Raw genomic sequence first — 72,089 nt, 5'->3', positions numbered from 1 at the left:
GAAAACAAAATTAATTTTCATATCTTCCTCTGTTCCTTGCACAACAAATAACTACATGACTTGCCTAAATGCTTAAGTCTAGAGGAAAGGGGAGAGGTGACATGGAGAGACTCCTATAAATTCAATGATCAGAGTCTATATTCAACACAGCAAGCTCTATGTTTATTGCTGCAAACAGAAAAAAATGAATCTTAAACTTTCTCCATAAAGCCAGAAGGAACACTGAGCATCTCTGATCTGCTTGTTCTGGATTCACTCCTAGAGTATAGAAGCTATCTGATGTATATAACTTAATTTGCTTGGAGAGAACATAGATTCCTTGGTACCTCCCTAGAGAACCTGGGTGCAATTCACAATTTCCTGTAGTTTCATTTACTATGACATCATCAGTTTAGGAGCTATAAGGCAGAGAGAAAATGCACCCTGGAGAGTCTCAAGACTGACCCGCAAAGAGCTATTTGTATTCTGTTTTGTTTTCCTCAAAGATTCCCTCTGGGTAGTCCAGATTCCCCTATCAACCCACCAGAAATGAAATGAAGGAAAAGAAGAAATCCTTCAATCAGTGCTTATTCTAACAAAGGCCACCTATTGAATAAATAGTCTTGGCATTCCACTACTGCAACCACACTTAAAAAGATAGAAAAATACCCTTCCTTACACATTTTATACAGCTCATCCCCCCCCCTTCTTTATTCTCTCAATAAGCTTTCACAGGTATACAATTTGAGCTTGCTGAAAAGCCACATAATTAACAGATATTCACTAAAAGAGAATTAACCTTTTGAGAATCTACTTGATGAGACACTTTTTATTTACATTCTCTTTTTCATAGATGAGGACCCCAGCAGAGTTATCTAACTTGGCCCCCAGTCACAGAATTAGTCAACAGCAGAGCAAGAATGTTTAACCCCAAAACCCATGCTCTCACTGACAAATCACTTCCCGGCTCCACTCCTAAGCTTTATCATTTGCAAAACATTCTCTTTATTTTTGAAAATCGAATGTCTATAAAATTTAATAGACACTTAAAAGCACAACATAAAAATCACACTGGTTTATTCCACCAGTTTAAAGTTTCTTTTACTGGGGAGAACTGTGTCATTTTTAGTCTTTCTCAACATGTTAGTGTTTTCTAAAGACCCAGCCAAGCAATGAGATGCAGTTTAGTGTCACGAGAGGAGCACTGGATCAAAGTCAAGCAATTAACTAGCAGGACATAGGCCCTACTGTCCTTCCTGGGCCTCATTTTCCTCTCTGAGGTCCCTTCTAGTTCCAGTACCATGAACTGAATTCCAACAACTATTGACACATCGCAAAGTCACAAATTTAACAAATAGGAAACACAGATGAAAAATTAACATCAGTATTATAAAAATTTGAAGACCTAAAAAAGTGAAAAACTACTCCAACAAGAGGCCTAGTATTAACTGTATTACTGATTCATGATTTTTTCTCCACCTGCTCTGCTATTGATTTGAGGAAATAGTGTATTTGCTCTGACCTTGCTAAAGGTCATCAATTTATCACTTTTTTAGAAGTCCATTTTGACAAATAGGACAATCTAAAAGAAATGGATAAATTTCTAGAAACGTACAACCTACCAGACGGAATCATGAGAAAATAGAAAATCTGAACAAACCAATAATAAGTAAGGAAATTGAATCAGTAATCAAAAACCTCCCAACAAAGAAAAACCAAGGACCAGATGGTATCCCTAGTGAATTCTACCAAACATTTAAAGAAGAATTAACATCAATCTTTGTCAAACTCTTCCAAAAAACTGAAGAGGTCAGAACACTTCCAAACTCATTTTACGAGGCCACTCTGATACCAAAGCCAGGTAAGGACACTACAAGGAAAAAAAACTATAGGCCAGTATCCCTGATGAATATAGGTGTAAAAATTCTCAGTAAAATATTAACAAACCAAATTCGATAACACATTAAAAGGATCATACACCATGACCAAGTGGGATTTATCCCTGGGATTTAAGAAAGGTTCAACATATGCAAATCAATAAATGTGATACAACACACTTAAAAAAAAAAAGTCCATTTCGAAGTATGCACCTTTTTTTTTTTTTCATAAGAAACACTGAAATTTTTCTGATGGGGGGGAAAAAACCACACAAAACCTGTCCTGTCACCTCCGAAGCAAAGTAAAATTAGTCAACAGGATAATCACCTTCAGGAGAGAAACTTTACAGTAAACACATCATGACAGAACAGTAAAAAGGAGTATCTCTCATCAAATCAGGATGACACAACAAACCGCCACCCACATGAAACGTGCAAACTGGACACTCCAGACAAAAACTTTTCCAAACCTTGAGATTCAAAGGCTCCAATGACGGTGCAGTGGAGTTCGCGGGGATTTTACAACTCTGACACCGGTGCAGTGGAATTCATGGGATTTTACAATTCTGACACTCTTGGGCAATTAGTGCCAAATCTGATCTGGGCCCTATCTTCACTTCTCCACCACTTCCCTTTGAAAGATGACTTGAGAAGCATCACTACGCAACCCAGGCTCTCCAACTAGGCTGCTGCCCTTTTATTCACAAATGACGCTGGCCTCATAAAAGACATAAATTATTTTCAATAAAATATGGCACGGCCCCGGAGTACAAGCCCTTTCTAGATGTAAGGGAGTTCTCACCCTCCTTGGTGTGGCCCAAGTTCACTTTATTACTTCACGTCCCATCAACCCAGGGGGCCCAGCCCAGCGCTGGGTTAGAACAGTTTTGAGGAACTGCAATCACAGGCTTCTTGGGAAGAGGCCAGATAAACTCACCAAGTTTTTGGTTTGTTTTTTTTTTTTTTTTTAAGTCTGGGTGGAACTTACTTTCACCAGGACGTGGGATATCTTCTTCCCTCCCTAATGGGTGTTCGAGGACAAGCTTCCCTTTATTTTACACTAAGTCACTCAACCTTCACCAGACTGTGAAGACAACCCTTCTCTCCTCCTCATCCGGGAGGACCTGGCCACAGCTCAGCGGGGAGCAGGGGCCGTTCGGAACCCTCAAGGCTCAGAGCCCCTCGTCCGTTTCCCCTCCTCCAGAGTGACGCCCCCTACCCCGCGCCCGCCCTGGGTCCTTCCGACCGACCCTCGCCCTGCTCCCGGGACAAAGCGGAGGTGGGGTGGTTTCCTCAGGGGTCCCCGGCGGCCGCGGGGAAGAAGCCCCGGGCTCAGCGAGCACTCACCCGACAGCTCGTCCGGCTCCAGCCCGGTCTCAGTGTCCAGCCCGCAGATGACAAAGTAGTCGGCGAAGCGACTGGGCGCCGAGCCCCCTCCACCGCCGCCGCCGCCGCTCATGGCGCCGGGGCCGAGCCGGGCCGGGCCGTGCGGAGCGCGGAGCCCCCGCACCGGGCGCCCGCCCGCCCTCAGGCCGCCCCTCCCGCCGGCGCCGACGCTACCGCGGCTCCGGCCGCCGCCCCCGGCCTTGGCCCGGTCCCCGCGGCCGCCGCGGCTGCCGTGACGGGGCAGGGGGGCACCGGGCCGCCCCGCGCCGCATCCTGGACGCCTTCCCCTCCGCGCCGCCGCCGCCGCCAGCCGAGAGCGCCGCGGACGAAGGTAACCTGGAAAAGGGCGTAAAGCGCTGAGGAGAACCCCCACCGCGGCCCCCTCCCGCCGCGCCTGCGCAGGCGCCTTCGGGGAGGGGGCGGGCGCCTCGCGGAAAAGATGACGTGATGCTCTTCGGGCAGGCTGGCCGCAGCTTCCCAGGCAGTCTCCGCAGCGCGGCGGGCAACTACTGGGCCACCCGCAACCTCCACCCCCTCGGGGCTGCGACTCCTTTAGGGAAGGCAGAGGAGGTGCGGGATGGATGGACGCATCCCGCAGAGCCGGGACCCTGGCCCACGCTCCGCCTCCCACTAGAGGTCCGGCGATCTCCTGTTTAGACCGGCCCTGTCACAGCAATAGGGTCGCAGGATTGAGCTCGGAAGCTCACCTCATCCTAACTCCAGGAAGCCCACCGGCCTAGATCCCAGATAGCGCCTTCTCCCTGACCCCGCTCCCTAACGTCCACGCCCAGCCCTTTCCCGAGTAGAGCTGAGGATTCCCCCTCTTTTGGCCGAGGTGGATCTGCCCGCCCTATATTTACCCTTGGCTTACAAATGGGGAAACTAAGGCTCAGAAAGAAGCAAGGGCTTTCCCCAAGGTTACATAGAGTCTAAGAGACAAAGCCTGGACCAGAATCTTGGGCTCGTGGTTAGTCCCCGCTCCCTCCCCCCCAGTCCAGCCAGGCCTTTTCCCATGCACCAGGCTGTCCCTTTTTCTCTCCTAGAGCCTCCAGAGACCCATGCCACTTGGGAGCTCCCCTTCTGCTTCTGAGAATTCTCAGTTCCATCCCTGAGTCGGTCCTCCTGAGAGAAGTGGGGGATGAGGAGGAGAAAAACTTGCCTCCTGTTACTTGTGTTGGGACCCCGCGATTTGGTTTCCTACAGAAGCTAAGCAGGAAACTGGAGATCAGAAAACAAGAAGGTAATATGTAGAGTGGTTACTAAAATGGGCTCTAGAAACAATGCTTAGATTTGAATCTGGACTTTATCATTTACTGTGTGACCTTGGGCAATCTCCAGGAGCCAGCAGTCATGTTTTCTGTGAAGATTACATGAGATAAATACGCATACAGGTTAAGTAGTCAGAATAGTGCCTGGAAGTAGAAGGCACTCAATAAATATTAGAGATTATATTATTATTCCAGCAAGAGGTGTGCCTAGGGTTTGATCTAGCAGGCTGCTGCTAAAGGCCCTAGAAGGCAGCTGGCTTCCCCAAGGGCTGACCCTGGGCTATCTCCTGCGTTTTCTCCTGGGTACCTCTCTTAAGTATTGGTTGGGGGGGAGGTGGCTTGGAGGTCACAGCCAATGTCACTTGGAACCATAGTACCTGCTCCTCTTTGTATGTAACCTGCCTGAACTAGTAAGAGAAAAGTGTAGAAAAGGTAGCTTCACAAAGTGCATTAGGGTGATGCCTCACCCTATCTTGCATGCTGGGGTTGCAGAGACAGTAGAGGAGGTTTAGAGAGCTAAATGGTTACAAAGCACAGAAGAGGGGCATCTTTCCAGGTTGGAGGATGGTCAGGGAAGGCTTCCAGAAGGAGATATAATCCGACCTGAGTTCCAAAGGATCAAAAAGAATTTCTCAAGTAAAAGGGGGAGGAAAGGATGTTTCAGGCAGCGTGTGCAACAACAGGGAGTGACAGATTAAAATGGTTACATACAGGCAACAACAAGTAATTCATTTCTCTGGGAGACAGAGAATTAAAAGGAGATAAAACCAGGGAGAGAGGAGGGGGACAGAGCAGGAAAGGCTTCCAATGCCAGGCTAAAGAATTTACCCTGTAAATTTACCCTGTGTTAGAGGAATGGTAAACTGCAGGAATTAAAGCTGAAGAGGGACTTCCCTGGTGACACAGTGGTTAAGAATCCGCCTGCCAATGCAGGCTACATGGGTTCAAGCCCTGGTCCAGGAAAATCCCACATGCTGCGGAGCAACTAAGCCCGCGTGCCACAACTACTGAAGCCTGTGCAAGGCACTGCAATGAGAAGCCCACACACCGCAAAGAAGAGTAGCCCCTGCACTCTGCAACTAGAGAAAGCCCACGCACAACAATGAAGACCCAACGCAGCCAAGAATTTAAAAATAAATAAATTTTTTTTTAAAATAGAGACTTAATTTTTTAAAAAATAAACAAAATAAAGCTGAGGAGTGACAACATCTGACTCACATCTTAGAATGATCACTCTGGGAGTCATGTGGAAGAAGAGGCTTCAAAAAGTCTTAATTATCCTCAGTTTGAAGCCCAGAAACTTTTTATCCAATGTGTCCAGGGTGATCAGGTGCTAGGAGACCTCTCATACTAACTCAACTCATAAAACAAGTTAGAAACGAAAGACTGTATTAATTTGCCCTGGGAAATGTAACTGCTCAGAGACCCAGAATACTCAACTGTAAAGTGATCTCCTTCCCAGTAGGAAATATGTTTGGCAGAGTGATTGCTTCTGCCAGAGTCAGAGAAAAAAAACAGAGCTGAATGCTTTTAAGTTTCAGTTTAAATCCTCACTCCCACTCCTACTAGCTGTATGAGCTGAGGCACATCAGTTAACTTCTCTGGAATGAGAATAATCAACCTTTCCCCCCACAAGATTGCTTTTAAGATTCATAAATTAATTTTTTTAATGAATGAAGAAAGGAATTTTAAATATCTGGAACATAATATACTCTTAATAAGCGGCAACCTGGGGCACCCACTTCAGAATGAAGGATCTGAGAGAGAGCAAGTCGACATCTGAGGGAAGATAAATCCAGGAAAGGGCATGAGGCAAAAGTGTGCCTGGAGTGGTCAAGGAGCAATAAGAAGGTTAGGATGGCTGGGAAGTGTTGGGGGTGGGAGGAGTGGGAGAAGATGGTAGGTGTGGTGATGTTGGCTTGTAGTTCACCAAATAATCATGTTTCCCCTTCCACAGTGTGTGGAGTTGTCCCTAGGAAGCAGCTGCCTGGTCAGGGACAACGTTTCCCACCCCACTTGCATTCACATGTTGGTCATGTGACTGCTTCTCACCAATAGAATATGTGAAGGACTTTATGTGTGTCATTGCTAGATTAGTGTATTTAAGAAGCAAATGAGGGGGGACTTCCTGGTGGCTCAGTGGACTTCCGTGCTCCCAATGCAGGGGGCCAGGTTTGATTCCTGGTCAGGGAGCTAGATCCCACGTGCATGCTGCAACTAAAAGTTCACATGCCACAACTAAGGAGGCTGCGAGCTGCAACTAAGGAGTCTGCCGGCTGCAACTAAGACCCAGCACAACCAAATAAATGATTAAAAAAAAAGAAGAAGAAGCAAATGAAGGGACTTCCCTGGTGGTCCAGTGGTTAGGAATCCACCTTCCAATGCAGGGGACGTGGGTTCGATCCCTGGTCGGGGAACTAACATCCCACATGCCGCAGGGCAACTAAGCCCACACACTGCAACTACTGAGCCTGCGCTCTGGAGCCCACGAGCTCTGCAGCCAGCGCACCACAACTAGAGAGAAGCCCACGCACCACAACGAAGACCCAGTGCAGCCAAAATTTTAAAAAATAAATTAAAAAAGAAGCAAATGAGAGAAAAGGGAACCCTTCCTACACTGTTGGTGGGAATGTAAGTTGGTGTAGCCACTATGAAAAACAGTATGGAGCTTCCTCAGAAAACTAAAAATAGAATTACCATGTGATCCAGCAATCCCACTCCTGGGAATATACCCAGACAAAACTGTAATTCAAAAGATACATACACCCCTATGTTCACAGCAGGACTATTCACAATAGCCAAAACAAGGAAACAAGCTAAATGTCCATCAACAGATGAATGGATAAAGAAGATGTGGTACATATATACAATGGAATATTACTCAGCCATAAAAAAAGAAAGAACTATTGCCATTTGCAGCAACATGGATGCAACTAGAGATTATCATACTAAGTGAAGTAAGTCATAAAGAGAAAGACAAATACCATGTGATGTCACTTACATGTGGAATCTAAAATATGGAACAAATGAACCTATCTATAAAACAGAAACAGGGGGGGCTTCCCTGGTGGCGCAGTGGTTGAGAGTCTGCTTGGTAATGCAGGGGACACGGGTTCGAGCCCTCGTCTGGGAAGATCCCACATGCCGCGGAGCAACTAGGCCTGTGAGCCACAACTACTGAGCCTGCGCGTCTGGAGCCTGTGCTCCACAACAAGAGAGGCCGCGACAGTGAGAGGCCCGCGCACCGCGATGAAGAGTGGCCCCCACTTGCCACAACTAGAGAAAGCCCTCGCAGAGAAACGAAGACCCAACACAGCCAAAAACAAATAAATAAACAAATGTGGGGTTTAAAAAAAAAAAAACAGAAACAGACTCACAGACATAGAGAACAAACTTGTGGCTGCCAAGGGGGAGGGGATTGGGGGAGAGAAGGACCGGGAGTTGGGGATTAGCAGATGTAAACTATTATATATAGGATGGATAAACAACAAGGTCCTACTGTATAGCACAGGGAACTGTATTCAATATCCTGTGATAAACCATAATGTAAAAGAATATTAAAAAAAGAATGTCCATATGTGTATAACTGAGTCACTTTGCCGTACAGCAGAGATTGGCACAGCATTGTAAATAAACTATACTTCAATTTAAAAAAAAAATTAAAAAATAAGCAAATGAGATTAATTAATTAATTAAAATTTTAAGAAACAAATGAGGCTTCTTCCCTCTCTCTTTTTTGCCTTCCACCAGCTAAAAGTAGAGAATTATGAGGTTCTAAGGAATGGCAAAACAGAAGACAGAGGAGCCTGGATCTCTGAATCAACTACATGGAGGAAAGTCTCCAGCTGACCAAGAATACCCGCACTGGGCTCTTTGGTGAACAAGAAACAGACTTCAATTGTGTGAAGCCACTGGTACTGTGGGGTTTATTTGTTATAGCAGCTAGCATTACCATCACCCAAGTAGAATGTGTTGGGGTAGGGGAAGCAGATCACGGAGAGCCTTGTAGCCGCACTGCAAAGATTTTGTCTTTGTCTCTGAATAAAAGGAAAAGTCACTGTAGAATTTTGAACAAAGGAGTGTCATGATCTGCCTTGTTTAAAAGGATATGTAAGGTACCATTTTAAGCACTTCATATATATTAACTCTGCCTTGAACTTGTCCTGAACTCAGATTTGTATATCCAACTGACTTCTTATCATCTCAATCTGGAGGTCTAAGAGGCATCTCAAAGTTAACATATTCCAAATCAAATTTCTAATTTACACCCGTAATATGCTGCCCCTTCCACATGCTTTCCCCATCTCAGTAAGTGAAAGCACTTCATGCTTTCAGTGCATGCCAAAAACCTTACACTCATTCTTCTCTCTCTCTCTCTCTTTCCCTCCCTCCCCACACCTACACCACACACACACACACACACACACACACAGTCCACGTAATATCCATTAGAAAATTCTATTGGTTCTGAAAATTTTAACAATGAGTAAAGCATAGCACAGTTCTGTCTACTTTTAACCCTTGTTTGGTTCAGAAAGTTATAAAAGGAAGCTGGAAAAAGAACAGGTTACTGAAAGTGTGAAACGTCCTGGTTACACGAAATCCAGAAAATCACTAAGCATGTTTTGAAAAATACTTCGTAACTGTATCTTATAAGTTACCCCTACCTTTAGTGAATGTTGCTGGATAATGATATTAATAATGGAAAAACTGGGAAAAAAGACAAATTCATATTATATAAAATACAATGATATATACAGTGCATGTAATAATCCTCTATTTTTAATATAAAAGAAAAAGTATACAATTTTTATTAATAAATCAATTTCTTTCCCTTTGCTTAATATATATTCAGCAAATATTTTTAAAATATCATTTTGAAAGATACCAGATTACCTGCCTTATTACTCCCTTGGGTGGTAGTTCTTCCCTGGAGAAATGCAGGAACAGCAGGGCTAACCTTGCAAGTCTGTACCTTACAAAAGCAACACCAAAGTAAAGGGAGGGAGGATATGATCACAATAGATCAGCCCAAGAGCAGAGCAAATGAGCCCCTAGGAAAGGTCCACACAGATCTACTCACAGAGCCAAACCTTGCTTTGAAAGCTGGAATGAGGTCATGGCGTATCTTCAATCAACACTAACTGCAAAATTATATATATTTGTATTGCAGTGTTGTTTGTAAGAGAAACCCCCCTCCCCCCCCCCCAAAAAAAAAAAAAAACTGGAAACAATCTAAATATCCAGCTTTAGGGAACGGGTTAAAGAAACTACAGCTTGTAAATATTGAAATATTATGCATCTGCAAAACAAAACAGGAAGACAAGGAAAGAAGAAAAGACAAGGAAAAAATAAAAGAGACTCATTAGGTACTGATACAGAAAAAAAATCCAAGATATATCGCTAATATAAAAAGCAAGTGCAAAACTGTGTGTGTAGCAGTTCAAACATGGAAGTAACCCAAGTGTCCATTGATAGGTGAATGAATAAGTAAAACGTAGTATATAGATACAATGGGATATTATTCCACCTGAAAAAGGAAGGAAATTTTGACATATGCTACAACATGGATGAGGCTTGAGGACATCATGCGACGTCTTTTTGTGACACAAGCCAGTCACAAAAAGACTAATACTGTGTGATTCTACTTACATATGGTACCTAGAATAGTCAAAGTCATAGAGACAGAAAGAGAAAAGCGGTTGCCAGGAGCTGGGGATGGGAGGAGAGGAATGAGGAGTTATTGTTTAATTGGTATAGAGTGTCTATTTTGCAAAATAAAAAGAGTTCTGGAGATGGATGGTGGTGGTGGCTGCAGAACATTATGAATGTACCTAACGCCTCTGAATGTACACATAAACGTGATGAAAATGGTAACTTTTATGTTATGTGTATTTTACCACAATTTTTCAAATTGAGAAAAAAATCCACAGTAAAAATAAAATAAAATTTCAAGGTAAGTCATCATTCTTTGTTTGTTCTGAATTTACTTCTTGGACGCTGGCTTTTAAAAATGAAAAAGTAGATCTGAGCTGAAAATACAAGTAAAATGTAGGAGAAAGCAATATAGGGGTAGGGGATTAAGAGATACAAAATATTAGGTAGAAAATAAGCTACAAGGATATAGTGTACAACACAAGGAATATAGCCAATATTTTATACTAAGTATAAGTGAACTATAACCTTTAAAAACTGTGAATCACTACATCGTACACCTGTAATTTATATAATGTTGTACATCAACTATACTTCAAAAAAATAAAATTAAAAATAAATAAATTAAATGTAGAAGAAACAAAGTCACTTATTAAAGAACAGCTCTGAGTGGAACTCTGAATGGATCTCTGAAGTCAGACACCCAAGGTTCAAATCTCAACTTTACCATTTGCAAAATCTGTAATTTTAGGTAAATTTCTTAACCTCTCTGTGCCTTAATTTTTTCATCTGTAAAATGGAGATAATGATATTACTTGCCTCATATGTTTGTTGTGTGAATTAAAGTGATACATGTAAAAAACAGGTGTGTGTAATATGCTGTCATCTGTGTAAAAAAGATAAAATAAAAGAAATATGTACTTTATTCTTTCTTGTATATGCATATACTATTTTTGGAAGAATAAATTATTCTGTTAAACTTTATTGCTTCTAGGGACAGAAACTGAATGACAGGGATTGGGAACAGAAGGGAAGTGTTTCATTTTACATTGTTTTGTACTTTTTGGGTTTTGAACCGTAAGAATGTATTATCTACTCAAAAAATAAGTATTATTAAAACTTTTTGAAATGCCATCCCCTTCCTTTAGTCTCCCCTACTCACACAGCAAGATTAATCTGCCAGACACACAGCTCTGGTCATGCTACAGCCTGCCAGTCAGAATCCTCAGTAGGCCACAAACTCTTCCTAGTGTGACTGCTAAGGCTTTATATGATCCAGGCTCAACGCACCCATCCTATTATTCTTCCAACATCCCCCTTCACACAGTCTGTCTCCAGTCAAGCCTCACTACTCACTCAACTACTTTCCCAGCAGTCACCCTGTTTGGGACCATAGTACCCATAACCCATCCTCACCTTGGCATTTGGAAAGCCCAAAGTTAATCACTTATTTGTGGCTCCTCCTCTGTTACCCACCCGGGTTCTTGGACTCTTTAATCAATAGAAATTGATAAGAAGCCAGATGAGAAATTCAGGCAAAGCTTTATTGGGACTCGTGCTGCAGCACAAGGGAGTGAAAACAAGTAACAAGTGCCCTTGCTCACTCCCTGAGGGGAATGAGTTGACCCCTTAAATGGGGTGAGGGTAGGGGCGGGTCCAGGGGTCAAGCTGGAGGGGTGGCTTGGATGATCTGCCCACCCCCTTGGTGGTGCTGTGTGCAGGGATCATGTGCCGTACCCTGCTTTTGCTCCTGACACCTCACAAGTGACAGTTGGGCTTTTGGGTTTTTTGTATCCTGTTGTACATAATTTGCCCCAACTGCCCATGTATGCAGTTATTTTTAGTCCCTTGTGCAACCACTGCAGCAAAGGGTCCAAGGCCCCAGGTCCTAGCCTGTCTCACCTCCACACCTCCCATCTCACCCGTTTTCTCTGATTTGTGTCAGTAAACACATACAAAACCTCCCTGCCCCTACCTGAGCCTGATAACGACCTAGAAGTTCAGGCCTTAGATTGGGGCCCTGCTAACCCAATTTAGACCTGTACCTCTGAAAGGGAGAAAGAACTTTTTGGATCCCAAAGTCCCTGGGCCAATGGCCTCTTCCACTAAGAAAACCTCAGGAGCAGGAACTTCCCTACCTCCTCCTTCCAAACTAAGCCTGCTCTGAGGTGAAAGGGAAAAGTGGTTAGGCAGATGGGAGGACCTTGGCCTGACACACCATATAGGCGAGGAGGCTGGGACAGCCCCCCTTACCCTCCCACCTGTACATTCTTGCCTTGGCCTCAGGTAGAGCCTCTGAAGAGAAGATAGGGCCAAGGCTGGACTCCAAGCTAACATTAGATTAATTGCCCTCCTTCACCTGCTGACCTCCCTCGGGGCCCAGCTAATGCAGCACCTCTTCTAAGAGTCCACAGCTGGGGACTCCTAGAGCCCTCTGCATCTCACCACACAGGGTCTTGATACCACCACTCAGTTTCCCTCCCCCAAAGCAGTCTATGTCAGCAATGCCTTGTTTATCCTTTCAGAGACAGTCCATATCTGTACTAACAGGGCTGACCCCACCCAGCGAGACCCTGCCCACTCCCAGCTCACAGCATCGCATTCAAGAAAGGTCAGCTGGTGAACCCAGAGGTTCTCAAAACCCTTCCTCTCCAATGCTCAGTGAAGAGTTCACCATGTGCAAACTGAAATGAATCCCACTGATCATACAGAAAAACATAAGCTTCACAGTATGGGCTTTCTTAAGACAAGAAACACAAATACATCTGGGTAGAGTGACACACCCACAGCCACCTCTGGCAGTCAGCTCTCACTGCACACTGATCCATGTCCTGCTGTCCCACCAGCCCCCAATACCTCATTCATAACCAGTATCAGGCTCCTCATGTCTCTCAACCACACAAGCTCCCTAGATCAGTTGAAAATCAGACATCACCTTCAGCCACCATAACTCACAGCAACAAAGAAGCCCCAAAGAAGAGTCAGCAATCAAGCAGCATCTGCTGCCCCATGGCCTGGGGAAGTATGAAGTGGAGCAACAGGAAGAGCAAATTGCTGATAATGTTCACATGTGATGCAACTTTCCCAAAAGTTGTGCATGAGCATGTGCATGTGTTTATCTATATACATGTCTGTTTATTTGTATGTGAATGAACATTTGTATAGAGTCGATAATGTATATGTAGGCACTCACATATATTAGATGTGTGTCTGTGTACTTGCATGTGTAAACAATTGTGTTGTGGGTAGTGTGTGTATGTTTGTGTGTGTTGTATGTATCTGAGGAGGCTGAGACAGGGCAGAGTTGCTAGACCAGATAAGCAAAGGGGTACCTTTGGCTCTTGACAAACCTAGGAGTGACTCACTGGTGGTCCCTCTGTCCCCTCCTCCCTTCTGTCCTCCTGGGTTGAGAGCATTTTGAGAGTCTGGGTGGATGGCCTTATATGTGTTATATCTGGCCCTCTCCCTTAGACTGTGAACACAGACCCTTGCTATTCCCATCAACTTGAGAGCAAGAGCTTTCTGGGAAAGGCCAGGTGGTCTCCTGAGGGGAAGTGAAAGGCCCTTGGACCAGATCCCAAAAGGAAGATATATTTAACTGTGGCTGGGCTCTCAAAAGTTTTTGGAGGAGTGATGGAATCGTTATATATCTTAATTGTGATGGTGGTTCCATAATTGTATATGTTTGTCAAAACTTACAGAATTGTACACTAGGAAGAGTGACTCCTAGGACTTCCCTGGTGGCGCAATGGTTAAGAATCCGCCTGCCAATGCAGGGGACATGGGTTCGAGCCATGGGCTAGGAAGATCCCACATGCTGTGGAGCAATTAAGCCCACACGCCGCAGCTACAGAGCCTGCGCTCTAGAGCCCGTGAGCTACAACTACTGAGCCCAAATGCCACAGCTACTGAAACCCGTGTGCCTAGAGCCCGTGCTCTACAACAAGAGAAGCCACCGCAATGAGAAGCCTGCGCATCGCAACGAAGAGTAGCCCCTGCTCACCGCAACTAGAGAAAGTATTCGCGCAGCAGTGAAGACCCAACACAGCCAAAAATAAATAAATAAATAACTTTATTTTTTAAAAAAAGAGTGAATTCTTCTGTAAATGATACCTTAATAAAAAATATGGAAAAGTCTGTACAATTGACAATTGAATGTTAGTATTTTTTTCAGCTGACTATAAACAAAAACATAGTGTCACACTATCAGTTTTCTAGGTTATATCAATTTGCCTTTAGTATGATAGGCAAAAAACATAAGAATAATTACATGTGGAAAAATTAAGAATATTTAATTACTGAAATGATTAAATTTATAGTAATGAATTGACAAAATTAAAACAGCACAAGACTTTTAACACATCAAGAATTAACTATAATCAAAATAAACTGAATTTCTAAAAAAGTTCAGAGCATTATGTCCTAGTTTATATTTGGGGAACACTTTGTCTTTATTCATACATAGGGAGATGTTCTCTTTTTTTTTTAATGCTCTTTTTTTTTTCTTTTTTAGCTGCGCCTTGCGGCTTGCGGGGTATTAGTTCCCCAACCCGGGATTGAACCCAGGCCCTGGCAGTGGAAGTGCCAAGTCCTAACCACTGGACCACCAGGGAATTCCCAAGAAGTTCTTTTAAGAGTACAGTTTAAAAAAAAAAAAAAAAAAAGAGTACAGTTTAATGTACTCTGTGGGCAAGGAAGAGATATTACTGGGTTGCTGGTAACTGTAGAGCTTGCAAAAGAATTATTAATGATTGTTATTAAATGCAGTATACTCACAATATATGTGAAATGGTTTGGGTTTTTTCTGAGTCTGAATAAAAGTTCATGAAATTTCAAGACAAGGAGGAGAAGGAAGAAAGAAGCAGATGCCACTCCTAGGGACTATAAATGAGCCTGGCTCAGGAGCCAGGAAACCCGAGTTAAAATCCTAACTCTGCAATGCACTCAGATGATGTGACCTTGGTAGGTCCCTCATTCTCTCAAGTCTTCCGCTTACCCAGTTCTACAGAGAAGACCTTGGCCCTGAGTACAGTTTCCAATAGCTGCATCATTGAGAGTTCTTTTACTGCTTTCCCACCTCAGGGACTCTATAATTAGAAAGACATCCCTGGGGGACTTCCCTGGTGGTCCAGTGGTAAAGAATCCGCCTTTCAATGCAGGGGACCCAGGTTCCATCCCTGGTCAGGGAACTAAGATCCCACATGCCGAAGAGCAACTACGCCGCGCGCCACAAATACGGAGCTCACACGTCTCAACTAGAGAGCCTGTGTGCCACAACTAGAGGAGAAAAAACCCACACCCACACACCACAACTAGGGAAAAGCCCTCATGCTGTAACGGAAGATCTCGAGTGCCTCAACGAAGATCCCGCGTGCTGCAACTAAGACCCGATAAAATAAATAATAAAATAAATAAATAAGTAATAAATAAATACTAAAAGTGAGGAACTACTGGTTTTGATTCTCAACTGAACGCCTCTATGATTCGGAGGTGTGCCTGGGCCACCCCTTGGCCTGCTGCCTCAACTCCTGTCTGCCGCCCACTAAGTTTGCTAAGCTCAGGTTGTAAGTTATCCCCATTTGTGCCTCTGACTTCTGGGGACCCTGAGGGTAACAGGCAGGGCTACCATTCACTATAGAGACAGAGCATTGCCCCAGAGACACCATTCATTGTGGTCACTATTCATTCACATAGTTATTACAACAGTTTTCCAACAGATGGCAGTAAAGTATCTTAAGAAAGAGGCATCTTTTTCTAGTTCACCCCAAATCACAGTATGAACTACCAGTGGGACTGCATTTTCTCTGCATTGCCCAACACGGTGATGGTCAACAGCAAGACACAGGAAGTAGAACTGGGCCTCACAGAACTAGAAAGTCAAGTCAACATTAGTTGTTCTCTCTCTCTCTCCCCCCACACCCCCCCCACCATGGGCTTCTTTTAGTCCCTCTGCTCCTTCTTCTCCCTCCCTTTCCATCCTCACTCCTCACTCATCTGTTTACAAATGTCTATACTGGATATATAATAATAGTTGGAGTCAACATTGATTCTTACCTCCTTCTATTACACCCAGGGCGACTTCCATGGGCTTTCTACCTATGCACAGGACTCTGTATTCAGAACTTGGTTTAATTCTGGGCTGTTGCGGCTTTAATTTTTTTTTTTTTTTTTCTTTTGGTTGCCTGGTGGGGCTTGCCTTAATTCCCTGACAGGGATCCAACCGGGGCCCCAGAAGTAAGAGCACCAAGCCCTAACCACTGGACCACCAGAGAATTCCCTTAAAATTCTTAGTAACTTTATCTTTGAACTTGTGTTTTATAAGTGAAGTCTGATGGAATGAAGGAACAGGCCCATGAGCAGATGTTGTATGAGCAAATGCATGTCCGCTGTTCCTTGCTGCCTGATTCCCATACAGTGTCTGCAATATTCCATGGCTGGTGAATTCCGGTGGACCTGTGATGCTTGGGAATTCAGCGAGACTTAAAGCCAGTACAGGGCAAGTATGTTATGTCTACAACTGCATAAGTAGCGGTGCTGACTACCCTGCCAGGGTGTGCTTTCTATTCAAACCAGAACTTGCTTCTAACACAGAAAGAAGGCATCAGCATTCTGAGAAATGCAAACGACTGAGGAACCCTAGCACATTCTTATTTATGTGACTTCCTTGTAGTAGCCAATGACTTGCTAAAAATGGTGACATAGAAGAAAGGGGAAAAACAGGGCAACCCATAGTTCCTTTTCCTTTCAGGCCTTTTTCATTCATCAGTAAGTCCAAGAATGCTGGTAGAATGAGTGCTTATCACGAAGTGAAACAAAAACGGTTGAGTTACTTTTTGCAGTATTTCCAATGTTCGTGTAAGAATAAAGTGAATGTGCATGTATGAGCGTCACAGTAGAACTGTATAATTTCGGTGATTCTATATTCAGTTAAATGTTCTTATATTTGCATTTAAAACTGCCACTGCACAATATAAAGATAAATATAAAATTCAAGCTAATAATTTACAATTTTAATTTTTCTTTGCCTAGACTAACAGTAAACACAAACACCAGGACAAATCAAGAAGACCCTGGAAACAAAGAAAAATGTTTACATTCAGGACTTTTTTTTTTTTTTTGGCTGCACTGGATCTTTGTTGCTGCGCTCAGGCTTTCTCTAGTTGCAACAAGCAGTGGCTACTCTTGGTTGCACTGCACAGGCTTCTCATTGAGGTGGCTTCTCTTGTTGTGGAGCATGGGCTCTAGGCACGTGGGAATCCTCATTGACAGGCGCATTCTTAACCACTGCGCCACCAGGGAAGTCCCACATTTAAGTATTTTTAATGGCACTAATTTTTTTTCTGCTTTTTGAACAAAGGGCTATGCATTTTCGTTGACTGTGTTCCCCATGCTATACATTTCCTCCGGGTGCGTGACTCATTTATTTTGTAACTGGAAGTTTATGTCTCCATTCTTGAAGTAATACCAGTTGGTCGGGACTGCATCAACCTTCCCTCTCATCAGCAGAGGTCCTGTACTCAAAGAGCTCATGGTTAGTTAAGAGCAAATAGATCTAACTACATTGAGAACACTTAGTCCTTTAACAGCTGTACAAAAATTCCTCATGGAGGAGATTGCCTTGTAGTTTACGGCTGAGATTCCAAAAGATTATCTTTTTTTTTGCGGTACGCGGGCCTCTCACTCTTGTGTCCTCTCCCGTTGCGGAGCACAGGCTCCAGACGCGCAGGCTCAGCGGCCATGGCTCACAGACCCAGCCGCTCCGCGGAATGTGGGATCTTCCCAGACCGGGGCACGAACCCATGTCCCCTGCATCGGCGGGCGGACTCAACCACTGCACCACCAGGGAAGCCCCAAAAGATTATCTTTTAAGATGGTAGATCCTATTAACCGGTATGCCATTTATTTGTGTCCGGCAACCGGGCTAACGCCTTGTTTTAGTTTCAATTTGTTTGTTTATTCTGCTGTTTTAAGTAGATGATTGTAGCAATTTCAAATAATGACAGTTATATCTTTCCCCTCCAATGTTTACACCTAATATTTCTTTGTCTTTCTTTACAGCATTTGGCCAAGACCTTCAGTGTCATGTCAAACTGTAGCAATCGCAGTGGGAATCTTTATTTGGTTCCCAAGCTTAAAGAGATTGCATCTAAAATTTTCCATTAAGAATGACATTTGGGGCTTCCCTGGTGGCGCAGTGGTTGAGAGTCCGCCTGCCGATGCAGGGGACGCGGGTTCGTGCCCCGGTCCGGGAAGATCCCACATGCCGCGAGGCAGCTGGGCCCGTGAGCCATGGCCGCTGAGCCTGTGTTCCGCAACGGGAGAGGCCCACAACAGTGAGAGACCCGCGTACTGCAAAACAAAAAACAAAAAAACCAAAAAATATTTGGGGGACTTCCCTGGTGGTGCAGTGGTTAAGAATCCGCCTGCCGGGCAGGGGACATGGGTTCCAGCCCTGGTCCGGGAAGATCCCACATGCTGCGGAACAACTGGGCCTGTGCAACACAACTACTGAGCCTGCGCTCTAGAGCCCGTGAGCCACAACTACTGAACCTGTGCCACAACTACTGAAGCCCGTGCGCCTAGAGCCCGTGCTCCGCAACAAGAGAAGCCACCATAGTGAGAAGCTTGTGCACCACAACGAAGAGTAGTCCCTGCTCGCCGCAACTAGAGAAAGCCCACGCACAGCAATGAAGACCCAATGCAGCCATAAATAAATAAATAAATTTATATATTAAAAAAAAGAATGACATTTGCTATAGGTTTGGTAAACAATTTATCAGATTAAAGAAATAACCTTTTATTACTGACTTGTAATAATTACAATTTTTACTATATATTATATAGATATTGAACTTTATCAGAAATTTTCCTGCATCTACCAAGATAATGTATTTTTTTCTCCTCTTCATGTGGCAAATTACACTGATAAATTTTTCTTATGTTGAACTATCACTATGGTCTGGGAATAAATTTTACTTATTCTTGATGTATTTTTTAAATGTAAGAGTTGGATTTAGATATACAATATTTAGAATTTTTGCATCAGTGTTCATAAAAGAAATGAGTCTAATTTTTTTTACTGAATTATTCTCACCAGGTTTTGGAATCAAAATTATACCACTATACTTGCACTTTGAACTGGAAGGCTTTCTGTCTTTTTCTACTCTCTGGAAAAGCTTGTATAAGACAGGAATAAACTGTTCCTTGAAAGTTTGTTAGAACTTACCTGAGAAACACCTGGATTTTGAAAGTGATGTGCCTGATTACCTTTGCAATTTCTTTTAATACATTTTGGTCTGTATAAGTTTTCTGTTTTTTCTTCTGCCAATTGTGGCATTGTATTTTTTGTAATGTTTTTCTATTTCATCTAGATTTTCCAATATATATTTATTTCAGAAATATAAAAAATTTTCTATTGTGCATATAGCCATTTTCTCTTCTTCTGTTTGTATTTTATTTATTTGCACATTTTCCCTTTTTGCCTTGATCAGACTTGTCAAACATGACTGACAATCTTTTCAAAGCACTAACTTTTATTTTGCTAATCTTCTCTATTGGCTTTTTGTTCTTTAGTTCATTAATTTCTACTGTTATCTTATTCTTCCTTGTTTTTTTTGTTTTGGGGCTTTGATTTTTTGCTCTATTTCCAACACATTTATGTAATTTGTTTCTTCTTCTTCTTCTTTTTTTTTTTTTTGGCCACACTGAGTGGCTTGTGGGTTCTTAGTTCCCAGAACAGGGACTGAATCCATGCTCTTGGCAGTGAAAGCGTGGAGTCCTAACCACTGGACCACCAGGGAAGTCCCATCATTTCATTTGTTTTTAAATTACTCTTTTTATTTTGAGATAATTGTAGATTTATATGTTGCCTTGAGAAATAACATGGAAAGATCTCATTTATTTTTTACCCAATTTCCTCCAAAGGCAATATCTGGGAAAGCTATAGTCCAATACCACAACCAGGATATTGACATTGTTACTGTCAAGATACAGAACACTTCTATTACTACAACGATCCCTAAAGTGGTCCTTTTATAGCCACACCCATTTCTGTCCTACACCCACCCTTTCCTTAGTCTCTGGCAACCTCTAATATCTACTCCATGTCTATAATTTTGTCACTTCTAGAATGTTATAGAAATGAATCATATATAACATATTATGACTGGCTTTTCTCACTTAGTATAATTCTCTGGAGATTCATTCAAGTTGTTGTATGAATAAATAATTCATTCTTTTTTATTGCTGAGCCGTATTCCCTGGTATGAAGGTGCCACAGTTTAATGGTTCACCCATTGAAGGACATCTGTATTGTTTCCAGTTTGGGGCTATTATGAATGAAACTGTTATAAACATTCATATGCAGGTTTCTATGTGAACAGTCTTCATCTCTCTGGGATAAATGCCCAGTAGCGCAATTGCTGGGTCATATGATAGCTGCATGTTTACTTTTTTTTAAGAAACTGCAAAATTGTTTTCCAGATTAGCTATACTATTTAACATTTCCACCAGCAATGTATGAATGAATGGTCTAGTTTCTCCACATCCTTATCAACATTTGGTATTGTCTCTATTTTTTATTTAGCCACTCAGGTGTGTAGGAATATCTTGTTGTTTTAATTTGCAGTTGTCTAATGATTAATGATGTTGAACATCTTTTCATGTGCTTGTTTGTCATCTGTATATTGTTTCTGGTGAAATATTTGTTCATACCTTTCACCCATTTTCTAATTGCATTGTTGGGCTTTTTTACTGTTGAATTTTGAGAGCTCTTCATCCATTCTAGATACCAGGCCTGTATTGGATATGTGGTGTGCAAATATTTTCTCGCATTCCGTAGCTTGTCTTGTCATCCTCTTAACAAGATCTTTTGTAAACATTTTAAAATCTGAAGTACAATTATCAATTTTTCATTTTATGAATCATGCTTCTGATGACAAGTCTAAGAACCCTACCTAGCTCTAGATAACAAAGACTTTCTCTTATATTTCTTTCTAAAAGTTTTAGTTTTATATTTTACATTTGAGTTTTATTATTAATTTTGAGTTAATTGATATATGTTTTGAGGTTTTTGTAGAGGTTAATTTTTTTTTCCCATGAATGTCCAAATTGCTCCAGCACTATTTGTTAAAAAGGCTATATTTTTTCCATTGAACTGATTTTGCACCTTTGTCAAAAATCAATTGGGCATATTTGTGTGGTTCTCTTTCTGTGTTCTCTGTTCTGTTCCATTGATCTATATATCTGTCCCTCTGCCAGTACCACACTGTCTTGATTACTGTAGCTATATAATAAGTCTTGAAATGGGGAAAAGTGATTCCTCCTACTTTATTCTACTTTTTACCTATTCTAGTGTTATCTATTCTGGTTCCTTTGCCTTTCCATATAAATTTTAAAATAATCTTATCTATATCTACAAAATATCTTGCTGAGATATTGATTAAACCTATAGATCAATTTGGGGAGACCTGACATCTTTACAATGTTGAGTCTCCCAGTCCATGAAGATGGTAGGTCTCTTCTCTCTCTTTTTTTTTTTAAAATAAATTTATTTATTTAATTTATTTATTTTTGGCTGCGTTGGGTCTTCGTTGCTGCACGCGGGCTTTCTCTACTTGCAGTGAGCAAGGGGTACTCTTTGTTGCAGTGCGTGGGGCTACTCTTCATTGCAGTGCGCAGGTTTCTCATTGTGGTGACTTCTCTTGTTGTGGAGCACAGGCTCTAGGCACGCGGGCTTCAGTAGTTGTGGCACGCAGGCTCAGTAGTTGTGGTGCACGGGCTTAGTTGCTCTGCAGCATGTGGGATCTTCCTGGACCAGGGCTTGAACCCTTGTCCCCCTGCATTGGCAGGCGGATTCTTAACCAATGAGCCACCAGGGAAGTCCAGTATGTCTCTTCTTTCTCATCTAGTTTTAAGCATACAAGTTTTAAGCATACAAGTTAGATTTATACTGAAGTATTTCATTTTGTTTTGAGTGGCTATAAATGGTATTATATTTTTAATTTCAATTTCTATGTGTTCATCGTTGTATATAGAAATTCAACCTTGCTGAACTCACTTATTAGTTCTAGGCACTTTTTTGGTCAATTCCCTGGTATTTTCTATGGAAATTATCATGTCATATGCAAATAGGGACAATTTTATTTCTTCCTTTCTAATCTGTATGCTTCTTTTCATATAAATTTATTTATTTATTCTTGGCTATGTTGGGTCTCTGTTGCTGTGCGTGGGCTTTCTCTAGTTGTGACCAGCGGTGGCTGCTCTTTGCTGCAGTGCATGGGTTTCTCATTGCTGTGGTTTCTCTTGTTGTGGAACACAGACTCTAGGCACGCAGGCTTAGTAGTTGTGGTTCATGGGCTTAGTTGCTCCACGGCATGTGGGATCTTCCAGGACCAGGGCCCGAACCTGTGTACCCTGCATTGGCAGGCAGATTCTTAACCACTGTGCCACTAGGTAAGTTCCTATATGCTTTTTATCCCTTTTTCTGCCTCATTTTACTAGCTAAAACTTGCAACACTGTGTTATATAAATTGGTGAGAGTGGATATCCTTGCCTTGTTCCTGATCTAAGGGAAAACATTCAATCTTTCACCATTAAGTGTAATAATAACTATTTCTTCTTTAGTTAGCTGTTGTTTTCTATCAAGTTAAAGAAGTTCCTCTCTATTCCTTTTTCTGAACGTTTTTATCATGAGTGGCTGTTGAATTTTGCCAAATGCTTTTTCTGCATCTATTGAAATGATAAATGAACTTTCTTCTTCAGTGTGTTAATATAGTGGATTACATCGATTGATTTTCAAATTTTAATGTTTTTTGTTTTTTGATGTAATTAAAATATTTAAGTGTGTTTAGTCCATCTCACTTTAACTACTGTGCTAGTTGTATCCCATAAATTTTTTTTTTTTTTTTTTTTTTTTTTTGCGGTACGCGGGCCTCTCACTGTTGTGGCCTCTCCCGTTGCGGAGCACAGGCTCCGGACACACAGGCTCAGCGGCCATGGCTCACGGGCCCAGCCACTCCGCGGCATGTGGGATCCTCCCGGACCGGGACACGAACCCGTGTCCCCTGCATCGGCAGGCGGACTCTCAACCACTGCGCCACCAGGGAAGCCCTGTATCCCATAAATTTTAACATATAAGATATTCATTATCATTGAATTTCAAATATTTCATAATATCCTTTATGTTTTCCTTTACTACACAAATTGGAATTTTTTTATTATTTATTTTTATTTTTTTGCCTGCATCAGGTCTTAGTTGTGGTATGTGGGATCTTCGTTGAGGCATGCTGGATCTTCCACTGTGGCACGGGCTCTTTGTTGTGGCACACAGGCTTCTCTCTAGTTGTGGCGGGCAGGTTTTCTCTCTCCAGTTGTGGCATGCAGTCTCCAGAGCACGTGGGCTCTGTAGTTTGCAGCACTCAGGATCTAGTTGAGGTGCGCGAGCTCAGTTGCCCACCGCGGTATGTGGGATCTTAGTTATCTGACCAGAGTTCGAACCCGCATCCCCTGCTTTGTAAGGCGGATTCTTTACCACTGGAACACCAGGGAAGTCCCACAAATTGGATTTTTAAGCTACCTTTTTGTTATTAATTTCTAACTTCACTGCAGTATAAAGATTGTCTAGGGGCTTCCCTGGTGTGGGAATTCTTAACCACTTCCCTTCGCAGTGGTTAAGAATCCACCTGCCAATGCAGGGGACACAGGTTCGATCCCTGGTCTGGGAAGATCCCATATGCCATGGAGCAGCTAAGTCCATGGGCCACAACTACTGAGCCTGTGCTCTAGAGCCCGTGAGCCACAACTACTGAGCCCACGTGCCACAACTACTAAAGCCCATGTGCCTGGAGCTGTGCTCCACAACAAGAGAAGCCACTGCAATGAGAAGCCCATGCACTGCAACGAAGAGTAGCCTTAGCTTGGCGCAACTAGAGGAAGCCTGAATGCAGCAACGAAGGCTCAACGCAGCCACAAATAAATAAATAAAATAAATTTATTTTAAAAAATTGTCTGATATCAATCTTTTGCAATTTATTGAGGCTTTCTCTGTGATCTGTTTTTGTAAAGATTTTGCATGTGTTCAGAAGGAATATGTATTCTTTTTTGGGTACATAATTCTACATATATATCATACATATATATGCTTTAATTAATTTAGTTTTCATATATTCAGTATTTGCTCATTTTTGTCTGCTTCTCAGTTTCTGAGAGGGATGTGTTAAAATCTCCAACTGCAATCAATTTATCCATTTTCCCCACAGTTCTATAGGTTGTTGCTTTTTACGTTTTGAAGCTATGTTTTTAATGCATTTATACTTATAATCATTGTATCTTCCACTCTATACTTTTTTCTCAGTATATGTTTATCACCTATGATATTTTTGTCTTTAAGTCTATTTTGTCAAGTGCTCCAGCTTTCTTTTGATTTAGAATTACCTGGTATACCTTTCAATCCTCTCACTTAAAATTTTTGTTTAAATATTCATCTATTATATTCTTTATTTCAATGATTATACATATCATATTTAATATTTTACCTAGTTCTTTATGATTTCTTGTTCTCATAGCATATTAATATCTTTATTATTTTGAATATATTTATTGTTTAACATTTATCTCATCCAATAATTCTGCTTTAAGTATTATACGTTGTTCAATTTGCTGTCTTTCTTTCATAGTGATTGTTCTTCTTAGGTGTCTAGTTGTCTTGGTTAATGATCGTATGTTCTCCTGGTATTAGTTACTCTTTCTGTTAATATCTATCAAGCAGAGACTGAAGGCCAAGTCTCAGTGTCTCTCCCAGTGAATTTAAAGAGATAGGATGGAGTAAGTTCCAGGGCAGAAAGCCTCAGATACTAGGTTCCTTTGACTGCCACTTTATTAGGCCACTCCTCAGGTCAGGGATTTACCTATAAACTCTTGGAAAGAAACCCCAATGTAGGAGGTAGTCTCTTTAGTTTATGATTCCTAAGTCCTGGATTGGGGTGGGATCGGGGGCAGGGGTGGAGAGAAGTGAATGTTGAGGGCTGCTAGGCCCCGTGTTCATCAGTTCTTCACCCCAGCAGCACTTTCGCACTATCCTGTTGTTATCCCGGTGATACAGGGAGTCTGGGCTATTATTTAACGCAGAAAGAGAAAAAAATGTAACTTCGAAACATTCAACCCATACTTTCATTTGTCTCCAGTCCTCCCCCATGGCTCTAGCTACTAGCAGTAGTGAGCATACATGTGTAAACACACACAGAGAGTCTCTAAAGCTTTCATTCTCCCCAGAGGTTTCTCATGATGTTTGTGCTTCTCTCTTGCTTCCCTTGTTCCTCTAGGGCTGATTTTGGACACGAAGCCAGCAGGCTATGGTAGTTCACAATCTTGATAGGTAACTTAAGTTTTTAAGAGATCATGTTGGCTGCTGTGTAGAAAATGGAATTTAGAGGAGCAAGCCTGGCAAAAGGCAGACAAATTAGGTTATTGAAGTACTCCAGGTCAAAGGTAAATGGACTTGGACAAACTACAATGCTAGCAATAAAGATGGAAGAAGTAGTTGGATTCAAGAGTTCTGGAAGTACAGCTTCCCTGGTGACGCAGTGGTTAAGAGTCCACCTGCCAATGCAGGGGACACGGGTTTGAGCCCTGGTCCAGGAAGAACCCACATGCCGCAGAGCAACTAAGCCCAGGCTCCACAACTACTGAGCCTGCGCTCTAGGGCCCACAAGCCACAACTACGGAGCCTGCGAGCCACAACTACTGAAGCCTACAGCCCGTGCTCTGCAACAAGAGAAGCCACTGCAATGACGAACCAGTGCACCACAACCAAGAGTAGCCCCTGCTCACCGCAACCAGAGAAAGGCCATGCACAGCAATGAAGACCCAATGCAACCATAAATAAATTTATTTATATTTTTTTAAAGTGCTGGAGGCATAATTAATAAGTTGTGCTGATGAATCGAATTCAGGGGGAAGAATAAAGACTGGCTACTAAGTGTTTGGCATAAAAAACTAGATATATGAATGGAGCCTTTTTTTTTTTTTTAATGGAGCCTTTTTTAGGAGGAAGACTGACAGAAGAGCAAAACTGGGAGCTCTCAATTTGAGACATTTAGCACATTCTTATTGGATAAAACAGCATAAACCCCCAAACTAGGCGAGTTCCCAGGCAGGATCTTCTGCTACTCTCCGCACCCTCAGAATCGGGTTTCTTTTGTCTCTGTCCCATGCCCTGAGAATGTACATCATCAGATGGGCTTCCTGACTACTTCAGTGTCTCATTTCGGGGTCTCTATCACTGTTAAGGGAGAGGATGTGTATATATGACCTTCAAGCTTTCTGCTCACAGGGATCAATCATTCCAGCTCCTCTCATTTCCCGTTTTCCATTTGTGGCTTTTTGGTTAACTTAAATTCATTTCCCCTTCCTATCAGCATTCCAATTTCTTTAGTCTGGGCTGAGTGGAATGGTTACCATTCCAGTGGTAACCCCTGGAATGTGAATGCTGAGCAAATGCCTACAAGATGCAGACAGTTGTACTTTATTCATTCCATTGGCAGTAGCCCGACCTCTATCCTGTTATGAGGCCATTCCAGTGCTTCTGGTTCCTAGCCTCCAAAGGTACCAATGAATATCCTTTTGCTCAAGCCAGAGTTGAGTTTTGTTGTTTGCCATCAATGAACCCTGACTAATAACTGATAATGAATAATCAGGACATGAGTGCAGTCTTCCCCAAATGCCCAGCTTCTACAACAGTAACAAATGGGTTAGTGTTTCAGCCCCACCCACTCTCCTCCTCCACTCCCGGAATCAAGCAGCCCTTTGTTTTTTCAGAACCTCTCCCAAATATTCCAAAACCTGCTAGGCTTGTTTTGTTTGTAACCAAGCCTTTCCACACACCCACAGCTGAAGCAAATTGATGTCTAGGGCTTGCTTTAGGCAGCACTTCGATCGAAAGGTAAGGAATGTATTTCTTTCCATTGCCCAGAACTTTACTCATTGGGCCTCTGAACTCAGTTCCAGCTCGTTTGAACTGATGCCTCTCTTCCCAACAAGGCCGGCTAGAATTGTTATCTAAAGATAACCAGTGCGTCATCCTGCTTCTCCACCCAAATTTGAGACCTAAGGAAGATGATTCAAGAGTCTCTCAGGCCTTAGGTGGAATCTTAGTTTCTACACTTAAACATCACTAAAAATTGCTTCTATAATGTTTGACTCCAGCTAGACCTGATGTTCCAAAATGTATTTGATAGCACCCTTATCGCATGACTTGAGAAATCTCCCAAGTCTTCATATAGGTAGGGATTATTTTATTTTTCCTATTTTTTGTGTAGCCATAAATTCTGACAATTATCCACATTACCAAATACCTTATATAAGGACTCATGCTTACTACTACACTGACATGGACATCTGCACCTTTGAGACCACGTATAATTCTTGATGATGATGTATAATTCTAATTTTTTTGTATCAATCACTATCCCTTCATCATTTCCAGACTTCACCAGGAATTCCAATTTTCCTCTGCAATATCTATCACTATTTCCTTTCAATATTTCTCTAGTTAATAGTAGCCTATGACCTTAGGGCTCTCCAGAGTAACAGAGTCAATAGGAAACGTTGATATATATTATATACATTTATATAAGGAGATTTCTTATTAAGGTATCAGCTCATGTGATTACAGAGACTGAGAAATCCCACAGTCTACTGTCTGCAAGCTGGAGACCCAGGAGAGTCGGTGGTATAGTTCGAAGGCCTGAGAGCCAATGATGTTGATTCTAGTCCAGGTCAGAAGGCCTGAGAACTAGGACTACCATGGGCAGATCAATGTTCCAGTTCAACCATCAGGCAGAGAGTGAATTCAACTTTCCTCTACCTTTTTGTTCCATTCAGGCCCTCAACAGATTGGATGATGCCCACCCACATGCGGGAGGGCAATCTGCTTTACTCAGACCACCAATTCAAATGCTAATCTCTTCTGGAAACACCCTCAAAGACACACTCAGAAATAATGTTTAACCAGCTATTGGGGCATCTCATGGCCCAGTCAAGTTGACACATTAGATTATCCATCACAAACCTTGACTGGTGTTCTAACATGAATTCCAAAGCAAGCCCCAGAGTGCTGATCTAGTCACCAGGAAACCGTCTCAAAGGTTAAAGGAGGTAGGGGTCTTGACTCAGCACACTATGTCTACCTTGGGCCTGTTAGCTTTCCAGGAAAGAATCCATTTTCTCAAGGAAGTGTAGGTGATGCTGCACAAAAGACCGTCTTCCAGACTATAATTTCAGGATGAAGATTCTTATAGATTCACTCTACAGGGTTAAGACAATGCTAAAATGTGACTAGTTTTCCATTTAAAATACACAGACCTGAACAGCGTAATTCCATCTCTCAGCTTCCAGTTTTACGATTTCAGAGTGGTTTTCAAAAGTCCCCTTAGACTTTCAAGTGGTACTCCAGAACTATCAGTGGCTAACACTGGGTCAATTTCTACTCCCTATCACTCCTTTTTTTTTTTGAGCATGCCCGCGCAGCATGCAGGATCTTAATTTCCCAACCAGGGATTGAACCTGTACCTCCTGCAGTGGAAGCGTGGAGTCTTAACCACTGGACCGCCACCAGGGAAGTCCTTCCTGGCAGTCTTTATCTAACAGTTCAGTCATCATGACAAGAGTACCCACTTGGCACAGCTCCAGATGTTAAATGATAGTAAACCTTAGATTAAGGAGCCCAGGCAGGCCCCCAAAATATAATATAGGAGTTAGTGAGTTCCCCCACCTTCTATTCTCAAAGTACCATCCCTGATAACTCGAAGTGGTCATCAGACTTGATATTATGACTTCTGTTTTTCATACCAAGTATTTCTAGGATGAAAAGTCTCTTCAGAAGAGTCCTTTTAGCCCCCTAAACAATTTCCATTTTACCCTACCTCATATTACTAGCAAAGTAACCAAATGGGAATAGCCCTTGTTCTGTTTTCTCAAGTCTTTCATTGCAAATAAAATGGTTAATTTATTTAAATGAGATAGTGTATGTGAAATCTACATCTGGCACTGTAAGCTATAAAACAAGCTAGACAGGACTTTCCTGGTGGCACAGTGGTTAAGAATCTGCCCACCAATGCAGGTGACATGGGTTTGAGCCCTAGTCCAGGAAGATCCCACATGCCGCGGAGCAACTGGGCCCGTGCACCGCAACTACTGAGCCTGCTCTCTAGAGCCCGCGAGCCACAACTACTGAGCCTGCGCATCTAGAGCCCGTGCTCCACAAGAGAAGTCACCAAAATGAGAAGCCCGCACACTGCAATGAAGAGTAGCCCCCACTCACCACAACTAGAGAAAGCTCTCACACAGCAACGAAGACCCAACGCAGCCAAAAATAATAAATTTTTAAAACAAAAAAACAAGCTAGACAAAGCAAAGGCTGCTTAATTTAATATTTTTAGTTAGAAGGGTCTATTAATGTATCTCATTAATTTCAGAGAATCCTATCATGTCTGAGCTGTAAGGAACCTGGACCTTAGAGCTCACTTAGTCCAGATGAGAAAAATGAGGCCTAGAGCTTAAACAACATCCTCCGAAGTCACCCAGCTTAGCAAGTTTTCCCCATATAAGGAAGAAAAAAGAGAAAGAGCAATAATCAGTAGAGTATTGAAACTGCAATAAGATCCACCTTAAAACATCTAAACAGGGCTTCCCTGGTGGTACAGTGGTTGAGAGTCCGCCTGCCGATGCAGGGGACACGGGTTCGTGCCCCGGTCCGGGAAGATCCCACATGCCTTGGAGCGGCTAGTCCCGTGAGCCATGGCCGCTGGGCCTGCGCGTCCGGAGCCTGTGCTCCGCAACGGGAGAGGCCACAGCAGTGAGAGGCCCGCTGTACCGCAAAAAAAAAAAAAAAAAAAAAAAAAGTTGCACATGCATGTTGGGGAGAATCCTAGGACCAGTCAGGTGTGAAAAAAGAAACAAGATAATTGGCTAAATGTAAACAAAGACCCGGAAGGGCTGTCCTATATGGGATTGAAATCACCTCTTTATTGCGCTCCTCATTCAGGAAGCCCACACTCCTTTCCAGGCGTCTATTTCTGTCTGGCTTCTAACTTACTGTGCTCCTCCTCATTAGAGAGGATGCCCATACCCTTCCTCTCTGGGTGTGTATTTCTGCCTTACTTCTGTCTTAAACAAACTGCTTCTCTGTGTGCTCTCCCATACTTTGTGCTGTCTTTAATAATAAACCTTGTACCTGTTTTTACAGTTTTTGCCTCCTTGAACAAGACATTCTTCCTTTCAAACAGGAAAGAGCTAGGGCCACTTTGCTTCTAGCCTCTAGCCCCTGGTGGTCTGGTGGCTACCATTCCTGGTTTTCATCCAGGCTACCTAGGTCCGATTCCTGGGCAGGGAACTAAAATTCTCTCTTCAGGACTGCTCACTGCTCTCTCTGAGATCAATTCCTTTATAGAGAAATTATATATACAGATACTTAAATAAATGTTTACCTGTACTTACTTACCTCTACAATTTAAATTTTAAATGCCTTAAGATTCTCAAAAGCCAACTATAAAAATTAAAGGTTTAAAAAACAATTTCTTTGTTCTTAGAGGTGAAAATGTGCACAGAATTTCAAAAGAATATTTTTATTCAATGAAAGTTTTTTTAAATACAAATACTTCCATGAAATAAATCCCAAGTGCTACATTTAAGTTTTTCAGTACAATTTATTCTTCTTACATTTTAATTTACATTTATTAAGTGTTTTAGAAATATTACACTCAAAGTAATAGAGCTCCAGAGAGAGGCCATTAACTAAGAGGTGAACAGTCTCAGTGTGTCAACTTCCTAGTTAGCCTGCTCGCCTCCCCACTACACATACTCGCCCTCTGGTGGTTATTACTATGTAGCTGTCTTCAAGATGTGGCTGAAGCTTGAATCTACATCTGGCATCAGGCCAAGTCTGTGAATCCATGAATATAGGCCACCAAATGCATTTAGAGTTCAGCCTGCTGAAGGTTCTTTCTTGACAGACAATGATGAAGAATGTGGAAAGACTGGCTATTCTCTTGGGAGAAGAAAATATACCTCACCTTAAGTGACAACTACAGTTTTCTAACAGAAAAAATAATCAGCAAAGGGACAGGATCAATGATAAGGATAGGGAAAATACTCTGAGAATAGAGTAAGTACAATATATACATAATGGAATAGTGAGGCTGCTCCTGAGTCCAAACTCTTATTTTTAAAAGTCTGATAAAAATTTACTCAATTACATTTTATACAGTAATATTTAGTGAGCTTTGTCCAAAAAGGCTATGTTTTGTTTGTAAAAATAACAAAAGCTTTATCACTCAGTCTCTGGTCAATAAGAAAGGAAGAAAACCTTGCTAGAAATAACAATAAATAATTTCACACAAAAGTCCAGGTGACATAAGAATAGTATATTAATTAATATATTTTTTTGTATTTACAATAAATCCATTTGTTAATACTGCGATAGAAAAAATAATCAGTCCACATTATGTAGTAGAAACTGGCTTTGAGGCTGATCATACCTCTCACAATAAAAACATACAAGGATTTCTTCCACAGCTAAAGTACTTTTCAACATGACAGTCTTGGGTGAAGGTAAAACTGACAGAGTACTTTATTCTATGTCCTAGAATCAAGCGATCGAGGCTATTACCGTTAAGCAAGCAGCAAAAAGCTGTTTAGTTTTTCCAGGACTATTTAAATAGTAGTTACCATATGAGAATTTAATTTTACTTTGATATAAAAAGTGAAAACCCTAAATAGGGAAACTGCATTAATCAAAAGCAGCCCCAAACAAAAAAGCCATCACTAGAAATGAAACAAGGCATTCTTATGTATCATGCATAAAAAAGGATAATTACATAATACATACTTTAATGACCAGACTAATAAATAAATGAGGTAAATTTTACAGTCATTGGAACAAATAAACTATATTCAACTACTTGAGTGCTGTACTGACACTGCTTTTGTTTCAAAATATAAAGTAACATAATTAATCTAACATCTAATAACTGCATACTTTGAATGTTTGCTTTTTTGATACCCTTTTGAGATAGTAAAGGGGAACTGTGTAACAAAATATTATCTGAATATAAATTATCAACACCAATATGATACAATTATCATGTCATTGCCATTTTGTATATGCACAGTGGAAATATTTTGAAAGCTAGGAAACAGATGAAAACAGACTGGTCAGAATTTTAAATTTCAGACCAATCCATGATAATCTAGAACAGAAGACAAAAATAAAATTCACTAAATAGATATAACTTGATATCTTTTCCAAATTCAGTAGTCCACTAAGATGCAATTTCAAAACAAGTCTACTACCTCAAAGGTAAAAAGGAAGAAAATGTAAATCTCTTTTGAGCTTTAGTTTTCAAGTTTATGCTCTGAAAGAAGGCTGACATTAGTCAAAACAGCAATACTGTATCTTTGCTTTTGAATTTTGTATTTGCTTTTCCTATTTTAGTTATACTATGGAATAGAGAGAAAAATATTAAATTATTAAGTCAAGGGTAAGTATTTACGGCCAGTTCATGAAATATATTGAGTTAATCAGTTGGGTCAAGAATTTCCTACTATGCTGCTACATTTATTATCTATAGCCTTGGAATAGTAATTTAGGAGATGTCTATCGTAACTACTGACAGCACTTTTCATGGTATACCAATTTCCATTTTTATTTCTTCTCTCCTTTGCCACTTAAATACATTATTTTAACCACCAGATAGGAAATTTTATTTTACAAATTCCTGTTTCATTTACTGAAGAGGTGATTTTAACACATAAACCTGCCAATCCTGAGAGATGATGATGATGAAGATGATAGGAAAACTAAAACCCAGAGGATTATTCACTCAAATTTCTGCTTTAGTTTTTTTTGGAAGATGGCTGGCAGAATAGAAAGAAGAGCCAAAATCATTAGAACAAATACTGAGTTCCAGGAAACAGCTTCCCCTGCTGTTGTAAGCTGGTACAATGTTGTTCCTGCCTTAATTGCTACAAAAGAGGGAGGTGCAACACCTAAAATAGAAAGTAAAAACATATGGTAAAAAACAATCATTTTTAAAAATTAAAATACTGTGTGTATACAATTTCTTCTAAGAATATAGTGATTTACAATTGGAAAATTTTAATTTAATTTAAAGCCCCTCAAGTTTATTTCCAAATAAACAATTCAGTCTTTCATAATCACCGCTTAAGGATAATGAATTTAAAAACACAAGGAAAGTCTCCAGAAAATAATTTTACAAAATTTATCAACAGCCTTAAAAAATGAATGTGCTATGATCCACCAATTTCAACTTTAGGAAATATTAATGTATATGAACAAAGATCTAGTCTCAAGGATGCTCATCAAAGAATTATAATAATAAAAATCTGGAAACAATCTAAGTCTTCAAAAATAAGATTGAGTAAATTGTCATTCACCCTTGATAGAGTATACTTAAAAATGAGTGGTAGGAGATACTCAGAAATGGAAAGATACTCAAAATATATGAGTAAAAAGAGCAGTTTATACAAAAGCATGGTGGAACAGCCACATTTTATTAAAAGCCAGAACAAACTGGAAAAATTACTTTAGCCAAAGCTGAAGTTAACTTTATCTCTAGGTATTTCATCTGTAAAATAAGGAGACAGTACAAAAATTCTCTCTTCTGATTCTATAAGTGTAATATTATTTTACAAAATCCAAAATTACCCCTGCTAAGATTTTTTTCCCCACTTTTATAGAGAACCTGCTAAGATTTTTAAGTTTGTCTACAAATTTTTCTAAAAATAGCAATAAAAAATTAAGTATTATCGTAAAGCTTTAACAGACAGTCAATACTTGAGGAATCTGCTCATTTTGTTGGTATCTAAACAATTCACCTTAAATTTGGAAGAAAAGCAGAATACTCTTACTAAAGAACTATCAGAATTCACAAATATATAAATGAATCTTTACACCCACTGATTAATTTCAAAATTAAGTGTTAGCTCCTTGAAAGCAAGAAACTTCTTGTTCATCCTTGCTTTCCCTCAAACTTTCAGTAATGCCCATAATAAGTTCTATGTTAATAAAAAGATAGGATCAATTTTCTATTGAAAATTAAAGTTCAGTATTTCAGTACCTGATTAGAAGACAAAGGAGAAAGTACTCAAAAAAGGCATCTTCAAATTTTTTTTTTCTCTCCACTGAGGGAGAGAATGGAGTTAAAAAGTCCTGCTTAATTCTACATGATTAAAAAAATATCCAGCAGAGAGTGCTCTTGTTTAAAAAAAAAAATTTAAATCAACACAATCCAACAAACATTTCCGAGCATCTATTTATATGGGCCAGGCTCTGTGCCCACCAGTTATATATGGTGCTGGCATGCCTGCAAAGAGCACAAAATCTAGCCCAGCTGGACACTGCTAGACATGTACACAATGAGTTCTAACACAGCATGAACCAGAGGGCTTACCTAGAAAAGTGCCAATAAAAAAAACTTTCAATGGCACGTTTATCACAGGAGATGTAATATTAATAAACCAGTTAGGCAGAAATGGTGTTATTCTCAAAAATATAATGTAGTTAATGAGATGTTCTCTATGACGTTCAACCTGTCACAAGAAAGAAACAAGTTAGGATCAAGATAAAGCCAAGCCTGAAAATAAACTGATTATAAAATACCTTATTTCAAATTCTTATCCCTGATAGCTCAGCATTTACCCAACAGAAATGATCAAATAAGGAGCTTGAAAATGACAATGAACTGCTTATCAAATGTTCATTACCAGAGCTAAATAACATCAGATGAAAGTTTTTAAGATTGTGCTTATAGTGTAATGTTATACTACTAAAGATGGCTCTACATCAGCCTAGATAATATGGCTCAACAACATTTTAAACCTAAAAAGGCAAAATTAAATTTATAACTATATATAAGATAGATATCAAATGACCAACTTTTTAATGCCTTTAACGTCCTGTAATATAAAGGGCTAGTATAGTACATCAATAAACCTGGCCTCCAATTTAAAATTCAGATAATCTTTATGTTAATGTACTTCACATGAGTGAATTCATTCATCATTGATAAATGAGGTTAAACAAGCATATAGAAACATTTAGCTGACTAAATAAAAGCACTGATTACAGTTTATACTTCCTAGATCTTGCTACACAAATAGTGATTTTGATTTTGGACAAAATGCTTAATTTCTCTTAATTTCCTAACCTGTAAAACAAAGGGGTAACTTTCTAAAATTCCTCTGATTTAATAGTCTGCTTCTTCTGATTCTTTATACGAATAAGATTCTTAGCAATACTATGCTAGACTTTCCTGGGCAGTAGACCTTCTATTTATCACTGCTAGTCTTTGCAGAGACCCTAACGGAAGATAAGTTCTTCCCACTGATGAAATGCATTAAAAGAGTTGGCTGATACAAGTTTTTCAGAGACCCACTGACAGCATCCTGCATCAACACAAAACAGGTGAGGTGTCTAAATATATGGATGCCTTTACATTGACACTTTGACTTTTGTGCTCTGATTGAAGTTATTAGGAATAAAGAATTAAGATTACTGTTACAAAAACATCATATTTGAAATTATTAACATTCATTAATTGCCTACCACTTAATTTTCAAAAGATCATTTTTATCAAAGCCCTGAGTCTGAGTTAATTTATGTAGATATTATACACTGACCCCCCAAGTAGCCAAAGAATTACATCAAATAATTTAAAAATACATGTTTACCTGCTGTGACCATTTTACTGCTTTCTCAGTTAGGTATTTATAGACAACTGGCCTCCCAACTAAATAGGAGAGCATATAGCAGAATGAGGCACCGAGTCCAGAACACTACAAAATAACAAGAACTCATAAGCACTTTGTACTTTTCCATCTTATTCACATGGATATATATTCACCTAAGGCAAACCTCAACTAGTTTCTTTCTTTTGGGGTATGGGGTGGATACTCTGCGTAACATCTCTTGAGCAGAGCAGAAGAACCCATCTGATCTAGTCCTTTCTCTGACCAAATTATAACTAAAATGAGACCAGCTAAAACAAACTGGCACTTGTGATTAAACTTAGTGACGATATCCAAATAGTTAATGTTAGCCAATAGCCTATGAATAAAACTTCAAGAGCAATATTTTTTCAATTCCTAGGCTTGAAAACACCACCTCCTGCCATGGGACTTAACTCCTTGGGCCCACCAACATTCTTGGACTATTTGAATTACAAAACAGTATAGAAAGCAAAGGCTAGAACAGAGCCTATAAATGCAATTAAGTCTATGATAACCCTGTTCTAGAAAAAAGCCAAACTATAACATCTCCTTATGGAGGGACTTAACAGATATTACTGTAACATTAACCCCCTTTTAAAACTAATAAGTCTATGCTTCCAGAGACTAGTGGGACTAGGATGCCATCTGCATTCCCATCATTCTATTTAAAGTTATTTCTTTCTAGTCTCCCGATTTCATTTTATATACTTACCAAACAAACAAGAAATAAGGCTAGTGGAAAGGGATAAAGAAACCCTGAGAGTATACTGAGAAATATAGAGCCTGGAATAGCAAATGTTTGCAAGCTGTTAACTTCTAAGTTAAGGATTAAAACATAATTAAATGAATTTTTAAACCACAAATCCAACAATCCAGAAAAAAAGTATCAATACAGAAATTAGATGTTAATAAGATTATATCCATATTTCAGTATTAAAAAAAGTAAAATTATACCCAAAGTTTAAAAAATACATGATTCTACAGCTGCAATGCCTTTATAACCATTTACTAACATTATCGTAAATCAATGCTAATTAGAGTGTGTTACTAAGAGAAAACAAAGACAAATACTGAATGTGTACCAGATAGAGAGGAACTGGGCACTTCAGGGGAAGGGGGGAGGGGGGGACACGGGGCAGAAAAAAAGAAAGAGAACAGAAGTCTTCAGTAATCTTGTAAATGACATGCTTCTCTAATGCACTGGTTTTTTTTTTTTTAAAAAAAGGGCTCTTTTTTAAAAAAATTTATTTTTGGCTGCATTGGGTCTTCATTGCTGGGCGCAGGCTTTCTCTAGTTGTGGGGAGCGGGGGCCACTCTTTGTTGCAGTGTGCGGGCTTCTCATTGCGGTGGCTTCTCTTGTTGTGGAGCATGGGCTCTAGGCGCACGGGCTTCAGTAGTTGTGGCACGTGGGCTCAGTAGTTGTGGCTCGCAGGCTCTATAGTGCAGGCTCAGTAGTTGTGGCGTACGGGCTTAGTTGTTCTGTGGCATAGGGGATCTTCCCAGGCCAGGGCTTGAACCCGGGTCCCCTGCATTAGCAGGCGGATTCTTAACCACTGCGCCACCAGGGAAGCCCCTAATGCATTGGATTTTTACTCTCAAATATTTTTAGGAAACATGATTTCTATGGAAATACAGGTACAATATAATGTATAATAATTACTATTTCTAATTTAACTTTTGGACATTTACTTCAACTTACTACTCATTTAAAAAAGAATAAGGGTTACAAAATATAGTAAAGTCACAAATCTTATTTTTAAAACAGAATTATGTTTTTTTCCTGCGTCTCTCTAGTTCCTAGTTTTGGCCTGGACCTCTGCATCACCCATAACGTGATTTACTTGTAAGTCAGACAGACTGAGTGAATTCCTTCAACATCTCTCCCTTCTACTTTAAAATTTCTATCTTTACCCATCCTTCCTTTTTTCCTCTAGTTTCCACTTTACTCTTGTTTTCATTTCAATCTCCTTCTTCCTGAGTTCTTTTATCTTTAACTTCTTGCTCTTGCACAGATCCTTTCTGTATAAAACCACTCAGATGCCTACACACTAAAGAAAACCTAGGCTTTTCCTTGAGCAAGGTATCCTATCCAGTTACTGCCTCTCATCTTCACTGCCTCCCTTGCAACCTGGCTTAACCAACCCTCACTCTGCTGAAACCCCCTCCTGGACAAAAGTAATGACTTTTTCTCAGTAAGAATTTTCTATTGACTCTTGCATAGGATTAAACATCCTTCAGTGTAAAACTCACCTCCAGTGAACTGTATTTTTCTTCTGTGTTACAGATCATTACTTCTCTAGTTTTTCTCTTCTCCTCACCCTCAAACCTGAGATTTCTCTAACATTCTGTTAGCTAATCTCTCACTTTTCTTTGATAAATTCAGTCATTTCCATGTATATGGATGTACACATGGCTTCAAGCATATGGTGACAGATAGATAGATAGATAGATAGATAGATAGATAGATATGTAGATAGATAGATGATAGATAACTTTGAATTCTCTATCTCTGATTCAACTTTTCTAATCAAATACCAGTCTCAAATTTCCCAGCAGTCTACTGGATGCCTCCATTAAAAATTTAAACTTAGTTATTTCAGGGCTCTTTAGAATCTTTTAATGGAAAGTCTCAAACACATATGAAAGTAGAGAAACTAGTATTATGATGCCCTATATTCCCATATACAGCTTCAACAATTAACATACAACCAATCTGGTTTTCTCTATATCCTTTACCTTTGATTATATTGAAGCAAATCCAAGACATATCATTACATGTACAACTACATTAATACCTTTAAAAGATAAGGATTCCTTTTCTTTTTAACACAACTATAATACCATTGTCAGAGATTAATTAACCAAAATTCCTAACTATCATAAGTAGCTATTGAGTGTGCTCACAATTCCCAAGAGAGTCTTAATTTTTTTTTTTTTTGGACAGCTGGTTTGTTCAAATCAGGACAAAAAAGGTCCACACATGGTATTTGCTCTCCACAGCACTTAACTACAGGTTTGGTTCTTTTTTTTGGTCTTGTTGAAGAAACTGGGTCATTTGCAGGATTTAACAATTTTTGAACTTTGCCTATTGTATCCCTTAGGGTGGTTTAATATGTTCTTTTGTCATTTTTTTAAAATTAATTTTTATTGGCGTATAGTTGATTCACAATGTTGTGTTAGTTTCTGCTATACAGCAAAGTGAATCAGTTATACTTATACCTATATCATTCCGCTGTCATTTACCTTATAGTGTTAACAAAGCCATTCTCTCTGCATGGGGATATAATTTGACCTTAACTTTCCAGCTTTGTATAGATTTTTATTTCTTTTCTCTAACACTGAAAAATCTTGGTTCTTAATGTCATAAACATAATTAGCTATTTCCTTTACATACTATTAAGTATATATATACACACATATATATATACACGTGTGTATATATATATATACTAGATACATTAATATCACATATTTTAAAATTTCAGAACAATATAGCAACTGAAAATAGTTTAAGATTTCTTTCAAATCTTTTGTCCTTAAGATTTATCCCAGAAGGGACACACAGCCAAATTACTTTTTTCAAGGGAACAATTTGAAATAATTCTTCTAGATAGTCAAATCCCCATCAACTCAATATATTGTTAAATTTGTTTCATTTTGCTTTAGATTGTTTAATTTTTTTAAATTTTGTTAAAATATACATAACATAAAATTTACCATCTTAACCATTTTTAAGTGTATGGTTCAATAACATTAAGTACTTTCACACTGTTGTGCAAGCAATCTCCAGAACTCTTCTCATCCTGCAAAACTGAAACTCTATACCCCTTAAATAACGTTCCCCCCTCCCACCTCCCCCAACTCCCTGACAACCATCCTTTTACTCTCAGTCTCTATGAATTGGGCTACTCTAGGTACTTCATGTAAGTGGAATCATATAGCATATCTTTGTGATAGGCTTAGTTTGCTTAGCATAATGTCCTTAAAGTTCATCCATGTTGTAATATGTTTCAAAATTTCCTTCCTTTTTAAGGCTGAATAATATTCCATTGTATGTATATACCACACTTTGTTTCATTCATCCATTAAAGGACACTTGAGTTGTTTCCGCCTTTTGGCTACTGTGAATAATGCTGCTATAAACATGGGTGTGCAAGTATCTCTTGAGACCCTGCTTCCAATTCTTTCAGGTATACACCCAGAAATGGGACTGCTGAATCTTATTTTTAATTTTTTGAGGAAATGCCATATTGTTTTTCACAGCAGCCAAACCATTTTATGCTCCCATCAACAGTGCACAGGGATTTCAATTTCTTCATATCCTCACCAACACTTCTTACTTTCTGGTTTTTTTTTTCTTTTTGATTAGTAGCCATCCTACTAACGGGTGTGAGGTTACTTTAGATTTTTAACATTTCTGTTTCTTTTTTCAATTTGATTTAATTGGTTTTATAATTACGTGAAATATTTATTTGGTTCTAAAGTCAAATCTATACAATAAAATACACTTAGAGAAGTTTCACTTCCATCCCTGTTTCATCTCTCTCCATAGGTAAACATTTTTATTCGTTTTTAAAAATATCCTTTCTTTTGTCATCCACAGCTCAAAAGTCCTCAACGACTATCCAATACCAAATCAATATTCTATATTCCTTAGCCTGTACTCAAACTTCTCTACAATCTGAGTGCAATGTCTAGCCTACCTTCCTAAACCAACAAAACTGGACTACTGATCACTTCCTAACCATGCCCTGTGCTTATAAGCTCTGATCTAGACTTGCTTTGTCTAGAATGACTATACCGTATCTCTATCCATAATTCCCATTATTCCAGATGGAAATAGTTGTTTTGGTTTTGAATGCTTAAAACACTAGATTGTACTTAGCATATAATTAGTACTTTCTGGTTAAATGGATGAAAGCTAAAGTTAAAATAAGTAATTATAATGTAAAAAGTAATTAACATACAAGAGTTTGAAATAGGTGTTACCAATGAAAGTACTAGTACTGCACTGCTGAATACAATGGCTACTAGCTACATGTGGCTGTGGGGAAGAGACACTAAAATGTGCCAGGTCTGAACTGAGATGTGCTATGAGTGTGAAATATACACATTTTAAAGAATTGGTACAAAAAAAAGAATGTGAAATAGTAATAATTTTTATGTGGTTTCATGTTGAAATGATATCTTTGACATTTCAGTTCAAGTAAAATGTATTAAAATTAATTAAAATTAATTTATTCTTACTTTCCTTAATGCGCTAACTAGAAAATTTTTAAGCTGCATGTAGCTCACATTATACTTCTATTAATGAGCGCTGTACTTATTATACGCCCAAAGATAAGTCTTCTCCTTTGTTCACTGAGTTTAAAAAGTACCTTTTTAACACTCAGAGCTTAAGATTCTAGAGTGTAAAATAAACAGAAAATTATAAGAAAATATATAGATTTAACAAATTATCCTATAAAAAATCTAAAACAGGGGCTTCCCTGGTAGTGCAGTGGTTAAGAATCCACCTGCCAATGCAGGGGACACAGGTTCGATCCCTAGTCCGGGAAGATCCCACATGCCATGGAGCAACTAAGCCGGTGAGCCACAACTACTGAGCCTGCACTCTAGAGCCCACAAGCCACAACTACTGAGCCCACGTGCCACAATTACTGAAGCCCACATGCCTAGAGCCCAAGCTCCACAACAAGAGAAGCCACAGCAATGAAGAGTAGCCCCCGCTTGCCGCAACTAGAGAAAGACGTGCAAAGCAACAAAGACCCAATGCAGCCAAAAATAAATAATAAATTAATTTTTTAAAAATCTAAAACAATGCAGAATCACTACAATACCTTAATTATTAAGCAAATAGTAACCATATGCAATAAAACCTGCTGAATTGACAATATTAACCAATGATTCATTTAAAATTGAAAAATTTAAACCAAATGTATTTTATAATAATAAACCTATTCCTATCCTTTTTTAAAAAATATATTTATTTAATTAATTTATTTGGTTGTGCTGGGTCTTAGTTGTTGCATGCATGTGGGAGCCAGTTCCCTGACCAGGAATCAATCCCGGGCCTCCTGCACTGGGAGCGTGGAGTCTTAACCACTGCACCACCAGGGAAGTCCCTATTCCTATACTTTTAATTCACTTTCTACAAGTCACTTTCTTTTTTTCTACTAATTTACATATGGATATTAAGACAACTAGGCTACAACATTTATTCTGCCATAGATGGTCTAGATTCACTTATGCTAACTGGCTCTCTGGCCCTGTGGATGGGTATCCCCTTTATCCCTCAGCTATGAATCCTTCCAAAGCTAGGGGGCAAAATGGGGCAGAAAAAGATGACTTTCCAAAGTAAATAGAAACTATATGCCTCATTCACAAAATGTTCACAAAAACCTTACAAAAGACAAATGAAAGGGCTGAACCAAATGTTTCTTATTTGGGGAAAATTTTTTTTTTCTATGGTACGCAGGCCTCTCACTGCTGCGACCCCTCCCACTGCGGAGCACAGGCTCCGGACGCACAGGCTCTGGACGCACAGGCTCAGCGGCCATGGCTCACGGGCCCAGCCGCTCTGCGGCATGTGGGATCCTCCCGGACCGGGGCACGAACCCTTGTCCCCTGCATCGGCAGGCGGACTCCCAACCACTGCGCCACCAGGGAAGCCCTGGGGAAAATATTTTTTATGGTTAAAGTTTATAAATGCAAAATAACCTACAAGCCTAACACTTTAGTTTTTACAGATAAGTGATGAAATGGGAAGTAGGAAAAGGCAGCAGGTGTGAATTTCTTAGAACAATCAGTATATAATTAAATTACTTTACAAATAACTGTTCCAAAGAACTGTGGAAAGACAGGTGCATAATAATCATTCTTTAAATTACCCCCAAATTTGAATTTTTCTAATAAATAGGGAGGATAATGACAAAGTGCCCACACATAGCACACTACCTAAATATAAATGTTATCTTCACCAGTTGGGTAAAGGAGTAATGTTTGTATTAGCAGCAAAAGCTATTATAACTGTACTTGTCACTAAGTTGTTTATGCCAGGAATAACTGGTCCAATGTGTTTTAAGTATACACTCAAAACATCTGCATAAGGAGGTAAATACAGGAACATCTATATGTTAAATACATAATATCTAATCCAATAAAAATCCAAGAAAATAAAATGCTATTGAATTTTATGAGAAAAAAATTTTAGCTGAAAAGTTCAAAAAATCAAAAGAAATTCAGGAAATAAGAGAGGAAGCAAGAATAGAAATATTTTGAGAGAATTAACAAAATAATTAATATGCCTTTCAGAAAGCTGATTTGGAAAAGGAAAATGATTACCTTTACAACATCAAGAGTTAATGTCGACATTTCTCCAAAGAAGATATACAGATTGCCAACAAACACATGAAAGGATGTTCAACATCACTAATTATTAGAGAAAGGCAAATCAAAACTACAATGAGGTATCACCTCACACCAGTCAGAATGGCCATCATCAAAAAATCTACAAACAATAAATGCTGGAAAGGGTGTAGAGAAAAGGGAACCCTCTTGCACTGTTGGGGGGAATGTAAATTGATACAACCACTATGGAGAACAGAATAGAGGTTCCTTAAAAAACTAAAAATAGAACTACCATACGACCCAGCAATCCCACTACTGGGCATATACCCTGAGAAAACCATAATTCAAGAAGAGTCATGTACCACAATGTTCACTGCAGCACTATTTACAATAGTCAGGACATGGAAGCAACCTAAGTGTTCATCGACAGATGAATGGATAAAGAAGATGTGGCACATATATACAATGGAATATTACTCAGCCATAAAAAGAAATGAAATTGAGTTATTTGGTGAGGTGGATGGACCTAGAGTTTATCATACAGAGTGCAGTAAGTCAGAAAGAGAAAAACAAATACCGTATGCGAATACATATATATGGAATCTTAAAAAAAAAATGTTCTGATGAACCTAGGGGCAGGACAGGAATAAAGATGCAGATGCAGAGACTTCCCTGGTGGTGCAGTGGTTAAGAATCCGCCTGCCAATGCAGGGGACACTGGTTTAAGCCCTGGTCTGGGAAGATCCCACATGCTGTGGGGCAACTAAGCCCGTGCACCACAACTACTGAGCCTGCGCTCTACAGCCCGCGAGCTACAACTACTGAGCCCACATGCCACAACTACTGAAGCCCGCATACCTAGAGCCCATGTTCCACAAGAGAAGCCACTGCAATAAGAAACCTGCACACCACAAGGAAAAGTAGCCCCCACTCGCCACAACTAGAAAAAGCCTGTGCATAGCAATGAAGACCCAACACAGCCATAAATAAATAAATTAATTAAATAAATTAAAAAGATGCAGACGTAGAGAATGGACTTGAGGACACAGGGAGGGGGAAGGGTAAGCTGGGACGAAGTGAGAGAGTGGCATTGACATATATACACTACCAAATGTAAAATAGATAGCTAGTGGGAAGCAGCTGCATAGCACAGGGAGATCAGCTCCATGCTTTGTGACCACCTAGAGGGGTGGGATAGGGAGGGTGAGAAGGAGACACAAGAGGGAGGATATGGGGATATTTGTATACATATAGCTGATTCACTTTGTTATACAGCAGAAACTAACACAACACTGTAAAGCAATTATACTCCAATAAAGATGTTTAAAAAAAAAAAGAGTTAATGTCTTTCATTAACCAAGAAGATTTGGAAAATATGTTGGATTAGAATAAAAGATACAAAAATTAGAAATTAACGTCCACAAATTGGAAGGCTAATCACCAGTTGCATAGGCAGTTTGAAAATATGTAGAAAGAATAAAGCAATTTTCCTGTCTAGTTAAAATACAATATATATTTCTATATAAAACAAAGAAATACATACTAAGAACTGTAAAAAAAAAAAAAAATTCATATCCTTTACATGACTAGTTACTCTCATAGGATTTTTTACCAAGAAAACCATCAAATGGAAGAAAAAAATCATGAGCAAATGATTCATAACACAACATCTAGAAAAGTAAAAATTAAATAAAAATTATATCTTCAAACCTAAGGGAATTTTTTTAAATTTATGGTACGGTGATTATTAATTCAAAATTATTATTTAAATTAAGACAATCAATTAACTAATAAAATAATCCTAAATAAAATGATTATCTTGAATAATACAAAGGAAAGAAAAAAAGTTTATAACTGAAATAAGCAGAAAATAGAAAAACTGGTAATAAATATTCAGAAATGACAACTGACTTGAAGAGAAAGGATTAAAGTGAGAATTTTTTCATTCTCATTTTTCAATATTTTATTTAAGGTTATATACTGCATTAAAATTTTTTAAAAGGAAAAATAGTTACATATAACTGAGCAGCAGATCTTTTAAAACCTTTTTCTTAAACAAAACTAGAAAACATTTTTCAGTTAAAAGGATACAAAATATATGTAGCAAAATAAGCTACAAGTACTTGAACATAAAAGGTGTCCTTATATTTGGATAAAACTTTTCCTAGAGCCTTGGCATCATCCATATCTCTGGGAACCTTCATATTCATTCTTTCTTCTCTAAAGAAATAAAGTGAAAAAAAATTTTAAATAGAAATTTGCCAAGATAATTCATATCAAAGTCAAGTTCAAAACATGAAGTTCTATCCAAAATGATTTGATGCCTTGATCTGTAATATGCTAAGCATAAATTCACAAAATTTAAGTTCAAAGTCTATAAATTATTTGTTTTTTAATGTTTTAATATAATTTCATGAGATATGTAATCCATTTGAAAATTCAGGATGACCCAAACTAAAGGTTAAAAAGCATTTGCTCAAACACTGGAGTAAATTTTGAATTAAGAAATGAACCACTGATGTTAGCATATTTAAAACATACTGAACATCATTTTGGGTAATCCTCATGATAAACTGAAGTCAATAATCAATTACAACTGAAATTAAGTAAAAATTTCAATGAATTTATAGTTCACATCTTTTCTTGAATATCCCAGCTCAAAGTTCAGATAAAAACTTAAAACACTTGTCACTTTCTATTAATTTTACTTTATATTTGGTGCCTTGTTTGGAACTGAATGTTCTGTTTATAAAAGCCCCAAATAATCATCTTTGTGTTTAATGTATATTGTACCCATTTATTGTACCCATTTGTTTACATGATGAAATTTAACTAACCTTGCAAAACAATGACAGAATGTTGTTTAAGTCCTATAAAAATAGCAGGTGAACTAAAATGGGTTTTCTCATTTATAAATTTAAAAGCTTAAAAAAGCTCTTTATAGGCGTGTGCATGCATCTCACACATATACACACATCGAAAGAAATAGGCAGAATATAAAAGATTTATAACAGCATATTATTATACGAAAGTGTTATATTTCTTAGAGCAGATTGGGATCCAAAACAACCTTTATCTACACTCTATGTTCTTTCCCTCTTTCAGTCAGCTCTTTATTTCCTACTCCTTTGATTAAAAAGAGAAAAGATCTAAAATTCAATGATACTAATATTAACATAACAATATAACATGCTATCCTCCCAAAGGCATTTACATTCACGTAAGAAATCAAAGTATTAAAATAAAAATAAGTTTAACTATAAAATTTCAAGCATAAGAAAGTGTTAATGAAAGAAATTTAGAGGAAACAGGAACTTCCTTATACCCTGAAATCACATTTCACAGTTATCCATCACCACACCAAGCTGGCCCTGGTTGAAAGTCTAACTACATTTTAGTAGTCTCTGATGTAATCTATGATTACCCAAGGGTGTTGTTATTGTGGTTGAATAACCCAGGGATATTTAATCCTCATAAAGTATGTTTCAGGTCTATAATCTTTTCCCTAAAATTCAAAAAGCTCTGAAAACCAAAAGTTCTTTATAATCTGTCAGCAAAAATTGACCCACACTTATATACAGTTTTTCATAGTCTTCTATAATACAGGTTTCACTGTAAAAATATTAATGTATTTGATTATGGGGTGCTATCCCAGATCCTGCTGGAGATACTACATAATATACAGTATTTATTCCATGTTATCTTTCCAAAATAGAAAAGTTCTAAATTCTGAAATACGTTTCACTCCCAAGGTTTTTGTTATGGAATTGTGGCTGTATACTAGATAGACAAGTTTTTCTACAAAGTGCATTTGACAGTGAAAAGTACCTATTCAAACCATGTCATTTCTATAAAACAGGGAAGAGAAAAAGAGCTAGGAGACAGAGATGTGGTGCGGAAGTAAATGGATGAATAGAGGCAAACAAAAAATGGTGACACGGAAAAGTAGGAAGGGAGAAAACAGGGATGGAAAAAGGGATAAAGCAGAGAAAAAGAGCATCAGTATTTCTCAAACTGCAGGTCAATATCTATTATGGACTGCAATATAAATTTACTTGGTCACTACTAACATTAAAAAATAATATGCAATAAATTTATTAATGTGGCTATGTTTTTCAACATAGCCATTAGAAAGATGCCTTAATTAGAGGAGCAGAGCTAGGAGAACCTTGCATAGAAAATCAAGAAACATATTTGGAAAGAAGTATTTAAATTACAGTGTCAATATGAACTTGCTACAAGCCATGAGAGCTGACACACAATTATTATGCCAGTTCTGTTCCTTAAATTAGTTGAACTTTCAATGCACGTTCATCTCTATAAATGTCGACATTTTCCACTTCTTTCAGTATACTTACTCACTAAGCTGAGGAAAATTTTTATATACCAAAAACATAACAAAAGCTGCAGATAAGAAAATGGACACCAATATAAGAAGCGACATTCTTGCTGACCCAGCTTCTGCACAGGCTTTCTCTGAAAAAAAAAAAAAAAAATTATAATTAAGATAAATATAGAGGAAGACAGTATTCCAAGCCAGTAAATAATTTCCTGAAAGGTTTTCCTCCCAAGAAACTGTTCACACTTTTGCCCAGAACACTGTAACATTAAATTTTAAATACTACCATATTTGATGTTTATTAACTGGCCATAGTTCTTTGCAGGGATATATGCATTTTAGAAGCACAGAAAAACAGAACACCAGAATTTGTAGCACTGATTTGTTGATAAGCCAAAGGGGAAAAAAGGGCATTGCTCTAAATGCTATCACTGACTTTCAATTTTATATATCTATATTGGGAGATAACAGCATAGGCAGAATGGCCTCTTAAGAAAAATGAGGTAATCTGGCAATTACTTCAAACTGTCATGAGAAAGAACCCACAGATTCACTAATGCAACTGATGAATGTTACACTTTCTCTTTACACCAAGGGCTTCAGGATATAGTTGAACCTCAAATGTTTTGGGTGGCTCTGTCTGTGACTCCAAGAATGGGAGAATATGTTTGCATTCTCCAACAAGGTAGTCTTAGTGTTATCTTAAAAATCATATGCAAGTGGGCGGAGTCAAGATGGTGGAGTAGGAGAACACTGAGTTTGCATCTCCTCACAACTAGGGCACCTACCAGGTGATGGTGGGGAACTTTGGACATCTAAGGGAACAGGAGGAACCTGCGAGCGACCGGGTAGGACATGGGGGGGAGCGAGGGGGGAGGAGAAGTGGAGGCAGGAGGGACTGGCACCCCTGAGGGGCGCCTGGGGGAGAGGAAGGGTTCCCACGCCTGTAGGGGCCCACTCACAGGGAGGGGATCAATGGGGATGGGGAGAGACCGTCAGGGGATCAGAGCATTGGAAGGGAACGTGGCCAGCGTTTCCCCCACCCACTCAGGCCCCAGGGAGCCTGATGAGGTCCCAGGGCTGATCCTCCACCCTCCGAAGCCTCCTCCATCTGCGTGGGTCCTGGGGGTGTGAGAGGGAGGGGGAGAGGAAAAGTAGAGGCGAGATGGGACCAGTGCCCCGAGGGGTGGCTGGGGGAGGGGAGGGGTTCCCACGCTCGGGAGGTGGGCACTGAGGAGGGGCACACGGAAGGCACACTGTGATCCCCTACCCACAGAAAGGGGATCAGTGGGGACAGGGAGGGAACCTCGGAGGATCAGAGGGAACTTGGCCAGTACTGCCCCTGCCCACTTGGGTCCCAGCAAGCCTGCTGGGGCCCCAGGCCTGAGCCTCCACTGTGAGGCCCCCTCCAGCTGTGCTGAGCCTAACCCCTGCCCCCCACCCGCCAGGGCTTTTCCAGTCCTGAGCCTAGGCCCTGCCCCTGCCTAAGTCTGCCCCTCCCCCACAGCCAAGGCCTTTTCCTGCTTTTATTCTTTTTCTTTTTTTCTTTTTGCTATTATGGTTCTGTTTTACTGTGTTGCTATTTCATTTTTATTTGTATTTTATCTAGTATATTTCTTATCTTTCTAACTTTATTTCTTTTTTATTCTTTGTTATTGTTCTGCTCCTTTTTTCTTTTTTCTTTTTTTTGGCCACACACCAGGTGGCTTGCAGGATCTTGGTTCACAGGCTGGGGGTTAGGCCTGAGCTCTTGTGGTGGGAGCACCGAGTCCAAACCACTGGCCTAACAGAGAACCTCAGACCCCAGTAATATTAATCAGACTGAGGTCTCGCAGAGGTCCTCATCCCCACACCAAGAGCCAGCTCTACCCAGCTGCCTGCAAACTCCAGTGCTGGAAATCTCAGGTCAAACAACCAGTAAGACAGGAACACAGCCCCAGCCATCAAAAATAATGAGACGACAAAAAAATATGTTACAAACAAAGAAACGAGGCAAAAACCTACAAGACCAAATAAATGAAGAGGAAACATGAAACCTACCTGAAAAAGAATTCAGAGTAATGATAGTAAAGATGATCCAAAATCTCGGAAATAGATTGGAGGCACGGATCGAGAAAATACAAGAAATGTTTAACAAAGATCTAGAAGAACTAAACAATAAACAAGCAGTGATGAACAACACAGTAACTAAATGAAAAATACACTAGAAAGAATCAATACCAGAATAACTGAGGTAGAAGAACAGATAAGTGACCTGGAAGATAGACTGGTGGAAATAATTGCTGAAGAACAGAATAAAGAAAAAAGAATGAAAAGAATTGAGGACAGTCTCAGAGACCTCTGGGACAACATTAAACGCACAAACACTGGCATTACAGGGGTCCCAGAAGATGAAGAAAAAGAGAAAGGGTATGAGAAAATATTTGAAGAGATCATAGTTGAAAACTTCCCTAACATGGGAAAGGAAATAGCCACCCAAGTCCAGGAAACGCAGAGAGTCCCATACAGGATAAACCCTAGGAGAAACACACCAAGATACATATTAATCAAATTGACAAAAATTAAATTCAAAGAAAAAATATTAAAAGCAGCAAGGGAAAACCAACAAATATCATACAAGGGAATCCCCATAAGGTTATCAGCAGATTTTTCAGCAGAAACTCTGCAGGCCAGAAGGAAGAGGCAGGATATATTTAAAATGTTGAAAGGGGAAAACCTACAACTAAGATTACTGTACCCAGCAAGGATCTCATTCAGATTTAATGGAGAAATCAAAAGCTTCACAGACAAGTAAACGTTAAGAGAATTCAGCACCACCAAACCATCTCTACAACAAATGCTAAAGGAACTTCTCTAGGCGGAAACACAAGGAAAGAAAGAGATCCACAGAAACAAACCCAAAACAGTTACAAAATTGTAACAGGAACATACATATTGGTAACTACCTTGAATGTAAATGGATTAAATGCTCCAACCAAAAGACACAGACTAGCTGAATGGATACAAAAACAAGGCCCATATATATGCTGTCTACAAGAGACCCACTTCAGACCTAGGGAAACATACAGACTGAAAGTGAGGGAATGGAAAAAGATATTCCATGCAAACTGAAATCAAAAGAAAGCTGGAGTAGCATTACTCATATCAGATAAAATAGATTTTAAAATAAAGACTGTTACAAGGGATAAGAAAGGACACTACATAATGATCAAGGGATCAATCCAAGAAGAAGATATAATGATTATAAATATTTATGCCCCCAACATAGGAGCACCTCAATACACAAGGCAAATGCTAACAGCCATAAAAGGGGGAATAGACAGTAACACAATAATAGTGGGGGACTTTAACACCTCACTTACACCAATGGACAGATCATCCAGACAGAAAATAAATAAGGAAACACAAGCTTTAAATGACACAACAGACCAGATAGATTTAATTGATATTTATAGGATATTCCACCTGAAAGCAGTTGAAAACACTTTCTTCTCAAGTGCACATGGAACATTCTCCAGGATAGATCACACCTTGGGTCACAAATCAAGCCTCGGAAAATTGAAGAAAATTGAAATCGTATCAAACATCTTTTCTGACTACAACGCTATGAGATTAGAAATCAATTACAGGGAAAAAACTGTAAAAAACACAAATACATGGATGCTAAACAGTGCGCTGCTAAATAACCAAGAGATCACTGAAGAAATCAAAGAGGAAATTAAAATACACACAGAAATGAATGACAACAAAAACATAACAACCCAAACCTATGGGATGCAGCAAAAGCAGTTCTAAGAGGGAAGTTTATAGCAATTCAATCTCACCTCAAGAAACAAGAAAAATCTCAAACAATCTAACCTCACACCTAAAGCAACTAGAAAAAGAAGAACAAAGAAAACCCAAAGTTAGTAGAAGGAAAGAAATCATAAAGATCAGAGCAGAAATAAATGAAATAGAAATGAAGAAAACATTAGCAATGATGAATAAAACTAATTTAGTTCTTTGAGAAGGTAAACAAAATTGATAAACCTTTAGCCAGACTTACCAAGAAAAAAGAGAGGGGACTCAAATCAATAAAATTGAAATGAGGGACTTCCCTGGTGGTGCAGTTGTTAAGAATCTGCCTTCCAATGCAGGGTTCGATCCCTGGTCAGGGAACTAAGATCCCACATGCTGCGGGGCAACTAAGCCCACGTGCTGCAACTACTGAGTCCGCACACCACAACTAGAGACCCCACGTGCTGCAAAAAGAGAGAAGCCCATGTGCCGCACCTAGAGAAGCCCATGCGCCACAACGAAGAGCCCGCAGGCTGCAACAAAAGATCCTGCATGCTGCAACAAAGATCCTGTATGCCACAACTAAGACCTGACATAAATAAATAAATAATTTTTTAAAAAATAAAAATTTAAAAATTTAGAAATGAAAAAGAAGAAATTACAACTGACACCGCAGAAATACAAAGGATCATAAGAGACTACTACAAGCAACTCTATGCCAATAAAATGGACAACCTGGAAGAAATGGACAAATTCTTGGAAAGGTACAACTTTCCAAGACTGAACCAGGAAGAATTAGAAAATATAAACAGACCTATCACAAGTAATGAAATTGAAACTGTAATTACAAATCTTCCAACAAACAAAAGTCCAGGACCACATGACTTCACAGGCAAATTCTATCAAACATTTAGAGAAGAGCCAACACCTATCCTTCTCAAACTCTTCCAAAAAATTGCAGAGGAAGGAACATTCCCAAACTCATTCAACAAGGCCACCATCACCCTGGTACCAAAAGCAGGCAAAGATACCACAAAAAAAGAAAAGTACAGGCCAATATCACTGATGAAAATAGACGCAAAAATGCTCAACAAAATACTAGCAAACAGAATCCAACAGCACATTAAAAAGATCATACACCATGATTAAGTGGGATTTATCCCAGGGATGCAAGGATTCTTCAATATATGCAAATCAATGTGATACACCATATTAACAAATTAAAGAATAAAAACCATATGATCATCTCAACAGATGCAGAAAAAACTTTTGACAAAATTCAACACCCATTTATGATAAAAACTCTCCAGAAAGTGGGCATACAGGGAACCTACCTCAACATAATAAAGGCCATATACAACAAACCCACAGCAAACATCATTCTCAATGGTGAAAAACTGAAAGTATTTCCTCTAAGATCAGGAACAAGACAAGGATGTCCACTCTCACCACTATTACTCAACATAGTATTGGAAGTCCTAGCTAGAACAATCAGAGGAGGAAAAAGAAATAAAAGGAATACAAGTTGGAAAAGAAGAAGTAAAACCATCACTGTTTGCAGATGACATGGTACTATACATAGAAAATCCTAAAGATGCCACCAGAAAACTACTAGAACTAATCAATTAATTTGGTAAGGTTGCAGGATACAAAATTAACACACAGAAGTCTCTGGCACTCCTATACACTAACAACGAAAGATCAGAATGAGAAATTAAGGAAACAATCCCATTCACCACTGCAACAAAAACAGTAAAATACCTAGGAATAAACCTACCTAAGGAAGCAAAAGACCTGTACTCAGAAAACTATAAAACACTGATGAAAAAAATCAAAGATGACACAAACAGATGGAGAGATATACCATGCTCCTGGATTGTTAGAATCAATACTTTGAAAATGAATATACTACCCAAAGCAGGCTATAGGTTCAATGCAATCCCTATCAAAGGCATTTTTCACTGAATTAGAACAAAAAATTTTACAATTTGTATGGAAACACAAAAGACCCCAAATAGCCAACGCAATCTTGAGAAAGAAAAATGGAGCTGGAAGAATCAGGCTCCTCAACTTCAGACTCTACTACAAAGCTTCAGTAATCAAGAAAGTATGGTACTGGCACAAAAATACAGAAATGTAGATCAATGGAACAGGATAGAAAGCCCAGAGATAAATCCACGCACATATGATCACCTTATCTTTGATAAAGGAGGCAACAATATAAAATGGAGAAAAGGCAGCCTCTTCAATAAGTGGTGCGGGGAAAACTGGAAAACTACATGTAAAAGAATGAAATTAGAACACTACCTAACACCATACACAAAAGTAAACTCAAAATGGGTTAAAGACCTAAATGTAGGACTGTACATTATAAAACTCTTAGAGGAAAACCACTCTTCGACATAAATCACAGCAAGATCTTCTATGACCCACCTCCTAGAGTAGTGAAAATAAAAGCAAAAATAAGCAAGTGGGACCTAATTAAAGTTAAAAGCGTTTGCACAGCAAAGGAAACCATAAGCAAGATGAAAAGACAACCCTCAGAATAGGAGAAAATATTTGCAAATGAATCAACAAAGGATTAATCCCAAAATATACAAACAGCTCATGCAGCTCAATATCAAAAAAACAAACCACCCAATCCAAAAATGGGCAGAAGACCTAAATAGACATTTCACCAAAGACATACAGATGGCCAAGAGGCAACATGAAAAGGTGCTCAACATCACTAATTATTAGAGAAATGCAAATCAAAACTACAATGAGGTTATCGTCTCACACCAGTCAGAATGGCTATCATCAAAAAATCTACAAACAATAAATGCTGGAGAGGTGTGGAGAAAAGGGAACCTTCCTACACTGTTAGTGGGAATGTAAATTGATACAGCCACTATGGAAAACAGTACGGAGGTTCCTTAAAAAACTAAAAATAGAACTACCATATGACCCAGCAATCCCATTACTGGGCATATACCCTGAGAAAACCATAATTCAAGAAGTTACATGCACCCCAATGTTCACTGCAGCACTATTTACAATAGCCAGGACATGGAAACAACCTAAATGTCCATCAACAGATGAATAGATAAAGAAGATGTGGTACATATATATAATGGAATATTACTCAGCCATAAAAAGAAATGAAATTGGGTCTTTGTAGAGATGTGGATGGACCTAGAGTCTGTCATACAGAGTGAAGTAAGTCAGAAAGAGAAAAACAAATATCGTATATTAACGCATATATGTGGAATCTAGAAAAACGGTACAGATGAACCTATTTGCAGGACGGGAATAGAAATGCAGACATAGAGAACAGACGTGTGGACACAGGCAGGGAAGGGGAGGGTGGGATGAACTGGGAGATTAGGTCTGACATAAATACACTACCATCTGTAAAATAGATAGCTAGTGGGAACCTGCTATAAAGCACAGGGAGCTCAGCGAGGTGCTCTGTGATGACCTAGATGGGTGGGAAGTGGGGGGGTCCAAGAGGGAGGGGATATATGTATACATATAGCTGATTCACTTCATTGTACAGCAGAAACTAACACAACATTGTAAGGCAATAATACTCCAATAAAAAAAATTTAAATAAAGACTTCAGTAGGTAACAGTCCTCTTAAATTAAAAATTAAACAAGACATTTTGCATGGCAACTCTAAAATTTAACTACAATATTTTTCTTCCCATCATTAATTCACAAGTCCTAAGTAAGGAGTCCGAGGAGAGAAAGGTGTGGACTTAACTGGACTACAGAACACCACCCTAAGCCTTCCTTGAGTACACATCTCTCTGATTGCTACTTGTTGCCTTACAGTTGGATGATGAAATATATAGACATTTGTTGAACAAAATTAACCTCCAAGTTTAACTCGATACCTATTTTTTTCATTCTCTGAAAGGAAAACTTTTTCAAGCATTGTACTCAGCATAATGTAAACACAAGAAAACAGCTAATAATGCAATAAAACTAAGTGAGTCAATTTTGAAGCTCTCCATTCTTTCACACAAACTTGGAAACAGGGAGTGTTCCCTATTATGATTCCACAATTCTTTTTTAGTATAGTTCTAATAAATCTAGAGGCTAGCATGTAATTCATTTAGTTCTGAACAGAGATAAAAGTTATAAACTTGGGAATTCCCTGGCTGTCCAGTGGTTAGGACTCCACACTTCCATTGCTGGGGGCCCAGGTTCGATCCCTGGTCAGGGAACTAAGATCCCGCAAGTCCAAGGTGCAGCCAAAAAAAAAAGAAAGGTTATAAACCTTGCTTTAATGATTCAACATCTGAATGTGTAACATACACATTTATAATGTGCATCCTCCTTCTGGCTGCATTAGACACAAGTTATTTAGCATTTAGAGCCACCCACAACAGTGCTTTATACATTCATTAACCTCCAAATCTTCCATCATACTAATTCCCATTCTCAATTATCCCATTATCTGTTTTCCAACCTCCTTCCAGGCCAAAGGTACAGCTAGAGAAAGATCATTGTGCTCTCCTGGCTTACAAGTTCATATGCTTCCTGCTTTTCTATCGTCAATTAAGGTTATCACTGGCAAACTATAATCCTTTTACAGTACCCTCCAAAAGGGCTATTTCAAGTCTTCAAGCCTTTAATTCTACTTCCCCCTATTCTCACCCAATGAGGCTGTCTCCATACTTTAGAGAGCTTCCCAATCTCTACCTCAAGATCTGTTCATGAAATTATCTCCACTTCCCTCTTTCCCCTTATCTTTGCATCAAATGCCAACACACTTCCTTGCAGATCTTGCTCTCAGAATTATCTCATCTCCATTCACTGAATATCTCTAATTCTTCCCACTAACAAGCAACTCTTCTCTAACTTCTAATATGCATATATCTACCCTGAAAAATCAAAACTTAACCTTAATGCTCCTGTAGTAGCTCTCTATTTCTTATAACTTTCATATCAATATCTTTTGAAAAGCAAAATCTTTATATCTACAAGATTTTAGGAATCACTCTTACTGGTCATCTAGTCCACTAGTTCTAGACCTACAGAATCCTACCATTCTAATAGGTAGGAGGAAGCAAAAGACCCATCTCCCCTGAGGACACAGTTTACAGGAACTCTAACAAGGATTTCAGAGTTCTTTTTTTTTAAAATTTATTTGGCTGCATGGGGTCTTAGTTGTGGCACACAGGCTCTTTGTTGCAGCACGTGGGATCTTGTGTGGCGCGCGAGCTTCTCTAGTTGCAGCAAGTGGGCTTCTCTCTAGTTGTAGCGTGCGGGCTCCAGAGCACATGGGCTCAGTAGTTGCACTGCGCAGGCTCCAGGGTGCCCGGGCTCAGTAGTTGCACCACACGGGCTTAGTTGCCCCACGGCACGTGGGATCTTAGTTCCCCGACCAGGGATTGAACCCACGTCCCTTGCACTGGAAGGCAGATTTTTAACCACTGGACCACCAGGGAATTCCTTCTAACAAGTTTTTTATGGTTACAAGAATCTATTGTAACATTTTTGGAAGTAAATTTTATTTCAAGAGCTTAAAATTTTTTAAATTATGTATTAATAATCAAAAATGGTAGTATCATCAAGTATAAATTTAAACAATTAAAATAACTTTTTTATAAAATATAAAGAATTAACCATTAAAAAAACACACAGAGAGAAAGCATGTTTGCAGGCAGCAGAAGAAAGAGCACTACCTATCTTGTATAAAAGCTCATTCTCTGATATTTATGCCCTGCATCTCTGCTACCATTCAACCCACACAGCCTCACTATCATCAACCACTTTCAGGCACTTCCCCTATTCAGCGAAGACTAAGCCAAGCTTCAAGCAAACTTTTCATAATCCTAAAAGATACATCTATTTAGATGATTCACCCAGCCTCAAAGTTCTTATACTTTCATTTCTATTCAACTTTAGCCACCCACTTCCAGTGGTACACTAAGTTCTTACACCACCTGAGACTGCTCTATCTTGGATATTTTAAATTCCAACTTGCCATTCCTTGATCATCTTTATTCTTTCATGAGCTTAACATCTCCATTTTCTCCCTCTGTTGGGCTCCTCACTTCTCTTCCTTCTATGCCCAGCCTGGACTCCATGGTGTATGCAGCAGCACCTCTGATTAGAATCCTCACTCTTTTCCTTATAGCTAATCTAACCCAAAATCAGTGTTTCAAGCTCACTTTCTTCATTCCTATACCAAGATGGTTGAGCACCAGTAAAGAAAAATCATGAGTGACCCATCACAGAAATCCACGTCTATGGGAAAACTGACTTAGCCTCATTTCTACTCCCTTTTTTTAGGTGTTGAACATGAATCAGTCTGAGCCAATTAGGTTATTCTTACCCTCTGACAACAGTGATAGATTCAGGGATAAGCTTTTGATCTGAGGCAATCTAATCAGAGTTAATATCTAGATTTGTATTGCTAATACTTAGAAAAAGATTCTCAAAATTATCAAGGAAGCATTTAGCTTACCTGGACCTTCAAGAGGAATCAACCTTAAGGTAAAGCTAATATCAGGTAAGCAAAACAAGATATGAAAAAAATGTGATCCTGATGATATCACTGAGCCACTGGTCCCAGACTGAAGCCAGTGAATCCCACTTAATCTCTCAACTTTCTGGTTATATGAACCAATAAACCTCCTTTTAGCAAAGCTTTCGATTGTGTTTTCTACTGATTACAAGCAAAAGAATCCTGATATATAATATCTGGGTTGAGACTGACATCAACACATCATACTAATACCTTGGTTGATGTCCAAATGCCAATTTTAGTCTTAGTTCCCAGTTATCAGTAATCAGAGCTTTCTTCTTCTTCCAGTACCTAGCTCATAGCAGATGTTCAAAGGATATTTGTTGAACCACATTAGCAAGGCAGAACCTAGAACAGGCATCTGAGAGGGATTTATTATCCAATTTTGAACAATACTGCCTCCTAAGAGCTGTAAAACCAACTTCAAGACAGTGTTTCCCAAACATTTTTGGCTGCTTTCCACAATAAGCAGTGTATTTTATATCATGATCTGATACACACAAAATCTATATAATTGAAAAATAAAATTCAAAGAATACTTACCCCCTACTACATGCAAAGAACTCTGCTATTTTCTCTTCCATTTTTTTAAATGGCTCATGATTACCCATCAAATTCATTTCACACCGCTCACAAAGGTATGACCTATATATTGGAAAACGTGGTCCTAGGAGTTCTCTTAAATCAAAATGGGGAACTTCTATGATTTGCGAGTAAAAAGATCAGCCAGGGCAAACAACAAAAGAAAATAAAACACCTGGTCCAGGTACCCTTGCACACAGAGTAGGTCAAGAGCCTCTCAAGTAGTAATACCTCTTGTCTCTCACCCTTTCTAATCATGCAAGAATTAGACTTTCAGTGTTATTGCCTTGCTCAAATCATCACAGCGGTCCTCAGTAAGACTCAGACGTCGGACTAGAGTCAAGGCAAGGAATCCACTAAATGTACCAAACACTGCAATGTGAGGTGTAAAATATTTCAAGCATACACACAATGACAACTATTTGTCAAAATTATGTAGATGTATCAGTTAATAAAAATACAAATTTATTTAAAAATACATGGAATTTATAGAAACACTCTATTACCATGTATTTCTCAAGAGTTAATAAAAATTTTTTTATCTAAAACCTTTCCTTTTCTGAATAAATAAAAATTTAAAAAAAATCCTCTACTACTGACAAGTTTATCTCTTTATAGACACACACAAAAGGTTCACACTAACTAACCTTCAAGCCTAATGTTTCCCCCACCCAGAATCCTTTTCTGTTCTCTCTACTAACCCAAACCCTACTTCTCTATGAAGGCGTGCCTTCACATCTCTTCCCTCTGTCTTCCTATAGATCTGTAGTCCACAGAAGTCATTTGACAGCATCACAAAAATAACTTTGTTGAATGTGTTGTTCAAATGTTAAAATACAAGAAACAATTGTAAAAGCACTTTGGCAGTTTCAAGGTCTTATTTTCTGAACAGCTTAAGGTTAAAAACATAATAATAATAATAATAAAATAACTGACTGCTATCCCAAACCGAATGACAATCTTTAGGGATGTCCTATCTGGACACCATGGAAAATACTTCCTAAGTATTTTCCTATCTGGAAAATACTTTTTCAGGAAGCCCTTAGATTACTGTCATTCTCAGTTGCAGCATCATCAAAACAAGGTTACTATCATTTAGAGTGGATTTATACTTTGACAACACTTCATTTCTGGTTTTTGAAGTTATTTGGCTCTATTGTCTATAAGGTGTAAAAATATCCAAATATATAAAGCTGAAAGACCCAAATTAGACTGGAGACATTTTAAATTATTTGAAAATAAAATACCATTTTCTGCAAGACGTTTTCTAAATTTTTCATGTTTTAAATTTGATTCAAAAAATTTCAGCTGATGGGAATTCCCTGGCGGTACGGTGGTTAAGGACTCAGCACTTTCACTACCAGGACCCGGGTTCAATACCTGGTCAGGGAACTAAGAGCCACACTGCATGGCCAAAAAAAAAAAAAAAAAAATTTCAGCTGAATGTTAAACATATTATATCCATATATAAATTTTTAAAGTGTATAATACTTTACTGATGACTATAGTTACAATGTCGCTAGACACTCTTAAAAGACCCTCTCTTTACCCATCACTGGTGGTGGAACACATCAGTGTGAGTAAGATGCAGACAACTTAATGGGCATTTGTTAGGATTTCTCCAAGTTTATGGGCTTTGAAAGCATTTAGGAGCTTAAATCACTTCAACTGCTGAAAAGCAATGAAAACTCTACACCCAGATGAAATCAAAGTATTTAGTTTCTGGGTACATTTTTTTCTTAAAATAATATTTGAGGCCTTGAGAAATGCCAGGATGGCGTAGTGGAAAAAAAGCTTGAGAATAAGAGATCTTAGCTATAATAGTAATTGCTAACATTTATTCAGCCTTCACTTCACATAAGCCAAACATTACACTAAATCCTTTATGTGAATTATTTTGTTTAATCCACGCATCAATCTTAAATAGATATTACTATTATTAATATTATCACCATCCCCACTGTACAGTTCAGATACTGAGCTTTTGAAGGGTAACAAGTCCAAAGTCGTAAGTGGTAGAGCAGGGACGCAAACCCAAGTGTTCTTGCTACCTCGAAGCGGCACCTGGATGTAGTTAAATCCTTGCTTTTAGCCAATACTTCACTAATCAGGCTTTCTGACTTTGTGCAAGTTATATATCCACTCTGCACCTCAGTTTTCTCATCTGTAAAAATAAATCAACGAATGCTAATGTTCCTTCCAGTTCTGCCTAACTTCAATATTATCAATCTTACAATCTCCCTGAGCGTCAACCAGCCAGTGTCATTCCTTCTTCTAATTGAACTCAACTAAAAAAGAATTTACGAACCCACTAGGTGTCCGGCCTTGTGGTAGGCCGTAGCCTAGGTCCCCGACTCTGCTCCCGCCACTAGATGCCAACAGGCCCCCTTTCCGCAAATCCCCTGAACCCGCTGGGGTCCTTTCTCCTCCGAAGCCCCTCCCGGCACACTCCCGCCCCTGGGCCAGCCCCAGCTCTGGCTCCCAGAAGAGCTCACCCTTCAGGTGGTTTCCGCTGCCTGGCGCCGAGGGACCCCGCGGCCCCGCTGCCTTGTCCCCCGGAGGGGTCATATGGAGTGCCCCCGTCTGCGACCTTTCGACAACTCTGCCTTTCGTCATGGCTGCTGCAGGGAAGGTGGAGGAAGCGGGGTGATGCCGCGGCCCCTTAACAACAACTACGCGGCAGGCTCTTTACAACACCCAGGGGCCACAGCCACAGCCACTTCCGGGACGACGACCTCACCTGAAACGACCTCAGGCCCGCAAGCACAGTAACACTAAGCCAGGACCCGCAGCGCCTACTCGGACTAGGCTCCGCCCCGCACCGCCCCCGAGGATAGCGCGCTCGCGCCCGCCCAGTAATCGCGAGACTAGTCACGGTCCCCTTCCGCCCCACTTGCTGCCCCGCCCCTCTTCATGACTGCGCGCAGCATGCGCAGTCACGGTACCGGAGTCAGCGGGTGTGACTCAGAGACGCAGGCATCCAACGCGCAGCTCTAATTATCCGGAAGTGCGATCTCAGAGACTGTAATGCCTTTGTCCTGGCGACCGGAAGTGCCCGGGAATGATTAGTTGGAGTTTCGTGGTGGATGCTGATTCAGCTGACTCCCTTCTCTACCAATTCGAGAATCTGTCTCGAATCTGGAGGGGCTAGACAATGCTTGCTCTGAAGATGTTGGAAAACATAAAGCCTGAGCCGAACCCACCGAGTTTCAGGAAACTAAGGCTCAAGGAGCCTGTAATCTGTGAAGGTCACAGGGTGGCAGAAATCGGTTTAGAATCCAGTTTTCTTGTTCCCAAGCCAATGCTTTCCCACGTCATCGCCCTGCCACCCCTCATTTGTAAATCCAGGTCAGCATATTTATCTTTTCCTTTCTCAGATCCCAAACGTACCTTTTTTGGCGGTTACTTTTTCCACTCCTACCTCTCAGAGCGGTATTCAGCTTACTCACTGGTGAATGTATTGGAATTCCCTCTTGAAAGTAACTTGGTAATGTGTATAAAAATACTGATTGTTCCTATCCAGTAATTAAATTTCTAAGAAGCTATTCTGTGGGAATAAACATGCAGAGGGAGTTATTCCTAACGGGATTATTTCTTAGTATAATAGTAAATGGGGAAGCAATCTAAAAACCCAACACCAAAGAATGGTTAGGTAAATGATGGGAGAACCATTCAGTGGAACTGTTTTATGTACACATCCTCTGCCTACTTATATTAACACCTTCAGTGACCACTCTAAGAGGTAGCTTCCCATTTAATTCCTTCATGGTCGTTATTAAAAGCAGTAATTATTTGGATTATTTGTTTACTTGTTTATTGTCTGCCTCCACCTCTAGAATGTAAGCTCCATTAAGGTAAGGGGCCTTGTCTTTTTGTCCACCATTGTATCCCCCAGGAGATGACAGTGCCAACACCTAAGAGGGCATTCAATAAATATGTTGAATAGATTTTCAACCATAAAAAATGACGAAGAGGGGCTTCCCTGGTGGCGCAGTGGTTAAGAGTCTGCCTGCCAAGGCAGGGGACATGGGTTCAAGCCCTGGTCTGGGAAGATCCCACATGCCACGGAGCAGCTAAGCCTGTGAGCCCCAACTACTGAGCCCATGTGCCACAACTACTAAAGCCCACACGCCTAGAGCCTGTGCTCTGCAACAAAAGAAGCCACTGCAATGACAAGCCCATGCACCACAATGAAGAGTAGCCCCCGCTCGCTGCAACTAAAGAAAGCCCGCATGCAGCAACGAAGACCCAATGTAGCCAAAAAAAAAAAAAATACCCAGAGACTAATAATGTGGATGATGCTTATTCAGAAACAAATTCCGAGAGATAACTATAAAAAACAAAACAAAAATATTAGAAGGAATACATAAGCAAGTAAATTTATATCTTTGGAATAGAGGTCTTCTTGAGCAAGATGCAAAACTATTAACTTAAACCCTTGATATATTTTACTAAAAAAAAACTTTTAAGCACCAAAAAATAAACTCTAGGAACAGACTGAGAAAAAATATTTGTCACGTAAATAAGAATTACTACAAATCAATAAGAAAAGCACAACTCAACAGAAAAGTGGACAAGATATGAATAATAAATTCATAGAAGAAAAATAGCCAACAAATTAGGAAAAGATGAACAAGTTCATTAATACAGTGTGATGACACTGAGAGGTGTATAGATTGCAATAGCAGAAGAGAGGAGTGTCTAAATTAGAATGGAGCTGCAGTGAAGGTCTCCTAAGGAGAATGATTATTAAACAGATTTAAAGGATGAGAGGGAATTAACAAAGGAAAGGAGGAGAAAACAGCTTTTGTGAACAGCTTTGTTTTTTTATTATTATTTTTATTTATTTATTTATTTTTGGCTGCATGGGGTCTTCGTTGCTGCACGCTACTCATCGTTGCAGTGCACGGGCTTCTCATTGCAGTGGCTTCTCTTGTTGCGGAGCACGGGCTGTAGGTGTGTGGGCTTCAGTAGTTGTGGCACACAGCCTCAGTAGTTGTGGCTCGTGGGCTCCAGAGTGCAGGCTCAGTAGTTGTGGTGCAGGGACTTAGTTGCTCTGCGGCATGTGGGATCTTCCCAGACCAGGGATGGAACCTGTGTCCCCTGCGTTGGCAAGCGGATTCTTAACCACTGCTTATCTTTGAAAAGGAGCTTTAAGCAAAGAATAGGAGAATGGAAAAAGGTGAGATAAGACAAGGGCATTATCACAAAGTGCTAGAAGTTTGAACTTAATCCTGAAAGATATCTGAAACCATTGAAGAACTTTTTTAACTGGAGAGAGATGTATTAAGATTTGTATTTTACAAAGCTTATCCTTACTGCCCAGTGACAGAATTAGAGGAGTGCCACACTAGCAGCAGAAAGAGAAGCTAAGAAGTTATTGTAATAATCCCAGCTAGACCCAGGGTAGTGGACTGGAAACAAAGATGATGTCAGGTATGAGATAATGTGAGAAAAATTATTTTAAAACTTTTATTTAATTACATGAGTAAATATATACTAGTTATTCCAGAAAAAAAACTGAAAAAACAAACAAAAATATAAAAATCATCTCTAATAACACCATCCATAGATAATCATGATATTTGGGATTTATCCTTCTGGAATATTAGAAATGTTAACTAAGGAAGTTGAATCTAGGGGAGTAATGCCCTAATTAGACAAGGATATTAAGTGAGAGTGAAGGGATTAGGTGTTCAAGGAATTTCTGGTTTAGGAGGCTGAGCGGAATATTTGTGCCTAAGATAACAGGAAGAGGAGTCACACTGGAGGGAAAGATGCTGAATTTTGTTCTGGATACTGTCTATCTATACTTCCTTGCTTCCTGATTTCTATCGTCTTTTCTCACCTGAAACTCTTCTCCTTATAGTCACCAGTGAGCTTCTTTTCATTGGATTCAGTTTTTAGTCATTTGCTACCTCTCTCCATTGCTTAATACATTAACTGCTCCCTCCTTCATGGTTTCCATGACAATTCTCTGACCACTTAGTAAACTCTTTTGGAGGAAACTTCTTTTTTCCTTTCCCTTAAAAGCTGGCATCTCCCCTAGATATCCACTCTCTTCTCAGTCTACAAACTTTTTCTAGGCAATCTTGGCCATGACTTCAATAACCACTTATACATACATAGATAACAAATTTTTATTTCAAACACCAGAACTATACACATAACACTTATTAGACATTTATACCAGGGTGTACCACAAGCACCTCAAACTCAGAATATCCAAATCTGAAATCAACTTTATCCTTCCAAACTTTAAACACTTCCTCTATTCACAGTCTTGGGAGATGGCACCATCAGTTCCCCTTATGCTTGAGCCAGAAACCTAAGAACTCTCATTTGACATTCATTAAATTCAACTTGTTGAATGAATGATGAATGAATGAATTCCTCTTGTCTTTCACACCACATCCAAACACTGGGTCTAGTCAGATCTCCATCTCCTCTTCCTTACCTTCCTCATTCAGATCTCATGACCTCTCTTCTCACTCACCTCTAAGCAATTTTCCATATTACCACTAGAGTGGTCTCTGAGAGACAATCTTGAAGCCCTTCATGGTCTGACACAAGCTCAAATGGTCTAGCTGACTCTGAATCTAACATGAATAAACAAATAAATGAATAAAAGAAACCATTCCGAACCACATATAGTACCCTGAACACACCATACTCATTTGTGCTACTGTGCCTTTGCAATAGTTGTCCCTCTGCTTTAAATGTCTTCCCCGCAGTGTTTCTCTATGATCAATTACTGCTTATCTTAGAAGAGTTGTCCTAAAGGTACCTACCAATCATGACAGGCACTTCCTCCCCTGGATTGACTCTATTTTAGTAATTATCTAATTATATTTAATTGTTTACTTTGTTGGGGGGGAGGGGCACACCACATGGCGTGTGGGATCTTAGTTCCCTGACTAAGGATTGTACCTATGCCCCCTGCATTGGAAGCGTGGAGTCTTAACCACTGGACCGCCAGGGAAGTCCCCTAATTGTCTACTTATTATCTGCAACCAGACTATAAGCCCCTTTGGTGATTCAGCATGGTGCCTTTCTCAATATGTTTTTGTACAGTGAATGCCTTTGAGATACATGAAAGCTCTCCAAATGCATATGATCACTAGACAGTTAAATGCACAAATGAAAAAAGAAGGCTGAGAGGAGTAGACCTGTATCAGGAGATATAAAAAAATATTATAAAGTAATTAAAACAGGGGTGTACTGGGTCAGGAAAAATGTAGGTAAACAAATGAGATCAAGTAGACCCATATAATCATAGGGATTAGTATATGATAAAGGAGGCATTTTTTTTTAATTTAAAAAATTTTTAATTTGTTTCAAAGTTAAACCCAAGACACATTGACTTCATAGGAAATCCACTGAGAAATGTTTTTCTAGGCTGAACACCTGTTTCCCTTTAGTCTCCCCCAACAGAGCATACACATGTTAATTACTTTCATTTTATAATCACTGCTGTCCCACCACTATACCAAGAATACCTAAACTGTGTGTGTGATATTCTGAATGTTCTTAGTTATAGCCTAATTTCACTAACTGCAAAAAATTTTCTGGGATAACCTGTCACTTGAATTCTTTGGCTACTTTTGAAGATGAAGTCCAAAGAACTCTTAAATGATTCTCCTTTGTGTGTGGGGGGGTTATTTTATAGGCATTAGCAACTAGCACCTGGGGCTGTGCTGATCCCATCTGGCATCACTGGGAGACAACCTGTAAAACCAAAGAATCATTTGATGCAACAGGCAACTAAGTGACTCAAAACTGAAGGTTAAATTTAAAGAAAAAACTAATTTAGAGAAAAAAAGGGCTATCCTAGAGGAACTCATTCTAAAAAATCAATCATTATGCCTCTGTGTGTGTGTGTGTGTGTATAAGGCACAACCAGATCAATTCAGTGCATGCTGGTGGGTCCCACATGACTCAAAGGAGGCATTTTAAACCAGAAGAAAAAAGGATAGATTATTTAATAAATGGTACTAGGATAATTGTCTAACCAATTTTTAAAATCAGATATCTATCATATACTATATACAAAATTAATTATCAGATGATATTAAAGCTTTAAATTTAATAATAAGAACTATGAAAGTATAGAAAGATAAAATAGAAAAAACATTTTTATTATCTTGAGCAGAAAGACCTTTCTTAGTATAACCTATAAGAAAGCCTCTGATTTTATCCCTGTGCAAATTTAAAACAGAATTTAGCACCCATCATACACCCAAAGGAAAATCTACTCCACAAAACAATAATGAATAATGTAGAGATTATTGAATTGTTTGAAGAGAAACAGAGAGACAGTTAATAAATTCTTCTAGACATTTTTGTTCTTCCCTCTTATTGTCAGCACCTCACTTTTTCTCCCCCCTCCTAATCTCTAGAGCAAACACAGTGCTTTTCTGCTTTCAGTCTTGACTTGATGGCCCTGGAGGTCTAGCCTTTGTGCAAGCATAGCAAATATTTATCTAATAAAAGTTGAAAAGCTTTTTTAAGGATCTAAAATTAATATTGGAATAAGGAAGACATTAAAATATATTTTACATAAAGAAATATGGACATAATTTAAGTTTGCAGCTTGCTGAATATTCACAGACTCAAGAGGGGCATCTCCAAGTCAAGAGACAGAACAGTACCAACACCCAGAATACCCAATACTTCCTTCCAAGTCACTATTCACCCTCCCCAAGAGAAACCACTGGAAAAGCCTCTTAAAATATAATGCAAAACCTAAAGCCAATTTGAGATTTCCCTATCTAGCCATGACAAAGTAATTGGTACCAGACCAGCCTTCCCACTGCAAAGAACTAGAAAACTAGGCAAAATATCTGAAACAACTGTTTTTAGATGCTGAACAATAGTCAGTCAAGGACTATGATCCTTGAGAGAAGAGAAACAAATGAGTCTCATGATTACATGGTCTTCTGCCTAGAGGCACTTTCTGAACCACAGCACAAGAAGGGGTAGCCCAAAGAGGGCACAGTGGTATTACTAGGCCAAAGAGAACAGGATGGGAGTTCAAGGCTACCATTAAGGCTGGAATTTGCAGGGCAGGACACCAGAGAGGAACAAAGAAGAAGCTCCAGATAGCTGCATAGGAATCTCCTTGGGTTTTTGGTTGAAAAGCTGCACAAGCCAGCGTAAGACCACATGAGGTGGAGCAAAGAAAAATGCTCGCGAAATAATGGATACTGGAAAGCTGTGAGCTGTGTGGAGATTCCAGAGCTTACATGGGACTGGAAGACATTAAAGTTCCACTAAACCAGAGTGAAAAAAGCTCGTGACCAAGTTTGGCGTTCAGAAAAGACACCAGAAAGGCAAAGCCTTAGTATTAGGGCTAATCTAACCCTAGAGAAAAGGCTGCTTTAGACATACACTAATACAGATTAAAAACAAGATTCAAAGGATTGATTTGATACACAAGTAAATTAACCGTCTACAGAACAAAATTCAATTATTTTCATTGAGGTAAAATTGATATATAACATTATATGAATTTTAGGTGTACAACATTATAAATTGATATTTGTATACACTGCAAAGTGATCACCACTAGTTACCATCTAGTTACCATCCATTACCACATAGTTGATCCCCTTCACCCATCTCATCCTCTCCACACTTCCCTTCCTCTCTGGTAACCACCAATATTTTCTCTGTATCTATGAGTTTGTTTTTGTTTTGTTTGTTCATTTGTTTTTTAGATTCCGCACATAAGTAAAATCATATGGTATCTGTCTTTCTCCCCCTGAGTTATTTCACTCAGCATAGTACCCTTAAGGTCCATCCATGTTGTCGCAAGTGGCAAGATTTCATTCTTTTTATGGCTGTATAGTATTGCACTGTAATCTGTATATCTTTAACCATTCATCCAATCATAGACACTTAGGTTGTTTACATATCTTGGCTATTGTAAATAATGCCACAATGAACACAGGGGTGTATTTATCTTTTTAAATTAGTGTTTTTGTATTCTTTAGATAAATACCCAGAAGTGGAATTGTTGAATCTCATGTCAGTTCTCTTTTTAATTTTTTGAGGAACTTCCATACTGTTTTCCATAGCAGTTGCACCAATTTACATCCCCACCAACAGGGCTCCCTTTTCTCCACATCCTCTCTGATACTTATTATTTCTTGTCTTTTTTTTTTTTTTTTTTTTTTTGGGGTACACGGGCCTCTCACTGTTGTGGCCTCTCCCATTGCGGAGCACAGGCTCCGGACGCGCAGGCTTAGTGGCCATGGCTTACAGGCCCAGCCGCTGTGCGGCATGTGTGATCTTCCCGGACTGAGGCATGAACCCGCGTCCCGTGCATCAGCAGGCGGACTCTCAACCACTGCGCCACTAGGGAAGCCCTCCTGTCTTTTTGATAGTAGTCATTCTCTGATAATAGTCATTCTCTTTGTGGTTTTGATTTGCATTTCTCTGATAATTAGTGATGTTGAGCATCTTTTCATGTGCCTGTTGGCCATCTGTATGTCTTCTTTGGAAAAATGTCTATTCAGATCTTCTGCACATTTTTCAATTGAATTGTTTGTTATTGTTGTTGTTGAGTTGTGTGAGTTCTTTATATATTTAGGATATTAACTCCGTATCAGATACATGATTTGCAAATATCTTCTCCCATTCAGTAGGTTGCATTTTCATTCTGTTGATGATTTCCTTTGCTGTGCCGCAGCTTAATTTTTTTTAAAAAGAAAATAAAATCAAGAAGTTTTATAGCATGGGATCCACAATGTTCAGCATGCAATCTAAAATTACTAGGCACTCAAAGATTCAGGAAAAGGTGACCTATAATCAGAAGAAAAATCAGTCAATAGAGACCCAGAAATGACTTTTTTTTTAAAGCTATTATGAATATGTTTAAGGATTTAAAGGAAACCATGAACGTAATAAGGGGACAAACAAGAAATACCACTAAAGAAATGTAACCTGTAAAGCAGAACAAAACAGAAATTCTGGAACTAAAACATACGATACCTGAAGTGAAAAATTAACTAGATGGGTTTAACATCAAGTTAGACACTACAAAAAAAAGGCCAGTGAACTTAAAGACAGGGCAAAATAAATCTTCCAAATTGTAGCACAGAGAGAAAAAGGCAGAGTCCAACATATTATATGTCTAATTAGAACTTCAGAAAGAAAGAAGAGAAAAATTAGGATATTTGAAGTACTTTTTAAAATAATGGTCAATTTTTTTTTACAGATTTGTTAAAAACAATAAGCCTGAAGATCAAAAAGTTAATTGAACCCCAAGCAGGATAAATATAAAGAAAAACACACTTAGACCTGTCATGATGATACTGACAGCCAGAGATGAACAGAAAATCTTTGGAACAGCCAGAGGGGTTTTGGAGAAAAAACACATTTCGTTCAGGGGAACAGAAAAAGAATGAATGCAAACTTCTTATAGAAAAATAATGCAAATAAGAAGAAAATGGAACAACTTCCTTAAAGTGCTTAAAGAAAATAAAATCAAAACTGTGGACTGAGAATTTTAAATCCAGCAGAAATAGCTTCAAATACAAAGGTGAAAGAAGGATATTTCAGTTAAACAAAAACTGAGAGATTTGTCATCAGCAGACTTAAAATACAAGAAATGTTGAAGGAAAATTATGGCAGAAGGAAATGCAGACCTACAGAGGAATGAAGAGTGCCAAAAATAGATGGGTAACTATAAAAGACTTTTTTCTTCATTATATAGTTTTTACAGAATAATTGGTAATCATATATCACTGGTGGGAGTATTAAATTGTACAACCACTTTGGGAAAAGTTTTGGCAGTTTCTTATAAAGCTAAACAAACACCTATTTTATGACCCAGCAGTGTCACTCTTAAGTATAGTTTAAAATGCATGTCCATGTCCAGAAAAAGACTTATACACAAATATTCACAGCAGTTTTAGTCACGATAGCTAAAAACTGGAAACAGGTAGTGTGAGGACATTGTCCCTGAAATGGGGTGGGCTAGTGTAGGGTGTCAGAGCCTGGACAGAACAAGGAGACTCAGTCAGCATAGGGGTTTAAAACCCAAGCAGAGTGGGGAGGGTGTCCTTATAGAGAAGCAGCCCAGTGTGGAGTTTCAGAGCCCAAGCCAGGTGTGTCAGAGGTCCCAAGACCACCCCCAAGTTCAATGATTAACTAGCAGGACTTAGCACACAGTCATACTCATGGCTATGATTTATTACAGCAAAATGATGCAAACCAAAATCAGCAAAGAGAAAGGCATATGGGGCAAAGTTCAAAGGAAACCAGGCACAAACTTCTAAGAGTTCTCTCTCAGTGGAATCACAGGGAACATGCTTAGTTCCTCCAGCAACAAACAGTGACAACATGTGTGAAATGTTATCTATCAGGAAGCTCATAAGATTCAGAACCCAAGGTTTTTATCAAAAGTTGGTCACAAAGGTACTCCATGCCTGTATGTACAAAAATTCCAGATTCCCACAAGGAAAGCAAGTTGTTCAGGATAAACCACATTATTTATACAAAAAGTTTGGGCACAGTGAACCATTCTTATCAGTATGGGGAAGGTGGGAACCCTCTTGAAATCCAAGGTACCAGGTGCCAGCCAAGGACCAAACTTGTACACAATCCCTTCTAGCAATAGCAGTCTCAGGCCTTCTATATTAACTCTTCTGCACATCAGGTGACAAGGGTATCCTTGAGGAGGGGCAGCTCAAAGCAGGTTTTCAAAGCCAAAGAATGTTGAGGAGAGTGTCCATGCAGGGGGCTGTGATGGTACTAGCCTGGTACTGGGAGTCAGAGTCAAAACTGGGTGAAAAATGCATCCATCTAGGGCAACCTGGTTCAAGGTGTTGGAGTCAAATGGGATAAGGTGGGCATCTACACAGGAGAGAGAAGGGTGCAGCAATAAGAGATTGGTTACAAACTGGTACATTGATAAAAAATAAGTAACAATATTACGATAATAGTGGCCTGGATTTTCTTACCATCATTAGAGTTAAAAACATGTGAAGGGAGAAAAGTAGACTGAAACTTGTGATGTTGGGGATATTGAAATTGGAGGTATCAGTCTGAACTCATGGTTTTCAATAGATAGATGGAAGTAAGAATGAATATAAATGTAATTGAGTGTGTCTACCAAACGGGCCTGGAGCAGTGACACCTCAAGGACAATGAATATACTTAGTGTTAAGATCTTGGTTCTAAGTAATATTTTTCAGTTGTTGGAGAAATGGCTAATTACAGGGTTAGTTACAGGCAAGGAAAAATACAAGATGAGTCTGGAGCATCTTGTACAAGAAACAAGGAAGTGCTCAAAGAATGACAGGGACGTATCAAAAGGACAAGAGCCAGCTTGAAGAGGCTCCAGTGGCCAAATTGGGTATAGCTTGAGTTGCAAAATAAATAATGATATATTTTTAAAAATATTTATTCATTTATTTATTTTGGTTGCGCTGGGTCTTAGTTGCAGCAGGTGGTCTCCTTAGTTGCGGACTCAGGCTCTTTAGTGTGGCATGCGAACTCTTTGTTGTGGTATGCATGTGGGATCTATTTCCCTGACCAGGGATGGAACCCGGGCCCCTTGCAT

General features: G+C 39.3%; 2 protein-coding genes, 1 non-coding gene and 1 pseudogene across 5 annotated transcripts in view; 1 reads left to right on the top strand and 3 right to left on the bottom strand.

Moving 5' to 3' along the window:
- Positions 1 to 3,613, bottom strand: part of DENND5A (DENN domain containing 5A) — a 107,609-nt gene extending 103,996 nt beyond the window's left edge. Inside the window, exon 1 of one of the 3 annotated variants that reach the window (XM_027115433.1) lies at positions 3,204 to 3,613. In XM_027115433.1, the coding sequence (XP_026971234.1) occupies positions 3,204 to 3,315 (112 nt within the window). In that variant the 5' untranslated portion in view covers positions 3,316 to 3,613. The remainder of the gene's footprint in view (positions 1 to 3,203) is intronic. The other 2 variants (XM_027115432.1, XM_027115431.1) reach the window with 2 other exon arrangements.
- An 11,093-nt stretch (positions 3,614 to 14,706) lies between these two features.
- On the bottom strand, positions 14,707 to 14,778 carry TRNAG-UCC (transfer RNA glycine (anticodon UCC)). Its single transcript has one exon. It is a non-coding gene; the product is annotated as a tRNA-Gly (tRNA).
- Positions 14,779 to 30,847: 16,069 nt separating this feature from the next.
- TMEM41B (transmembrane protein 41B) lies at positions 30,848 to 61,427 on the bottom strand. The gene is made up of 7 exons (XM_027115430.1): positions 61,015 to 61,427; positions 47,659 to 47,776; positions 45,392 to 45,520; positions 36,663 to 36,756; positions 35,912 to 36,016; positions 34,633 to 34,771; positions 30,848 to 33,208 (listed from the first exon to the last, which is right to left on the bottom strand). The coding sequence occupies exons 1-7, from the start codon at positions 61,133 to 61,135 to the stop codon at positions 33,039 to 33,041; spliced, it is 876 nt and encodes a 291-aa protein (XP_026971231.1). The 5' UTR covers positions 61,136 to 61,427; the 3' UTR covers positions 30,848 to 33,038.
- Positions 61,428 to 71,732: 10,305 nt separating this feature from the next.
- LOC113625181 (60S ribosomal protein L23a pseudogene) overlaps positions 71,733 to 72,089 on the top strand; it is a 2,373-nt pseudogene continuing 2,016 nt past the window's right edge.

The sequence above is a fragment of the Aethalodelphis obliquidens genome, unplaced genomic scaffold (assembly GCF_003676395.1).
Source record: "Aethalodelphis obliquidens isolate GAN/ISIS:26980383/991018 unplaced genomic scaffold, ASM367639v1 scaffold14, whole genome shotgun sequence".
Classification (NCBI taxonomy): Eukaryota; Metazoa; Chordata; class Mammalia; order Artiodactyla; family Delphinidae; genus Aethalodelphis; species Aethalodelphis obliquidens.
Note: the sequence above shows the minus strand (reverse complement) of the source record. Positions and strands in the feature narration are given on the sequence as shown.

Coding starts and splice junctions, on each gene's coding strand:
- TMEM41B (XM_027115430.1), bottom strand. CDS start 61,135: ATGACGAAAGGCAGAGTTGTCGAAAGGTCGCAGACGGGGGCACTCCAT. Junction 45,521..47,658: donor AATTTTCCTCAGCTTAGTGA/GTAAGTATACTG, acceptor TTATTTCTTTAG/AGAAGAAAGAATGAATATGA. Junction 36,757..45,391: donor TATTTTGCTACATATATTTT/GTATCCTTTTAA, acceptor AGAAGTTAACAG/CTTGCAAACATTTGCTATTC.